The sequence below is a fragment of the Callospermophilus lateralis genome, unplaced genomic scaffold, assembly GCF_048772815.1.
Source record: "Callospermophilus lateralis isolate mCalLat2 unplaced genomic scaffold, mCalLat2.hap1 Scaffold_109, whole genome shotgun sequence".
NCBI classification, from domain to species: Eukaryota; Metazoa; Chordata; class Mammalia; order Rodentia; family Sciuridae; genus Callospermophilus; species Callospermophilus lateralis.
The window spans coordinates 1,741,955-1,814,043 of NW_027511135.1; positions in this window are offsets into that span (position 1 = coordinate 1,741,955).

The window sequence follows — 72,089 nt, forward strand, 5'->3', positions numbered from 1 at the left end:
GTATAATAAAAACCGTGCAAATCTCATAGAAAGGGAGTCTTAATTAGTGTTGTAAAAATCACGTTACGTGATCCTTCATAATATTTGATATAACCCATACATAAGGTAAGAGTTAGAGGGTACCCAAAGCCCATTTCACTGTTTGTACATATACAATTACATAGGTACATGTAATATAACATATGTACATAGGTATACACATAAACACATACCACCACCAGCAACCACAAACTGCTATGCTAAAAAAATCACTAAATAAAAATGTAAATGGCATATTAAAGAGGATAGAGTCCTGAAATGGGAATGCCTGTTAGGGAAGTTTGCATTGTGCATTTGTGCATTGTGCATGTTGGTTTGACATCTAGAGGATCATGCACATCAGACATAAATGTCATTGAGTCTGATTAATGAATCTTGTGTAATGTCTGTATTTTTGTTTCAAAATGGGTTGTGAGTCATACTCAGAATTATGAAACTAGGAGAAAATTCAGGTCAGTAGTGCCACAGAATCTACTAAACTTTTCCTCACTTTGCTATGTATAATTTCATTAAGATATGATTAAAATCAATAAAAATCAAATACATTCATTCTCACTTTAAAAATATAAAGGATAGAAAAAACAGAACTGTATTTATTAAAATATAATGGTGATATCAGACCCTTTTGGATCGTCCATCCAATAGACATTCTTCTTGTTCCTTGTTAAGAGAATGCTAATTATGTTCAGAAAACCACATTTGTTTATAAATCTCGGGGTTCAAAAAGGGGAGCTCAGGTCCTTGAGCAAGGGAATGCATTTTAAATAATTTAGTTAGCCATGAAAGTTTAATTTCTCTTGCTACTTTTTTTAATAAGAGGTAAGCATGCAATCAAGTTTTATCCAGTGATACATTAGAAGTATGATTCTGGCAGGGTTTTGGAAGAAAACATGGAAAATTGGGCACTAGTTCTGGTAGATATCTGTGTGTGTAAACTGGTATGTAAACCTGCTGCTGCTTTCTTGCAAAGGAAGAGAGAAACGGGCACCATGCTGTGGGGTAGAGAGGAGACACATGGGAAGAGTCCAGGCCCCAGTGATGGTTATTGAGGTGTTGAACTAAAAGTTAAATTATATGATTTTACCTCTGGGATTCTTGATCTCAGAAACAATAATTTGGTTTTATTTAAATATATTGTACTGGGATTCATTTTATTTACAAACCAAAGTGTTCCAGCTGATGAAAGATTAGAGAATAAAAAGTATCTATTGCTTTCCCAGAGGCATACACAATTCTTTCATTTCTCCATTATTCTTTATTTTTGTATTTTCAAAAATCTAAAACAACTAAATTTGAGATTACACTGGAAATATGTTCCCCAAAGAATAGGAAGTGAGAGCAGGCTGAACAGGGAAAGGAACCTTCAGCTTACCTTTCTTTTGTGACTCTAGCTCTTGCCTTCTGTGTGTGTCAATCCATCATTAAGATACTGTTCTCTTGGGAAATTTTCCTGGACTTGTCTTCAAGGAGATGTATAAGCAAGTTTTACATGTAATATGGAACCACTTGAGCCTTCCACTTTCTTGAACAAAGAGATAAATGTTAAGTGTAATCATAAGAGACATGGAGTGTAACTAATTGTTCAAGTTTGAATGGTCTAAAGTCAGTTTTCCAAGGATTTTGTTTTGGCTCTTCAGTTTGCTACCTCTGTGGCTTTGGGCAAACCATTAAAGTTTTAATGCCCTAGGTTCTTTCTATAACATGTGAGAAAATAGTGTCTATGTATAGTATTAGTGTTTATAACATACTTGGTAGTATGTGTAATTAAATATACAACTACAAAACTATGCATAATACTGCCCTTTGCTTAGCTCATTAAAAAAGCCTAAATGTATTCCAAAAGATATATTTTTAAATCAATACATATTGCACTCATAATACTATAGGAAGTAATTTCTTTCATAATCATGGAACAGTCACTCACTGATATTACATTGAAGCAACATCTTATAATAACAATGCTTAATAGCTATATAGTACATTTACTCTAAGTGCTAAGCACTTAGTGGACATTGTCCAATTAATCATTACAGATCCCTGTGAAGTAGGTCAGAACTATTATCTCAGTGTTACTGATAACAATACTGATATAGAAAACCAGTGAACTGCTTGCGAGTTCAAAATGACTTTTTCAGCTTATAAGCAGGAATAGAAGCAAAGGCCTGACTCCTTGTCAAGGAGTGTATTAAGAGAAACATGCTAGTTTTTGAACTGCATATCCTTAAATTGTTTCCTTCCAAATAACATGTAAGTATACCTAAACTTAGCCATTAAAACAGGCAAGAATAATTGTTTATGGACTTCAGATAGCCCCTATTTTTAAGCATGTATCTACTAACCTTTTCATTTTAGACAATCATGAATTCTAACAAGTTAGAATTGCTAACAACTGCAGCTTAATTAAAATTTTAATTAACAGTAGCTACTGACAAAATGAGTAGAACAAGATAAATGTTAATTTTATAATTCAATCAATTGAAGGTTAGAAAAAAATTCTTACTATTAAGGTCATCATTATCACAAGTAATATGCCACCAGTTCTCAAATTCAATGAAGAAGGGGTTCTATTGCTAAAGGTTTGATTTTAGAATGCTAACACAGAATATTACTTTGGTATAGAAAAGTCAGTCTTCACTTGATCTGGGAAAAATGATGATTAGTAAAAAGTATTGAACTTGAAAAAAATTTAAAAATATATGTGTTGATTCACCATTTTAATTAATACCTAAGTTTGAATACTTAACCAAACTCTTCTAGCTCCACTGTATCATGTATTTATGGTTGTTGTTAGGGTGAAAAATGTTAAGGATTCAAGCTTTCCTAACAGAATTCAGCTCTTTACTAGTCAAATGTTAGTCAATAGAACATAACTAGTCAATTGAATTAGTCAAGGTATTCAGTTACCCTAAACTGATACGCCTAGACAATAAGAACAACTTAAGTGTTCTGATCATATTATTACTTTTCATTTTGGAATATTTATTTTTTCTATGACCTATGTTCAAGAGAAGCAGCTTTGTGTGTGTGTGTGTGTGTGTGTGTGTGTGTGTGTGTGTGACACTCAGGTTTCTGCCCTTATATTCCTCTTATATTCCTGTATTTCTGCCACACATTTTACACTTTCAGGAATTTCTAGATGTCAGCTTTTGGAAAAGTAACTTGAAGTTGGCAATGGAAACCAAAAGTGTAGGGGGTTATTCCAATTAAGCATGTTTCAATAAAACATCCAGCAAAGAAATAGCAATCAATTGCACATTTTAAATCCTCTGCCTCTGGGATTGAAGCCTCAACATACCACATTCTAAATTTATGACGTTAAATAAGTACATTTAGTTTCTTAGAACTTCAGTTTCCTCGTTTATATAAAAAGTAACACAGAAGGATAAATGTGTGACATAGAAGGAAATGATATAGTATGCATAAAATAATTAGCCATGTGCTTAGTCACTGATATGCATTCAACAAACAAGTCTTTCTTTCTTTTCCTTTCCCATTGCACTATATAATGTAGCCATAGATTCAGCGCTGAGAAATAATGCCTATCATGGATATAATTAGACTTTGGAGTGCTAGATGTATTTTTTTTCTTTCAAGTGTGATTCTCTCATGATGTGGTTTGACTGTGAGGCTTGTCAAGGTCACTGTGTTAAGTAATTCTATGTACTCTTGTACTCAGAAGTCTGCATAAGAGTTTGACTGAAGAGGCACTATGCAAATCAGATGCATGTTGGCATCATTATGGATAAGTCTTTTCATTTTTAGACTCTTAGGAGGTTTCTTGACCGTAAGGAAGAACTTTGGCTCAGTATGTGGGTTAGTGTGATTTATATTTTACTATTCAAGAGAGCAGAACAGGAATGAGTTAACCCTATAAAGTGTAAATTATCTCTCTCACTTTTCTCACTCTCTCTCTCTCTCTCTCTCTCTCTCTCTCTGTGTGTGTGTGTGTGTGTGTGTGTGTGTATGTGCATGTGTGTGTGTGTGAATATAAAGCAAAAAGAAGAAAAATGAAGTGTGAATGTGTGTGTATATAAATAGAGGGAGATGCACAACACAAACATACAGCCAAGCACAAACACAGAGATAGAGACAAAGAGAGAAAGTGAGATTCAAAGAAATATATAACAGAAAGACAGAGAGAAAGAGAAAGGGAGACAGACATATAGGACTGGAGAGCAAAAACCATGTCATGTCTGAAAAGTTGAATTAGACTTGAGAAATAGAAATGGGATGGACAAGGAAGCAGAAGGACAGATGAAAAAAGAGAAGATAAATGCATTAAAAATAATAGTACTTTCTTTTCATGTGCTAGAATAAAAAGAATCCTTATTCTTCCTTAGTGAAGTGTGAATATTGTCATTGGGGAGGTCACCAGGGAAGATATGTGCAGCACAACAAGGACTGCTGTCTCGTTGTGGTATTTATTTGTGCAGTGTATTCCCTGTGTGCACATTATTTACCTTGAATATTCTTTGAAGGAATGTATTAGACTCTTTATTTTTATATACAACATATTTCAAACATTGAACCACATAACTCAAAACAGTACTTGAATCATGTTCAACACAAATAATATGTGTCCATATGTGACCACTGCAAGGAGACAGAGGATTAGAAGTTGAAAAGTAAAAACCAGGCAAACAAAAACCAAATTTTGCCTATTTTAATTTAATTTTAGGGCAATGAAAAGGAAACAGGAGAAACATAAATATTAAATATTAATATTACTATAAACAGGTATCAATCTGCCTTTGTTAGACTGTAATCACTACACAGTCTGTTTTAAAATTAAATGCTTCTCTCCTTCAAGTGGCTTAACATGGCCAACTCCATCGGATTTCTGATGACAGCAGTATATATAAGCAATTACAACACAAGTAGTAGATAGCATATTAGAGTACTGAGCTGTGACTGTGGAATGGAATTCAGGAAATTGGAAAATATGAATAGGTTTGGTGCCCAGTAGTGTAATAAAGAGAGAAGAAATATGAAAAGAAGAACCACATAATTTTTGTGATTCTTTCAAAATTAATAAAAACCTGCAAATGTACCTATTTCTTCATGCATATAAGCATATAGCACATTATCCTGCAAAGTAATGTCACTCCTAACCAGATCAAAGATACTATCAGTACAGAACCCAATAATATTTTATAAAATAAGAAAAAAGACAAACTCTGATCATTCTCTGACAGTCCTCAGCATCCCCTTGGGTACTGGAAAATCTTTTCATCGTCTTTTGTGTGTGGCAATTGTATATACTGGGAGGAAAATGAAGATTTTATAGGAACAATGGAAAATGTATGCATCCTAATGTCATTGCTTTGACAAGAGGTTGAGGAAAAGGTGACTTAGGAAAGAAAGCATGATCTCACTCTTTTTAATTTAAAAAAAATTGTTAAATTTTATTTTATTATATTTTTATTTATGTTTTTAGTATCAGAGATTGAACTCTGGACCAATAAACCACTGAGCCACATCCTCAACCTATTTACTTTTTTTTTTTTTCTAAAAATATTTTTTGTTTTAGATGGACACTGCCGCAGCACAGCTGGCTGGGCAAACTAGCTGGGTGGCGGCGGGGGGTGGGGGGTGAGAGGAACTTGTGTAAATTGATAAAGCAGGAGTGGGAGCCCTTTATTGTAGCACAGGAGGTGTATATATACATTCCACACAGCTTATCTTAATTAACATAAACTAGATACAGCAGTCAACCAATAAGGAATCTCCACACTTAATGGCCCTCTGGCATTACTTCACAAACCACTCCCTCTGGCAAAATGCCAGGCACCATCCTGACTTGGTTACAGACCCTAACATTTTACAGACCCTAACATTTTACAGACCCTAACAGGACACAATAACTTTGTTTTATTTTTGAATTTTTATGTGGTGCTCAGGATCCAACTGAGTGCCTCACATGTGCTGGGCAAGCGCTCTGCCACTGAGCTACAGGCCCTGTTTATTTTTATTTTGAGGGAGAGAATCTTACCAAGTTGCTTAGGGCCTCGCTAAATTGCTTTGGCTGGCTTTAAACTTGCCATCCTCCTGCCTCAGCATCCCAAGATGCTCAGATTTTAAGCCTGTAGGATTGGCAAGGCATACTGAGGTCAGATATATTCACGTATCAGAGGAAAACTTTTTTTTAAAGCTTAACTTTAATTTCATTGGTAAAACCTCAGAGAAAACACACTAAGAATATTTGACAAAAGAAATTAGCCAAGCTTATTGCTGCAGATTGTATACTAAAAATCATCCATCAGCCCACGTGTTAGAGGGTTGTTCCCCAGCGAGATGGTGAAATGTTAAGAGGTGGAAGGTTCTTAAGTCATTGGAGGTGAACCCAGAGGTGGATTTGGGGATACTGGCCCCTTCTTAGTTATTAGGTAGCAATTTGCTCCGCCATGCACTCACCATGATTACCTTGTGGCATTCCCAACAGAGGCCCAAAGTCATGGGTCTTCTCAATCTTAGACTTCAATCTCCAGAACTGTGTGCTAACTAAATTTTTTTCTCTTACACACCAATAATCTCAAGTATATTAGTGTTGTAATGGAAAGCTATTCAATAAATTTATGTAAAATGAAAACCTGTTTTATATATCATGACATCAATATTGGATCATAACTCTCTGTTTATAGTATTTAGGAGTACCAAAATAGAAGTAAAATTGAAATAATGTTTTATAAATTAAGATTTGTTATGTTTTCTTTTCTTGTGGTTGATTCCAAGTCTTCAGAAGAGAAATGGGCCATGTCATAGGCATTGAGTTCAAAGAGCAATATATTTGAAGAACTTGTCATGATAAACAAAAAATCAAAGTTTTTAAAGTTATAACTCCCTAGAGTGGGACCAAGGCAAGGACACCAATGCCATTACCACTGTCAAAATCTGTCCGTGGCATTAAACTTTTCAATCCACTTTGGTTTGGCAGTGTAAGGTCATTCCAGTTCCCTGGAGTACCTTTCTTTCAGCAAGACTCTGGCTCTCTGTGAGTGATTTCCTTGATTGGCATTTATATATTCTGCTGCTTAAAATCACTCACGTGACTAGCAGTTCTTTGAATATAAACACTTTCTAATACATTGTCTCCAAGTCATGTATGTATACACTTCCTCCCAATGGACTAAAAGGAGCTTGATCTAAACAAACTACACCTCTATTTTCTTCTCTGTATGTATGTTTACTGCCAAATAAAGTGTGGGTGTGTGTGAGTATTTATATGTATAAAGCTAGTATATATTTTTTCATGTAACTATTATTAGCAAAGGGGAATAATTATTTTCAAATCATTTGCTCAGTTGAAAATAACTTTTTTTGCAAGCATTTTTATCTGAAACAAGCTCACCAATTAAAGATTTTACTGAAACTTAAAGAATAAAAATTTACATGACATTAGTTAAAAGACTTACTAGATTTGACTCAAAATGACTTTCACAGTAATCATTATCTTCTTTAAAATCTATTCTTTCTATCCATGGAATAATCATTACTAAATAAAATTTTCAAATGTAAACACTGAATTAAAAATATACCTGAAATATATTAATTAGAGCATCAATAGTTCTATGAAATGAAGTTCCTTATAATTATTTTACAGTAGTGTTTTACTCTGTACTTTTCTTTTCTTAAAAAAATTTCAGAATGTTTATTTTAAAATATAAAATCCATAAGGTAAAAAGCATTAACCACATATATATTTTGTGATTTTTTTTAAAATATGATAGCAGAATGCATTACAATTCTTAGTATACATATAGAGCACAATATTTCATATCTCTGGTATATTCACACCAATTTTTGTCTCCATATCTGTACTTTGGATAATAGTGATCATCAAATTACACCATCATTAATTACCCCATGTCCCCTCCCTCCCCCTCCAACCCCTCTGCCCTATCTAGAGTTTGTGTATTCCTCTCATGTTCCCTCTCCCTATCCCATGATAAATCGGCCTCCTTATATAAGAGAAAACATTTGGCATTTGTTTTTTGGGGATTGGCTAAATTCACTTAGCATTATCTTCTCTAAATCCATCCATTTACCTGAAAATGCCATGTTTTTATTCTGTTTTATTGCTGAATAATATTCCATTGTGTTTATATGCCACATTGTTTAACCATTCATCTACTGAAGGGCATCTAGGTTGGTTCCACAGTTTAGCTACTGTGCTGCTATATAGATCTATATAATGAAAATTACAGAACCCTGAAGAAAGAAGTCAAAGAAGACCTTAGAGGTTCGAAAGATCTACCTTGCTCTTGGATAGACAGAATTAATATTATCAAAATGACCTTACTTCCAAAAGCACTATACAGATTTAATGCAATTCTAATCAAAATCCCAATGACATTCCTCATAGAAATAGAAAAATCAATCGTGCAATTTATCTGGAAAAATAAAGAGACCCAGAATAGCTAAAGCAGTCCTTAGCAGGAAGAGTGAATCAGGTGACATCACTATACCAGACCTTAAACTATACTACAGAGCAATAGTAACAAAAACAGCATGGTATTGGCACCAAACAGTCTGGTAGTCAATGGTACAGAATAAAGGACACAGAGACTAACTCACAAAATTACAATTATCTTATATTAGACAAAGGTTCCAAAAACATGCATTGGAGAAAAGACAGCCTCTTCAACAAATGGTGGTGGGAAAACTAGAAATCTGTATGCAACAAAATAAAATTACTCTGTGCTTTTCTACCTGTCAAAATATCTTTAAAGTATATATGCATATTTTGTTTTGCAAAACAAGGACTTGGCAATATACTATTATAAAAAATAGTTATCCTTCAGATTTATTCTGATTGATCCACTTTTAAAATATTTTTAACAAAATAACTGAAACATTTTATTAGCAGCAAATTTGAAGAAAAATATTGTTTTAGTGAAAGATATTCTTGGAAAAGTTTTTCTCATAATTTACAATCAGGCAGTATGATGTGGACCTGAGAAAAATAATTAGTCCTATTAGAGGATAACCAGATAACCAAGACAAATGCACAATTGCATATACACTCTTTATAATATATTTGCAGCTTACTGTACATAGCTGCTCCTCTAGGTATTTGGGGTACCTCAGTGAACAAAAGAGATAAATATTATTGCTTTTCTGAACCTCATATTCTAACAGTATATTTCACTAGTATATGAAATATACTGGTAACTGATAAGACAGAACAGTTAAAACACCATAGAGCTTCAGGCCATGAGTGTTTGGAGTCTGTCTGAGTATGTTGGAAAAGAGTCAGTTCAGTGAAGGTGTTAAGGAAATGGGAGAATTATTCCTGTGTGTCTATGAGAAGAGCAGCAGAAATGTGCCTAATGAGTGGGACATCCGAAAGGCTGGTGTGGCTGCCATGAGGAAAGTGAAAGACATGGTAGAAGGCCAAGTCAGGGACTGCTCATGTGAATCTTTTTCAGCTTGGCCAAAACTTTGGCTCTCCTCATGAATAAAATGTGGAGTCCTTGCAAATGGTGAGCAAAGGAATGACATGGTCAGACCATCTTCTAACTGCTGCCTTGAGAACAGAGTGGAATCAGGGGAAGAGTAAAAGAAAGAGACATGGTTAAGAGATGAGATGAAAGTGTCTGCATGGTGGGTCTTCATGAACTGGTGAATGAACTCCTTCCATAGAAGGAAAGATCCTGGGCAAGGAGCATTCAAAGATAAGTCTGATCTCCCATTGAAAGTGAAAATGACACAGACCTCTTGCAAGTAAACTCTGTGTTTGTGCTGGGAGGAAAGTCCTTATTATGGAAAAATTTGAACAGTATATACTGTTTCTATAACTGGTTTTGGTAAGCAAGCCTGAAAGCTATAGATTGGTGGGACTTAGATCCATGGATAATATAATGCAATTATGTACCGATATAAGTACCAAATGGTGACGTTCTGTTATCAATATCTTTTAAAATATGGGGGCCTTACACTTCATTAGAAATCTTATCTGTTATTGGAACACATACAATTAGAAGATATAAAAAATGTCATAGGACATCATCCTGGGCATCTTGGAATTCCCCATGCTTCATCTACTTTGCAAAATTGAGAATATTAATAAGGTCATTTGAGGATCAAGTATCTGATTCTGGGGAATCTCATTTGACAGCCCAATCCTAGGGACTGCTACCGATAACAATAACCCAGGCAAGAGACAATGGTGGCTCCTGTCAGGCAAATAGCAACCATGATGATGAAAACTTTCAAATTATGAATAGTGTGTGTAGTATTAGTTTTAAAGTGTAAAAATAAAATGTGTGTATTCAAGAAAAACTTCAAAATGTTTAGTCTGAATGGAGTGGCTGTCTTCTGAAATGGGTGAATCTGAAAATAGATTGTGTGCGTGGGACTGGAGGCAGAGCTTAGTTTTGTAAGTGCCAAATTTGACACATATATTAGACATCAGAGTGGTGTATATTGAGTGGGAAGAAATACAATTCTTGATATCATGCACATGAAATACACAAAGCTGGAGGGAAGTCTTGAATGGAGGTAACTGGGAGTTGTGATCATTTTGAGGACCCTAGGTGAGAAATATAACCAAAGGTGTATAAACAGAATAAATAAGTGGGCCAAGAACTGAGCCCTGAGGCATGACATTAAAAGGAGAGCATAAAGAAAAGGAACTGACAAAAGGAACAGTACACATGGTAGGAGAAGGAGAACAGGCTGTATTGAAAGCCGGATGCAGGAGATGGGAGTATTTCAGAAGGGATGGCAGATGGGAGTCTGACTTGAGTGATGTGGTAATTTTGACAAGTGCATTTTAGTGGAAGGTGAATCCTTCATTCTACAATAAACAATAAACATATATGCTTCTCTAGTAATTCAGCTTAAAGTAAATTTAAATATAAGCATCCAACTTCATCTAATCAACACAGTCAAAGTCCTTGGATTTCTTTTTTCTAGCAGTTTTTGATCATTCATTAAACATTCCTGCTTTCTTTTAAGTGTTTTAGTATTTTTAATTTCCTAAATTGTCTTATTGTTATTTCATAAGGGTTCATATATATTTTAAAATCTTTCTCCTTAATTTTTACAACAGATCATAACAGGGTGACAAAAAGATAGTGAAGTTTAAGAGAATGCTATAAAATAGATATTAAAAATGAAAGGAATGAGGGAAAATAATTAATATAGAAACTCCTGTGACAGCTCAATGCACCTTTTATGCACCTTTTCTATACATTTTCCTTCAATTATAGTGCAAAAGATTCAGAATTTGGGCAAAGTCATAGAGCATGTGTATTTCAAGGGCCTTGCATGTTAAACGAGAGCTGAGCAGGGAATCTGTGCAAAGCCACTGGCAATTTTCCCAAACACAGTTATAAAGAACATTCTAGAATTAGTGTTTTGCTGTTTATGGCATTTGATATTTGTTAAGGTCTGTAAACAAGTCAGATTGGCACCTGTTATTTTGCCAGAGAAATGTTAGAGTCTGTAAACAAGTCTGGATAGCGCCTGGCAAAATGCCAGAGGGAGTGGTTTGTAAAGTAACAAAAGCAAGCCATTAAGTGTGGAGATTCCTTATTGGTTGACTGCTGTATCTATTTTATGCTAATTAGATAAGCTGTGTAAAATGTACAAATACCGCTCTTATTCTACAATAAACGGCTTCCACTCCTGCTGTATCAACATACACAAGTTATTCGTCACCCCCCCCCCCGGTTATTTTGCTGCAGCCGGACTGCGGCAGATATTGCCATAAAATGACTATTAATTTCTCTTCAAAATTCATATGTTGAAACCAATCCTCTCCCTGAGGTGATGTAGGTTCTATTAGGAGATGATTAGGGAATTATGGTGAATACTTCATGAAAGGGATTACTACCATTATTTGAAAGCCTAAGGAAGGTCATCCTTATTTGTCCCTTTCACCATGGGGAAGCACAGCAATATTTAGGAATACAAGGAAGACAATATTTAGGAACCAGAAATTGTACCCTCAGTCGAACAAATCTTCCAGATCTCTTAGGAATAAATTTTGGTTGCTTACAAGCTACCTGGTTTGTGATGGGTTTTTATGGTAATGCAGAATAGGACAAACATTACAATCCATTTTGGTTGATTTGTGTAAGGTCATGCCTATTCCCATCCTCATTATCTGACAGACTCATTGACTTGATCTACCTCCTTCTGGTAAGCAGCATTCATATGTCTGCTCCATGTTCAAAAGACAAAGAGAACCAGTATTAGAACATAAGAATGTGTTACATTGAGACTTCTGGAAAATATCCAGAAAGAAGATACCACAGGATCCATAGGAAAAAAATATCTAACATATCGACCGTGGAGTGCTAATAATTAAATTTGATGTGCTTATGTTTTTCTTATGTAAAGAAAAAGAAAAGAAACAAAAGAACTTTCTGGTGAAAATTTTATTGCCAGATTGAACCTCTTGCCAGTTTCAAGTGTATGTGCCAAAAAATGGATAACTTACTGAAATGAAGAGTTGTTGAGTAATTGCTGAACTGTGTAGAACACATGCTTATGAAGCTGAGCTAGAAAAGAAGAACAACATATGTTAAAAAGACTTGTGAAGTTTTTCTAATTTTCATTGGCGGGTACATATTTTCTTCTTACCCTGTTACTGTTTGTTGTCTCTAACAATATCTTAAGGAATCACAACACAAATACACACACACACATACATACACACATACATACTTTTTGCTATTGTCTTTCGGAAATTTACATTTGACTAACTTTTCTTTTCAGAAATTTGTAGCAATTTGTAAAATATTAAACAATTTAAGGTATTTTAGGACAAACTTGGTTCTAGTGTTTATAGATATTTCTCATACAATTAATGTGTTTGACCCAATTAGATAAGACATTTATTTACTAGGTAAAACCCAGATGAGCTTTAGGTAGTTCTTGGCATTTACACATGTGCAATACAAACAAAAGGTAATAAAATAAAAATGATAATTAGTTACCAGCAATGATTATGTTATACAGAAAGCTTCCAGACAAGAAATTCATCCAGGCCATGTAAATCATAAAAATGGATATAAAGGAAAGTAGTATGGTTTCAGTTAATATGATTTAAGAAAAAATGTGGCAACTTAAAAAAAAAAATTTCCAAGAAAATTATACATAAGCCTGATTTTCTAATTAAAATAACCAGGTTTTTCCAGCACAAATGCATGTATTCATAGGCATGTACTCATTATCTTAGAAGATTTGATTAGAGAAATCTAGTAATTTTCAACTTGAAGATATTTGAATGATAGGTGATTGTATTTAATGAAGTTGAAAGCAGTCATTTTTTTAAAAAAAAATATTACCTTCTGTAGAACCCACTGTCAACATATCCTGTCTTGTCCTCTCCTGTGTCTTTGCTGTTGAGTGGTGTGCATTAATAAATTCTCTTTTAACTGATCTGTTACTAGGTCTTTCTTCTTCCTCCTCTTTTTCCCCTCAAATAAACCCCTGCTCTAAAATCTGCTCCAGGAAAACTATAGGCCTTTTAGGGAACCGGTGAATCAATGCAAGCAATATAACTCTACACAAACTTTTAAATAATGAAGTTTCATTTAATATTTAAAACTTTAAAATCATACCAGTAAAGCTATTATTGTCTGAAAATTTCATAACTTAGAGAAGACCATTATAAATGTTTTATTATTTTATATTACAATAGGACTTTAGATAATAAAAAGAGTGACAAGCCCTAGTTTGTCAGCATGTAGTAAATCAGGGAGTTGTGGTAAAACCTAGATGAGCTTTAGGGTTACTGAAGCTCAGAATATGTGTGACTGATTGTGCTTATGTGCAGGGTTTTTTGAACATGCATGGTGACCATACAGAAAATAAGTGCATTCTGTAATAACAATATTGAACTAAGGCAAGCAAATGATAAAGTTGTAAGGCATGCCACCAAATACAGTGAACCGGACAGTAGAATTTCACTCCAAATAAAGTTTAAAAGAATACCCATTCAGCTATTTATTTGCTCCTGTGGGTAATTAGTCTTCAGTTTGTGATAGCAAGGTCTTCATGAATGGATCCTCCAATAAAATTCAGCTATGTTACTCCAACCACAGAATGGTTTTCTGGAGAGAAACAGAAAATATTCATGTGTCACTTAATAAGACATCTGACTAATAATAAGTGCTCAATAAACATCATTGTTTTTATTATATGCAAAAGCAATGAAGTAAGTATGAACATAAAAAGTGGTAGTGTCATTTTTCCTTTCCAAATGGGGCCAATGTCTAGTCCCATTCCAGAATATTTTTGCAAGATTATATGGTCTACTTCCATCAACCATAATTTAGGCAACCTTAAACACTGAGGGTTATTTGTACATGACTTTAGTTGTTCTAATTAGACATGATTATGTAGGAGCCAAAATAATGTTTTCTAAAGGATATCCATCCTACATTTTAAAGGGGAAAACTATAAAATGAATATAGAAATACCATTTTAAACTTGAATTGTCCGCTTGTTTTATATATCAGATCTCATACATGGTGTATAAATATGAGAGTGATTTGTAATAATACATTTCATTTATATCTAAACTGTAGTTTTTATGAATACTGAAAAATTTATATATCTGAATCTAGGCAAAACCTTATCCTGAAATGAAAATACTGAAGTAAAGTGGATTTCAGACACCATCCCAGAATTTATTTTGAAAGATATCCACACTGAACTATCGGTTAAATTCAAGTAAGCATACTTAAGCCCTAACTATTTAGTCACTGCTATTGCACTTTATTTTTAATTCAAAATATTTTAGTTTTGCCTATGTGCTTCTTATTTATTATTAACTGTGCTTATTGCATTGCTATGAATTAATAGCCTATCATGATACAAATATATATTTGATGTTTAGACTTGTCAAGTTTAAAGGACAGAATAAAATCAGGAGAAAATATATATATATATAGTTTTGTTTTGTTGTTGTTGTTGTTTTATGAGAGATAAACCAAGTATCTTTCTCTTTTGTATATTTGTTGGCAAATAATTTGTGAATCCATCTTGGGATGATATTTCTCCAATGACCTTGATGGGACATTTCAATTTTATTTGGTGAACGAAACTTCAAATGTGCATCAGTATATGACACTTCCATTTTCTAGTGTATGTGGAGATCTGAGGAGCTATGAGAAAATATTATCATTTTGTGACATTCTTGCACTTTAGGAACACCTACAAAATTACTCTTCGAAAGCTGAGACTTACATAATGAGCTCCTTTTTATGACCAGGTTCAATCTTCCTTCCTCCTGGAACAGGTAAAGGAAAAAGAGAAATTGCTCAAGATGCAAATCATGTGGACTCTCATGACCCAGGTGAACTAGATCTTACAAAGTGCCTGTCAGGGAGATGTAAATTTCTCAGAAGCTGCAAGATCACTTGGACTCATAGGAAGCTATTGATTTTCCTGTAGCGTCTTCAATACAAAAACGAAAGACTTAGCAAGTTTCTTGATATAGCTGTTTTCTGATTTTTCTTTGGTAAAATCATGTCTTTTTTAACCTATTAATACTATAGTTTATGTAACAGAGACATATTGGAAAATGCATGCTTTCTTTCCTCTATTTAAAAAAGAAAGTGAGTGGAGATGATATAAAAAGCTATTCAGTAGTCACACTGGAGAAAATTCCAACATCCTAGCATCACCATCTATACTTTAATCAATACACATTAACACAGGCTGCATTCTGCATATGTAAAAACACGCTTGCCATCTCAGTGAAAAATGGCAAGCAATTAAAGTGTCAAGAAGGTTAAGGAGACAATATGAGAGTAAGTGCAGATAAAATTTGATTTTAAAACTTCTCTGTTCTCTCACACTCATTGCAGTATTCTATTTTAATGATTGAAAATTTTATAACTTTAACAACCCCAGAAAGCTACTTGGTATCTTATATAAAAGCTATGTGCTTTACAATCACCTTCATTCATTAAATAAATTAAATGTTGCATGTGGTTTTTAAAAACTGTTTTTTTTCAGTGATTGATAAATTTTATTAATTTTTCATCCTTAAGCATATGTTGATGGAATTCCATAATGTAAAGTATTAATGTGAGGGCTCTCTAAAATTTACCTTAGCATTTTTTCATTAAGTTAAGCCTCATAGGAAATTATAGTTTGTTAATAAAAATGATGCCTTCAAAATTGTATTTGAAAAGGTTTTTTGATTCTCTGTCATTTTTTTTCACTTATGTGAAAATTAAGTGCACATTTTTGTCATGAGTTGGGCTTAGAAGCTAACTTGTATGACTGCATTCTCTGAGGAAGCTCAAGTTGTATTGTAACAAAGAGGTAGCACATTTGTCTACTGAACATGACTAGAAACTGACTTCTCATGAGACATGGAGGACAAAGAACGTGCTCATGCACAATTCTCAAACAATTCCACATAGTCTATGCTTTCATCATTCTTAGTGAATGCACAAATATAAACTGGGATAGAATATGTAATGTTACTGCTCGCACTCTCTCTCTCTCTCTCTCTCTCTCTCTCTCTCTCTCTCTCTCTCTCTTTTTATTGTCAGTAAGTAAACATGCAAACCTGCATGGCTCTACCTCAGGAAGCCCCAAAGGGTACATTGTGCAGGGACTTAGAAATGCACATCAAGTGCTACGGAAGCAGAGTAATAAGACCCTGACATGCTACTGGCTAACACATAGGTTTTATTAGATTAAAAGCTCTGAATGCCCATGAGGCAGAATAAGACATTGCATATTCTCTGCTTCTAAAAGGTATGGAATTATTCGAGCACATAAAACACATGCACACATTTCATGTCTGTAAATCTTTTTAAAATGATCACTGCTTTGCTTCCTCCTATTGTTTAGGAGCATATTTCCTTAAGCATAATAATAATGTGATACAATATTTCCCACTAAATACTTTTGTCCTTGCTTCTATAAAATAATTCACTTTATTTTAAAGAGATTTTAAGTACTTGAAACCATATTATGCTCAATGAACTGTTCCAAAACCCAGAGCCTGTACAGAATAAACCATTAAAATAAAGTTATAATTCGCTTTGCTGAAATATAAAATATTCTTAATTATTATTCTTTTATCCAATGTTACAGTTAAATGACACCATGATTAGAAGATTCTTATATCAGCTAAAAACACTGAATTTCTAACTATATGCTTTCTTCAATCAAATGAAAATTCCACTTTTTGCTTATGCTATTGAGTGTCTCCAGTTATATACAGGCTCTACTTAAGTGTTCATATACATTAGCCCTCAAGCTTTCCCTCAGCTCTTGTAAATACTCTGCATAATTCTGCCATTGTGCCCCTGTCATAGCTTTCATACCATGATTTGGTCATGTGACATGGTTCAGTTGATCTTAGAAAAGGTCATCATTTGATCATACGAGTCTTTATAAAAGTAAAGTTTTCTCTCATTGGAAGCAGAAGGGCAGCCAGAGAGATTCGAGTTGTGATAGGAATTCAATCAAGGAAGGTATCTTATTGCATGAGGAAGCCTTCTGCATCTCTGATGAATCACAAATGACTATGGAAAGAAAAGAGGGACTTCAGTCCAGCAACCAGTAATGAAATGTGCACTGGCCATCTGAGAAGAGTCAAAAGTAGACCTTTTCTAATTCAGGACTCAATAGGAGAATACAATTGGATATTATTTTGATCCGAGTCACATGAGGTCTTAGTTAAAATTTCAGACTCCTTCCTGACCAAGAGAAATGGTGTAATAAAAAGTTTGCTTTAAGTACCTACATTCTTGAGAATGCTTTATAAAAAGAAACAGACAAAAAATGCAATGCCTTGAGAACTAAGGAAGTTCAGAAGGAGATCCTGCTGCTTTAGTTTTGTACACCATTTTAAATTTATTTTTGTTTATTTATTTTCTAAATGTTGGCTCAGGCTGAATTTCTCCAGCTTAATTCAGGCATAATTCACAAAAAATAGAGTACATTTATGATGTAAAATGCAATCTTTTGATGTACGTATACATTGTGAAATGATTATCATACTCAAGCATTTCCATTGCCTCAAATCTATTTACTTATTTTGCTTATTAGAACATTTCAAATTTACTCTCTAAGAAAATTTGTAGTATAAAATACAGTATATTTACTAGAATCGCCATGTTGTACATTAATTCTCCAGAAATGTTCATCCTGTGTATTTGAAACTTTACACCCTTTGTCTATCATCTCCCTATTTTCCTTGGAAATGACTACCCTACTCTCTGTTTCTATGAAATTTATTGCTTTTAGTTTCCTTATTTAAGAAAATAAATAATTTGTCTTCTATTCTTGAATTATTTCACTTTGCATATTGTTCTGAAGAGTTTCAAAAATGAAGTTAATTTTCTTCCTTTTCCAAGGTTCTCTCTCTCTATTTCTCTCCCTTTCTCTCTTTCTGTGTGTATCACATTATATATATATATATTTGATGGACACAAATAGATTCTATATCTTCATTAATGAATAATATTGCAATACATTTTCCAATTAAAAATATTCATTAGCATAGGTTAAGTACTTATCATGTTTATTAAAGTAAGTTCTTATTTACATACATTTTCTCATTTGTTCTTTATACATATATTGTAATATATTACTCTTACTCCTACTGAACTTGGAGAAACTGAGGGCTAAAGACTTTTGAATAATCTCCTTTAGGTGAAAATGGTAACTAAATGTCAAATTCAAAATATAAAACCAAAAAGTCTCCCCTCAGGGTTTTATACAACCTCAGAGCTCAGGGAATCTGATTACATGTTCTAATAGGAAAACAAGTAATGTGGTGAAGACCCTAGCTTCTCCAAGAGAAATTTTTGAGAAATTCAACATTGCAAGTGCAACACCAGACCCAAATGAGCTGCTGCATTTTATCAATAACTTGAGGGGATTTGTCTGCATATTAGTTTTTAAATTTGTGAAGGTATTTGGTACAGTAGGAGTAGCAAACACTGTAGAAAGAACTACTATATCCAAGTGAATTAAATTACCACTTTTAAAGAAAAATCTACATTCATATGTTGATAGCAGTATTACCCTCAACAGCTAAGATGTAGAAACAACTAATGTGTTTGTCAATGGATGAATGGATGGATAGATGGATAAGAAATTATGGTATAGATGTGCAAAGGAATATCATTCAGCCTTAGAAAAGGAGATCCTGCCATTTGTAATAACATGGATGAATTTAGATGACATTATGCTAAATTAAATAAGTCAGAAACAAAAGAAAAAATACTGCATGGTATCATTTATATACAGAATCTAGCAAAGTTTGAGCCAGGTGCAAGTGGCACATGTCTGTTATCCCAGTGACTTGGAAGAATTGCAAGTTTGAGACAAACCTCAGCAATTTATCCAGGCTGTAAGCAACTTAGTGAGATCCTGTCTTTAAAAAAAAAATTACAAATGGGTCTGGATGTAGTCAGTGGTAAACACTCTTGGGTTCAATTCCAAATACCAAATAAATGACAAAAAGTTTTAATACATAGTCATTGTCCTAAGAATTTTTTTTTAAGTTGAATAAAAATCAGTAATTTCTCAGTAGCCAAATAAGTGTACACCAGCATTTTGATGATTTCACAGAGACATGATACTAATTTAAAACCTAATTATGCTATAATGTCTAGCACATAATCTGCCATGTAATAATTCATAAATTATAGCTATCTTTATTTTTTTAATGATGAAAGTAAACAAAATTAGGTGATACTAAGAACTTCTTAGGAATTTCACCTCTTTGAAGTTTGCCTGGCTTTGTAGATTACATTTCTACCTTGGTGATCCGGCATCATAATAGTGTGGTGAGGCCAGATGAGACTTCTAGAATGGGATACAATAGGCTTGCCAGCTCCACAGCCCCATTAGCTAACCTCCAACTATTGAAAATACCAAGTTGTATTTAGCTCTGTGATTTCCTTTCTTCCAAGGATAGCAAAACACTGATAAGATGGAATCATTTTTCAAGATATGTGGGAGCAGTCTTTGCCACTCCCAAAACCTTCCTTGTGCCATAACTATCTGTTCACAAAGTTGAGATTATCAGGTCTGATAGTATGTGAACAGGATATATGTCATATTTCAAATCTTTTTTGTGAGTAAAATAAAAAATAAAATCCTAGTAATTAAATATACTGACTGCAATTGTTTTCATTTACATTTCTTTAAAAAATCATTTTCTGTTTCTTTAAAAAAACTGAGTTATACCTTCTATGCATATTTAATTTTCACTCTTAGAATTGCTTCTGAGGGGAAAATTACTTTTAAAATAATTTTCTCTGGAATTAGGTAAATGAGGACCCTATAGGCCTAAAATGCTCTTAAATTGGGAATTACTTATTTTGCTACTTAGAGACCAAGATAATTGGCAGTGGAAAAATTTCTGGCAAAACAAAAGGATGACCTTTTTCTGATTTAATCTCTGAAGAAAGGATTTTAGTCTGGTACAAACACTGATAAGATCTTTATCTACAACTCACAAGATGTTTTCTGAACTATGTATGGTGCTTTCCTTTATAAAAATAAATCCTATCATAAGTCTGTGATGTGATAAGCTGCTATTTCTCAAAGTGAATTTATTGACTTATTAAGGCCTCTTACTTAATTCTTATTAAGCTTTTTTTTGTAATTCCAGGATTCAACATTTATTTATTCTAATTTCTTCATCAGTTCAGAGGCAGTAACAATGAAATGCAAATAAACATAGTTTGAGAATCAGGTTATACATATTTGATTACTGAATCTACAACTTAAGAGTTTTGTGTGCTTAAGTATATTTGACTTCTCTGTGCCTTGTTTTCCACATGAGTAAATAGGTGTGTATGCACTTATATGTAGGTGTAAATATTTATATAAGACATTGACACCAGTAAGGGCATAATACATATTAAGATTTTATGTAAGGGCCTAAAATCTTATTTCCTTACTTTAAAACTATTTTATCCTCTAAATAAAAACAGGGACCACCTTGTATAGTTGTGCTGTGTGTAGACTGCACAATGCTACCTTGTAGAATTTTTCTTAGAGGCTAAAACTCTATCTTCACTTCCATTGATCTGCTAAAGCTCACAGGTTTGAGAATTCTCAGAGCCAGTTAGCCCTTCTGATGTGTCCAACTAAAGAATTACATTTTTTTTTGCTAGTCAAGGTACTAGTAAAGTCTACCAATTAAAAGACCAATAAAGTTCTGCTTTGTGTGTCCCAATGCTTATAATTAAATTTTGCTCTATATAATGAATAGGGAATACTTATATAATTTATCTTGGACATTCCAAATGTAGTATAGACTTCATTTTTTTAACTTCCAATAAAGCATAATTTTTTCTTAGGACTAAATGCTGAATATAGGTATCACAGTCATGCTTCTCTCTCTTCTCTGTCTCTGTCTCTCTCTCTCCGTGTGTGTGTGTGTGTGTGTGTGTGTGTGTGTGTGTGTGTAAACATTATTATTGGTATACATACTATAGTTACTTACAGTTATTGAGTATTGAATGCATACAAGAGTAGGATGGAAATTCATAAAGTTATTGCATTATGTACTTGTCTTTAAAGGGCTTCTGTTTTATTTAGAAGGCAAGAAAACTAAATAGAAACTAGTAGGACAAAGGAATATTAAATATGTGTAAATATTAACTAACTTTGTAGATAATTTGTTAATTATCAGATTAAAAATGATAACAGATAAGGAGGCTATGCATATCACAAAAGAGTGGGAGAGCAGAAACAAAAATTACTCAAATAGAATATTCATACTTGAGTAGACACAGACAGAGTTAGAGGTATTTCCAAGATTTAAAGACAAGTATCAGTGGTACCATGTGGTAATGTGGGCAAATTTGTGATTGAGTGAATCTAAATGTAATGTTTTTTGAGCAAATTACTTCATAAATTAAATATTCTAGGGCTGGGGATGTGGCTCAAGCGGTGGCGTGCTCGCCTGGCATGCGTGTGGCCCAGGTTCCATCCTCTGCACCACATACAAACAAAGATGTTGTGTCCACCAATAACTAAAAATACATATTAAAATTCTCTCTCTCTCTCTCTCCCCTCTCTCTTAAAAAATTAAATATTCTAAATACAAATCAAAGACTTTCTATTTATTACCAGTCTGAAGTCTATTGAGATTATGGATTATCAAATCATACATGTAATAGTTACAAAGGCTCTAATAGGGCTCAGGAGGAGTAGCTTTCTTGTGGTTCCAGAGGCAGGAGGAACACAGTAGGACTAAGCAGGGAAGGCATTATTTAGTTTGGATTGTCGGAGTCATTATGTAGTATTAAAGATTTTCTCCTTCAAATTCTTGCCAAGAATGGCTTAAAATTGGGTCTAAAAAACATACAGAACAATGCAATTGGAATGGATGTGGAGAAGGAGGGTGGTGGAATCCACATCATGCAGACCTGTAGCAGGGAGGTAGCAGTAAGAAGGGCCATATGCTATGGACCTCAAGCTCTGCAGCTGAGCCCATGTTTTGGAGTTAGATGTTTCAGTAGGTCAAGTTCAAAAGAAGTGTTCACCTTCCAATCCCTATAACACTCAGAAAGTGGATTTATCTAGAAATAGGGTCTTTGCTGGAGTCATCTTGATGAATTCCCACTGGATGAGATGGTTTCTAAAGTCAATGGTTCATGCTTTTATGAAAGAAAGGAAAGGGAGGATAGATTATAGAGTCCCAGAGGACACACAGGAGTAAGAAAGCCACACTACTGACAATTAATAAAGGGTGTGGCTAATCAAGGCACACCCATAGCTGGCGGTCACCCACAGCTAAGTTCAGGCTATTACCCACAGCCAAGAAACATGCATGACTCAGACCTTCCCTATCTATGAGCCTCCAGAAAGACACTCCACTGACTCCTCGATCCTGGGCTTCTGGCCTCTGTACATGGAAAGTGAATTTATGTTCAAATGCCAGTTTGGGGTCTTTTTCCATGACAAACCTCAGAAACTGATAGAGGCACATTTAAAGGCATTCCAGTCTCTACTGCATGGTATTGGCCAATTTACTTCTCACTTCTCCAAATCTTCATTGGCCATGTAATAAACTAAAAAAATAAACTTAAATCCATGATAATTTCAGGGGGAAATATGGACAAGGACCACATTCAATCCACAACTGAAAAGACAATGAAGATGGAGTGAGACAACAGAAGTAAGGTACTTGGAGCAATTTCTGAAATGCAGCAAATGCTTAATAGATGGTAACTTCCAGCTATAGAGGTGGCAGCAGGAACAAGTATACGAGGCTCATACATAGACATTTGGCATAAGGAAGTATAAGCAAACATAAGAATTCTGGTGACAAGAATGAGTTTTTAAGTACTTAATAGCATGTAAGTGGCAATGAGGAAAGGAACATGGTATAGAGAGATATTACTGAAGTGACTTGTCACAACATCAGGTAGGAGTACACACACACACATACAAAAAAAAAAAAAAAGCAAAATAGCATGGTTTATGCACTTAAGTTCAGAAATGAAGGATGTGTGTGAGTAAGCATGGAAGTCCAGAACCAGCTGCCTCTGATGTTGTACCTAGCTAACCTGCCATTGCCAGATGGGTCTGATGGATGGTATTTTCCAAAAACATCACTTGTGGTCTGAGGATGTAGCTTAGTGGTAGAGCCTTTGCCTTGTATGCACAAAGCCCTGGGTTCAATCTGCAGCACTTAAAAACAAAAATGGCCTGCTATTAATAAACTATGTCAGTTACTGATAATTAATATTTTATTTTTTTTAATTTCAATTCTCTTGTGTTCCTGAGAAGACAGTTGTGACTTAAAAGTTTAAGTTTTAATAGTTTAATTTTAATGTTGGGGCAAAGTCAAGAAAAGAACGAACAGTACAACTAAAAGAGAATCTGAAAGTATTTATTACAAATTAAGTGAAAACTTAGAGACAAATGCCTCACTGTCCCTTGTAATAAAACATCAAATAGTAATCATTCCTTAAGTGGCATTAGTTCCTTAAGAAAATGGCACTGTATAGGCTGAAAGGACTTTTAAGTAAGTAAAATAAGTGACAGACTAGGAATAAAAAGCAAAAAAAAAGAGTATGGTGCTAAGATTTCACTTAATGGTAACAATAAATAAATTTCAGAAAAGCTAAGAACAGATGTACAATTTAAGTTTCCATAAGAACACATTTAATTAATATCACAAAGATGTAACTTTACATACATTTATGATAAATATCTATTTGCAATTAACATCTTTTCTGGAACTTTCTGAAGGTTATAGCTAAGCTGTCCTCTATTTCTTACAGTCTTGGCTAGTTTTTGTGGATGTGGAAATAGATAATTCACAGCTTCCCGGGAGACTATTTCTTTAATATGATACAAAGTAAAGTTGAGATAACCTTTCAAGGAGAAACTATCACAGCACTCTGATAAAAAAAACACCTGTTGTATCAAGATTGATATGTAACTATTTTTCTCCATATATCTTAAGAAATATAGAAGTAATGATTTTTTTTGCCTTTTCAATATATCAAATTTTAAATTAATGAAAACATATTTCATTACAAAGTCAAAATCTACAGAGTCCTACAGATGATTAGTTCCTAGTTACAAGTATCTGGTACACTTAATATATTTGGTAGCCAAAGATCTATAATTATAGGGAAATAAATAACATAATGGAACGGGGCCATGGAACACAGACATAAGCACATTTAGATTACCAAATTATTGTTTGTATCTCTTCTGTCTTTAAATTATAGAAAATATTTCCTAATTTCTATTAAAAATCTTTTAAGCCTTTCATTGTACCTGTTGTAAAAGTATATGAAAAATTGAAAATATAATACTGATTGACATAAAGAATATCATAGTAATAACTACAGGAAAAAAATGCTTTTATGGTTCTCTCAGTAGATCAACATTTTAAGGACATGTTAGAGCAGCTTCTCTTTGACTTTTTCATGTAATGTTCTTCAGATGTATTTTATCTAACTTAATGCAGTGTTTAAAATTTAGATTTGGGCTGGGGATGTGGCTCAAGTGGTAGCGCGCTCGCCTGGCATTCGTACGGCCCGGGTTCGATTCTCAGCACCACGTACAAACAAAGATGTTGTGTCCGCCGATAACTAAAAAATAAATATTAAAAAATTCTCTCTCTCTCTCTCTCTCTCTCTCTCTCTCTCTCTCTCTCTCTCTTAAAAAAATTTAGATTTAACACAAGTGGGAGAATTTTTATCATTGTGGCCACAAAAAGTATTTAAAAGTTGTTATGAACTGTCACATATCTCATTAAGTACTGTTGATCAGAATTCTTGAGTTACAAATACAGCTTGTTTTGCAGGTTATTGCAATCAAGAGCTTATAACCACTATATTCATAGTTAGGTAATGTGTTTACTGCATAACATAGGTACATTGCCATGCTTGAAAGTGTATAAATTCTATGAATTAGTTTTGTATGAGAGAAAGAATCAGCAATCACTGTGCATCTTTTGCAAGGCACTGAACTTGAATATATTCAGAATGAATTTTTGAGCTGTTATGGTTAACAAATATCCATATTCTCAAATCTTAGATCTCTTTTTTCAGGACAATCATTCATTCCTTTATTAATGCATTGTCTCACTATGTTAGTATGTTAGTATATATATATGATATATTCATATATATCATATATATATGATATATATATATATGTACACACAGATATATGTGCATATATGTATATGTATATGTATATTTTATTTTAATGAAAATCTTATTTAATTTGTCCCTAAGTGTGAATGCCTTCAAACTACATTGATTCAACAAGTGCTTTCTGCTAGTCTATACCATTTTCAAAGAAAATACTTTGTAGTCCCATGTACGTTTTGCCATTTCCCACAATTGGACTTCTTCCCTTCTCTTTATTTCAATTTTTGTTTAAATGAAATAAGAGATGAATATGCAGGTATGCTCGTTCTTTGGAACATATATAGATGGAACAGTAACCCATAGCAAAATATCATGGACAAGAACATCACACTGGCAAAAACTGATTTGAAGTTTAAGTTGTTAGGAGTCAATGTGAATTTGTCTAATACCAGAGAGGATCCAGGTGGCAACTTCTCTTGCCATCACTTTCACAGTACTTCAGTAAATAGTTAATAACCTCTTACTTCAAGAACAAGCTGACAAATGCAATGGAAAAAACAGAGATCTCATAAGAAGGGGGTGTGGTCCCATATCCCTACACAACTAGTTGTATAGCCATAAAAACCTTAATAATTTAAGATCATATAGTATATGTAAAAATACAAATATACACAATTAATTTTACATAATTGTTTATGATTTTATTAATTAAAAACGGCAGTGGACATTTTCTCACAAAATATAATTGTCTTGATATGGGTTTACAAAATCCCTGATTGATGTCACCATGTTTCCAGAATCCTCTATCTTTTATGACAGGTAATTTAAATGCTGAGAGTTTTAGCATCTTACTTTGTAAAATAACAGAGGAAGCTGCTACATCAACTCTAGGGTACTTTCCCTCTTTTGATAATATAAACATAGTCTCTCCAGCTGGAAATACAGCTAAACTCTATAAAATTATAATAATCTGGTTTAATTTGAAAACTATATAATATATAATACATACAGTTCAATAAAATAATAATGAAAAATTACCAAAAAAAATATATTCATGGAACACAAAAATATTTTCTATTAACTATTGATCATGCCTGTATAAAACAAGATTTAAAATTGTTTCCATTTGAATTAGAATAAGAAATAATTGTCTGTTTTAAATTTTATGTTCCAGATAGAAAAATAAAAAAGTTCCAAAATTTCAGCTTCAAATGTGGTAAGATTGCCTTTCCTTGAATTGAAAGATAGAAGGATCATAATCACAAAACAGGACAATCAAGAGGAAAGGGTGAAAGAAAGACAGAGAGGCATAAAAGAAAAAGAGAAGAGAGGGCTGGGGATGTGGCTCAAGCAGTAGTGCGCTTGCCTGGCATTCGCGCGGTGCTGAGTTAGATCCTCAGCACCACATACAAATAAAGATGTTATGTCCACGGAAAACTAAAAAAAAAAAAAAAAAAAGTATTAAAAAAATTCTCTCTCTCTCTCTCTGTCTCTCTCTCTTTAAAAAAAAGAAAGAGAGAAGAGAAAGTGTGATAGTAAATATTGAAGAAAAGCTATGTAAAACTGGGTCTGTAGCTCAGTGGCAGAGAGCTTGCCTAGTATGTGTGAAGCACTTGTTTGGTTGCTTAGTACCACATAAAAATAAACAAATAAAATAAAGGTATGCAATACATCTACAACTACAATTTAAAAAATAAAAATAAAAAGCTATGTAGAAAGAAAAAGCAAGAGAAATAAGTGGCAGGGTTTCACTTAAGAGGCCAAACAGACAGACTAAGTAGTTGAGAAAGGATTTCCCTGGCAGAAGGAAGATATCCCAAAGTCTTGCTCTGAGAAGGGATGAGTTTGAACTGTTAAAGCAAAAGGGAGAGGGTCAGCAACTGGGGAGTGCCAGCCAAAGGAGAAAGTAACTCAGTTCAGACACAAGTATGAGCTGATCACAATGAAGTCACAATAAAGAACTGTGTTTTTTTTCAATGTGTGATAGGTTGTCAATGGATAATGGTAAGCAGGAGAGGATATAACCTGATTTACCTTTTAAAATAATTACTGGGTGCACCAGGAAGAAATAATTATAAGGAGCAAAGCAGAAGATACTGTAAAAGGCCACTGTAGAAATCCAGGTGGGAGAGATGGTGGCAGCTGGCCTTAAAGGTAGAATGTCAGGTGGGCTGAGTGGTCATATATGTCTTTGAGAAAAGTCAGCAGAGTTTGCAGATGGGTGCTTTATTGGATTAGGAAAAATATTTTAATAATATTTTATTATTCCTAATAATAAAATTTTAATAAATTTTAAAGATATATAGAAAAAATCTCATAATTCTTTAAAAGCTTTTGGGAATAAGTTAGAATAAAGAGGCAAAATGATAATGAAGGAGAAAGTGGATAATTGAAGAAGAAATGAAAACCTTGTATTCCTGTATCACTTTTGAAACTTAATGGATATTATATGAGAAAATAACCTCTATAAATTATTAATATATTACTTTTTAAAACTTATTCTCCCAAGGGTCTAGATAAAATTTTAAATTCTACATTTAAAAAATATATGTTTAAGATTATCCTTCTGGAAATGATCCCCATTCTATCTTGAATGTGCATTTTTTACCAAGACATTCTTTCCCTAAGAGAGTCCACACTGCATTCCACCTTGAATGTGTATCTGCTTTCCTAAGTAAATCTACATCTCTGAAAAAAAATCTGTTTACTTAAATTAATTTCAAAAATATTTCAAAAATGAAATAATTTATATTAAAAATCAATCATTCATTGATCAATGTGTTCAAATGGTTGAAAATAGCTCAGAATCAACTCTCACTTCACAGAAGATAGAGGTACTGTTTTGGATGTCAATATGGTAAAAAGGGATATATTTTTAGAAAGGAATTTAAAATCTTGTGTGTTTGCACTGTCAAATGATTTCATATCCCTACTGTCAAGTAAATATAATTCAATTTAAATGACATTTAAGGTATTTATCTACATTTGCCATAAAAAGTACCTGATACTTATTCCTAAATTTATATATCTAACTATGAATATTTGATTTTGGTTGTGTTGCAATCAAAACTTGGCATAAGACTATGCCAAAACTTTTATCTTATCACAAGGTGAAAATTGGGAAGAAATGTTTATATAAATCTCATTAAACTAAATGTCATTACCAAGAAGATGTTTCTTTGCAAATAAAACACACTTCACTTTTCCAGCCCAATTTTCTGCTTTACCTTTAGAGAAAAATATATTTGTGTTTATGTATTTGGTGGTGCCTGGGATTGAACCCAGGACCTCACATACACCAGGCAGATGGCCTACTATTGAGTAATGCCTCCAGCCTACGTTATAAAATCTTAGTTGATTTTTTTTATCATAGTACATTTACCATGATGGAAACAATAATCAAAAGAGTTTCTTCCTGTGCGTCTTCATTGTGTCTATATGGAAAATTGAAGCTAATGCGGCTGTAACTAATAATATACTCATTCAAATTGTTATAAGCTGGCAGTGATATAAAGCAATGCCCTTTTTCAAGTAGTAATTGGATGAAATTAAAATGAACTAACATCTACTTATTTTTAGAGATATATTAAATATATTAGATTTAAACATAGATATGATTTTTCAAGATTTATTCTTTTTTTACAGAATGGAAATTAATTATATTTCTGAACTACTCATTGGAAGGTTTTTGAAAAAAGAACATTTTATATTTCTAGAGAAAATAATTTATTATTTTCTAAAATTCATACTTAATAGAGTAGTAAAAGGACTGACTTTCATAGACCACATTCTCAGATTTATATATGGGTAAAATTGTTCTGAAACACAGATAAAATATATAGATGTCAGCACACAGTCTAAGGAATAATCAGGAATTCAATACTCATTCTGAGAACCTACACTCTGCTGGTTGCATTCTCTTTGACAGAAATCTCTTGTAACAACATAATCCCACTATTTTTTCTCTGAGTACTCGGAAAACTCCTTTTTAGAGTCCTATGACAGTACCCTTTTTCTAGTCAATGTGGGCTTTCTTTTCTCCTACTGGCTATTGAAGGATTGAAGACCTCATTTATTCCTTGGTTTTAGTTTTCACATACACTTCATTAAGTCCCCAAATGATGTTTTCTGCTCACATTCAACTGTAGAATACCAGACTCACCATTTTTACTAGCATGTCTAGAGGCACTTAAATTTCTAGATGTCCAAAATTCAAGTCATACTTTAATACTGGTTTGTACCCTTTCCAGTGAACTCTGCTTCCATTTATGGCAGCACAATCTTCTTGACTTCTCATTATATAAGACTAGGAGCAACTTCAAGTGAAAGTTTCTGGAGCCAAACCACAAAAAACTGAACGACAGCTGTCCTACCTAATGTTATTCCTATCTGTGCCCTTCACTTTCCTCATCCATGATGTGTGTAATATTAGTACCTGCTTCATGTGGTTATTGCAAAGTTAAAATGTGAAACACTTAAATAATGATTGGTACTGTACATGCACTATGTGGATGCTTTTCTTCTTATCTTTTTACCTTTATCTTCCTCAATGCAGACCCTCCAGACTCAGTCAATCACTAAGTTCCTCCAGTTCTAAATCCAAAATATTTCTGAATCCTGTTCTCTTTGCTTTCCAGAAGTTGGGCAAATCTAACAAGGTAATTTGTTGCACATTTACTTATATAATTTCCTTTCTTAATACTGCTTTGTTGTTTCCCAGCTTTCTCAGGGGATGAGGAATGCAAATGACTAATATTATATGTAAGTGGCTCACCTGCCTGATCTTTGACTCCCTCTCCTTCCAGGCAGGTATGAATCCACTGAAGATCTCTAATCATTTTACTCCACATACTTCCCATTTCCCCAGGTAGCAAAGGACTCCCATTATAACTTGATGAAGCACTGTTTACTAAGCCCCTCAATACAAAGATGGCTTCTCCTGGGGCATTCCTCTAAACACACACCTCTCAAACCAGACTAACCTTCTCTGAGCACTCACTTGACTACCACACTCCCCGTCATAAACATGACCAGTACTATAGCTAAGCAACTCGGTAGGAACTTTATTGTTCACCTCTATCTCAGTGGTAAGGACAGTGAGAGAGAATGTCAGGGCATCTCAATACAGCACTCTTTCCTCAGCATCCAGCATATTAATTCACCTGTCCAGTGGAGAAATAAATATCCAGCACTGTATCCTGCTCTTATGAACATCAGAGTTTAATAAGAAAATGGGAGTCGGCAAAAGCAAGTGGGAGAAGTATCATGAGGGAAATACACAGTGTCTTTTTACTTTATGGGGACAAGCCTTAGCTTGAGTCAGGCTAAGATTGCAGGATAGCTGGAGTAGCTAGGTGAAGGATATGGACTGGCTGAGGAAGAACTTCTTTGCACACTCTCTGAGGCCAAGAAGGATACATTCTGTGGAAAGAGGAGGCAAGTGGCTTGTTCAGTGGATAGTGTGAGTTTGCACAGAGGATCCCATGAGACCCATATCTTGTAAGCCCAAGGGGCTCTCTCAAAACATTCTTCTCTAATCAAGACTTCTGGGACTTTCTGATTCCTCTGAGATGGAGAGAAATTAGTTGATATGATATCAGGTTGAGGACTCAAAATCTGTTTCAATTTTCTTAAGAACAATAACTATAATAAAAAATATGCTGACTTTTGCTATGAATTTGTAGATCAAAATTCTTAGTTTATACATACACACAAATATATTAACCCCAACACACAGAGAGAAAGTTCTGAAAAATACATACAAAATTATAGGTTGGCTGCATGTGATGGAAAATCTTTATACAGTCTGTTTATACTTTATATATTTTTTACTTTATACATATCTCTTGTTTGCTTATCAATCTCACATACCTTTTGACATTAATTGTGTAATTAAAACTTTAAAAAGATTAGTAAATATCAGGTAGAATATGTATTTCACTTAGAATATAGTTTGATGGGTATGCTTGACTTTAGTTTGACTTTAGTTTGAAAAATGTGTTGTAATCTAAGAAACCATCATACTTCTCTGTGCCTTGGAGAAGGCACATGTGGAAGGAGCACAGGATGCTAGAATGGTAATGAGCTAATATTTGTATAATCTTAATCACTAACATTTAAGACTTGATTTCTATTCTGATGCATATGTGGGATTTCTCTGCTTTAAGCCATCTCAATTAGCTATGCAAAGGGGTGAAAGTTCCAGGGATTTGTTTGGCAACACATTTCTGAAAGGCCTTTTGGTGCAGCTGCCTTATATTTGTTTCATCAAGAGACTAAGCAAAACTAAAGTAGTTCTTCATGATGAACTGGCAGGAAAGTGCCAAGATAGTTTTATTGCTTAGCAACTTGGCAGTAGAAAATGTTAAAATATTACAATCTCTCATATCAATGAATGGAGACAGGCTTTCAGCGGATGGCTGTCCAGCTCAAGCATAATTAAGATGCAGCCACATGGCACTGGCTTATATTTTGAGCCGATTGAAAAAGATAGAAAAGTTGGATACTTTTAAATGTACTAATAGTCATTTATCAGGAAAACTCTACGGATTTGAGCCAATTTCTAATGTAAGGAATTAAACTGTCTCCATTTTGATGTTGAAAAGTGCTGGAACTTGCATCGATCAGTGGAATTGCTGCTGCATTTGGGAAAGAGGACTACATCTACTGAGAAATTATGTGCCAAGAAGCATCCTGAGATAAACAACTACATTGAAAAGAAACTGACAATTTACCATACATTTCCATAATTTAAAGGGTTGTTGTGGAATGCTTTCTTTTCATGCAAATTGTGGAATGGATGAAAGTGACAGCATGGTGACACCAGCTAAATAGAAACATGCTGTAGACAGTCATTGCAGATGCTTCCTCACAGGCCTGCCAACTCACACGCCACTGTAAACCACCCTTGATTTAAACACTTGGGCTGGACCTAAAGAATGATGCTACCTTTGCCAGTGAAGCAGTGGTTTTCTGCTGTGAAACCTCACTTACAAAGTTTTATATATTAAATAAAATGTAGGGTTCTTTTTTCTTGCTTGTTTTAATATGAAGACCACTTTGATCTATATATTGAATCATTGCGATTGAAATAACAAATCACATGGTTATCAATCCTCCACAATTACTATAATTGATTTTAATTGTCAAAACATTTGATCATAACAGTTTTAGCAAATATTCAAATTATTGAAGAATGTAAAAGAATATCTTGTCTGTTGTGTCTACCAGATTTCAGTTTATGACTGATGTTAAAGGTGACTGATAATTGTAAATAGACAAGATTTTCATTTCCATATAACATATCTATATACATAAATTCATCCTACATATTTATAAATAATCAATAAGATTTGCCATGTCAAAATTTGGAGAGGAGTCAATTTGCTATGGGAGAAGAAGGGGTCTCTGCAGAAGAGTCCATGGACTAGCCAGAGAGAAGAGGGAGTTGTCATCTAGGGTTCTTGGCTTATATAATGGGAAAAAATTTTAGTACAGGCCAGTCAGAGGCATAGAGTCTGATTTAAGAAAACGTATACACGATGAAGAGAGAATGAGGGCAATCTCAAGACAGAAATGCCTTTTGGTGTAAACTACAAGAGATATACATTCAAGGGAGAATATGGGTGATCTTGAGAGTAAGATATGTAGTTTGGGGGGAGTCCCAGTTCATCTCTTAAAGAAAACATGGTGAGGGGTGTATATGGAAATGTATGCAGGGATGATATCAGTTTGGTGCTCTCAAGATGGGTTCTGGTGCTCTTGGCAAATCTCCAAATTCTTAGGCTGACATTGTCTTCATTATCTGATCAATACAGAGCATTGGAAAGTCCCCAAAATTATAATTTCCTCAAGATATTACATCTCTCTTTAATCTATTTATTGGGAGTTATTTTATAGTGCACAGGGAGATTTACAGAATAACTAGGAATTTGTATGTAATAGGCAGGAAAGAGAGACTGAATTGGGGAGTGACAGCTCTGAAAAATTTAAGAAAATCCTGAATTAAAGGCTTTCCCCTGTTTTTCCTTTATGTCTCCTTTCTACCTATTCTTTTATCAATTCTATCCGACCTCAAATGACAATGAAACAAATGTTGTAAGATCTTATATGTCTGACTCAAAATATCCTAGATTTTATTCATATTCAGACATGCACTTGAGGTGTCAAAAGTAAACGTAATTTTAAAAAGAATTCCATAAAATTCAAAGACAAATAATTTAGAGTCTTCCTTTTAACTATAAAAGGAAGACAATTATATTCATTATGAATTTATTTTCTCATAATTAATATGTTTTAAAGCATAAATATTAACACACAATTTGTAAGTAATCTTTGAGAAAGAAAAGCAACTAAAATTTTCACTAACAGAAAAAACAAATGTACCTATTTATTTTTTCAGAGTTAGTTTCTATTATTTTAATTCCATTTTATATTATAAATTTAAATATAATTAGGATTTCAGACTTCCTATTTCTAAACCTTTCACATTATAGATAAGGTAACTGGTCATTTTATAAGTTAGCAACCTTTGGACCTACATCTTTATAATTCCTCAGTCAAGCTAAAATACTAGATTATATTGTTTGAATTGTTCATGAAAACAATAAAAGACCATGAGTGCCATTTTTAATTCTCAAAGACAGGATAGATTATGTGAAGTATAAGTAGAAAATAAATGTAAATGAATTATCCAATAAATGGGCAAAGGAACTAAATAGATACTTCTCAAAGTAAGAAACACAGATGGTCAACAAGTATATAACAAAATGTCCAACAATTCCAGCAATTAGGAAAATGAAAATTAAAATTATGATGAGATTTTATCTAAATCTAGTCAGAATGGCAATTATCAAAAATACAAGTAAAAATAAATTGTGGCGATGATAACAAGAAAAGACTGCCCTCAAACATTGTAGCCGAGACTACAAATTAGTGCAAGTACTCTGGAAAACAGTATGGAGATTCCTCCAAAAACTAGGAAGAGAACTACCATTTGACCCAGTTATCCCACTCCTTGGTATATATCCAAAGAATTTTAAAAATCAACATATTACAGTGACATAGACACATCAATGTTTCTAGCAGCACAATTCATAAAAGCTTAGCTATGGAGCAAACCTAGGTGCCCTTCAACAGAAAAATGAATAAAGAAAATATGGTATAATACACAATGGAATATTAATCATCCATAAAGAAGACTGACTTTATGATATTTGTCATTGAATGGGATAGATCTGAAGATAATCATGTTAAGTGAAATAAGGCAATCCATTAAAACCAGAGATTGAATGTTTTCTTTGATGTGTGGAAGCTAAACAGAATAAGTCAGGTTGAAGGATCAGGAGTTTAGTGGAGTAAACAAAGGTAAATGAAGGGAAGAGAGGGGAGAAGTGAAAAGTAAAGACAATGGAATGAATCTGATATAGCTTTCTTACCACATATATGAATATACAACAGTGAATCTCACCATTGTGTGTATCCACAAGAAAATAATTTTAAAATAACTATTTAGCAAACTGACAAAATAACTGAATTAGAACAAGATATATTTCATGCTTGCATAATTATGTCAAAATAAATTCTATTATCATGTATAACAAAAAGAACAATTGTCAAAATGGGAAATTTGGAAGCAAGTTTTTAAAATGTGAAATATCTCTATACTGGAAACCTCATTGATTCCATATTAATACTTTCTTTTTTTTTAACACAGTCATTTATTTTCTCTTTTCAATTTAGGACAACAAATTATGCCTCTGTGACCATGTTTCACTTATGCTTTGTTTAAGCAAATTGCTGGTGTCTTTCAGAACTTGTTTTATATGATGAACACTAGTTTGTACAGAGAGATGGTAGAACTTATCCAGAGAAATTTCAGACACTTCTCAATGCTTGTATTTTTTTTTTTGAGCTATAATGTGGTACATATACACAATGGAATATTACCCAGCCCTTAAGAAGAATGAAATTATGACTTTTGCAGGTTAATGGATGAAGCTGGAGAATATCATGCTAAGTGAAATAAGCCAAAACAAACAAACAAACAAAAAACCTCAGAGGCCAAAAGTTTTCTCTGATAAGCATATGCTGGTCTATAATGTGGGGGATATGGAAAAATGAAGGCATATTGGATTGGGCAGAAGAGAGTGAGGGAAGAAGATGGAGTGTGGACATGAGAAGGATGGTAGAATGAAACAGACATGATCACCCTGTGTACATGCATGATTATATGACTGGTGTGACTCTGCACCATGTACAGCCAGAAGAATGAGAAATTGTGCTTCATTTGTATACAATGTGTCAAAATGCATTTTACTGTCATGTATGACTAATTAGAACAAATTTTTAAAAATAGATTTAAAATAAATAAATTATGCCATTTGCTTTTGGGAAATTGGTGGGATGGATTGAGAGGACTGCACATCCATGACAGCAAAGGTCGTTTTCCACAATTAAAATCAGACATGTTAAATGGGAACACAAAACAGTGTTTCGTGTTCTGTGAACACACAAAAAAGCTACTGAATGTTGTCAATAATAATCACTGAGAAACATACAGTACTGTATTTAGTAAATATTCTAAAACAACACCAAGACAGAGAATATCACTCCCAAAAGACTCAAAAACTTGTGAAGAGATTCAGTTATGTCAATATTACATATATATCATAATTACAGAACACTGGGAAAGCCTATTTCAAAATAATTTGCATGCGCAGTCACATACTTAGGAATATGGAGAATGTATTACTCAAAATTGAATGTCAATTAACATACAAAAAAGCATAAAATTCAAAAGAAGTCTTTACACTCAAGTGTGTTTCTTAGAAAAGTTACAGAGTTTTGAATTGTAACAGGATTTTACATGTGGAAACTGCCTTGCAGATCATACTGAGAAGTCAAGTTAAAAAGCTTTGCATCATGATATTCACATTTGAGACTAACAAAAGCTTAGTTTTTTAATGATTCATACATTACTCCCCTCCTTTTTTTTTTAACAGTGCTAGGGATTGAGTCCAGGTGAGCTCTACCACTGAGTTACATTCCCAGATGTTTTTATTTTTATGTTGACACATGTTCTCATAAAATTTCTAAGACTGAATTTTGACTTGTGATCCTCCTGCCTCAGCCTCCCATAGCACTGGAATTACAGACATGAGCTACTCTGGTCATAATCTGTAATTTTTTTTCTTTTGTTCTATTAGCTCATATTTGGTGATTTGCTATTGATCATTTCATGTCATCTTCGATACAATTTCAGAATTATTTCTTTTTGTGGAGGTAAGATTTTATGTACTAACCAACATATTCTATATTATAAAAGTAGATTTTCTTTTGTTTTTAATATATTTTTAATAATGCAATTATTTTTCTCTGCAAATTTGTATCTATATTATTCAGGTAGAATAGATTCCTGGGATTAATAACTCTAAAGAATTGGTTTATATGACAATACAATAGTAGAAAAACATTCCTCTGATACGATAAGTAACAATAATAAATAGTAACGATAGTACATTGGCACATTTACATTTTATTTATTGTTTCTTATTATGTATAAATAGTTGGAGGTTGACATATATATGAGTAAAAATAGATGTACACAGGTCCCCCTTGTAGACATTTGGGGGGCTAAATATATACCTTGAAAAGAGCTCAGTATATATAATCATTGTGGGGAAACAGGATTTAACTCCCTGACCCAGGCTGCAAAAATTTGTTTTATGATTTGTTTCCTCTGGAAAACAATGAGCCTGACAACACCTCTGCTCCCCGAAGGTATAAGACATTCGACTGAATACAAAGGAGAGTTTGCTTCCCCAGCTAATCTCCCTGATCTAATCTCCCCCTGGAAGCTGTTGTTCCTCCAGGCACCAACTTCAGCCCCAGTGCAGCTTGCATCCTCCACTTATTTCACCACCATATCTGCTTTTCCTGTTCTCTTCTGCCTGGTCTGCTTTTCCTATTTTTCATCATTTATCTCTTGTAACTTAACTACACATTATATACATATATATGTATATGTGTGTATGTGTGCTACGTAATATACATATGCACACATACACACACTTTTTTGTCACTATTATTGCTTCCTCTTTTAGAGAGGACTTTTTAAAATTAATTCTTCCTTGTATTCCTAAATTCTTAGAAATGTATGAAAAATGTCCAAAAATATGCATTTTGAAAACCTATAAATGTGAGAGTTAATTCTGTCATATGCTTAGATCCTTAACTTGATTTCTATTTACCCTGAAATGTGCTTTCAACATAGTTTTGTTTTAAAATGTTAGGAGAATAAACACTTTAAAAAAATGATTTAGTCATTTTCATTCACTGGGACCACATTATTTACAACCACAACAAAAAAATTCCAGGGTGCTTTTGTTGTTGTTTTCTGGGGGCGGGGGTGTATTTCTATTCTTTCTCTATATGCTCAGTCTCTTTAATGTGAATAACTGCTCTCAGTTAAACAATTCCACAGCATCCACTTATAGTCTCAAAGTTGCCCTCACATTCTTTGTAAAAATAAAAGCTCATTTAACGAGACAACTTTCTTTTATGGAGCAATTTGTTTGCTCTTACGCTTGTTCACTCTCTTTGCCAATTTGGTTTCCTCAGTTGAGCAGTTTATGACAGATTTTTAAGCTCCACTGTCCATTACAAACAGCAGGTTTTAAAAACTCCATCATCATCATAAGCTTAATGAGTGAATGTCTGAAAGCTCAGCAGTTGGTCCAGAAAGTGTATCAGTTTGACTCTCACAGCCAGCTTGCTGCTGCTGTAATTAATAATGAAATGTTACATTGCTGGCTTTTTATGTGGACACAAGGCAAGTGACAGGGATTATGAAGAGAAATAAATTTACATTGTAGGTTTGTACAGCATCCATAGCTTTAGGATCTCAGTACATACAAAACTACTGTAAAACAACAGTCTTCTCAAGAAAGACCTTACAAGAATATTTAAAGCTCCTGGCTAAAGAATGAGGAGATTGTAAGAATGAAGAGGAAGAAAAGAGACTTTCTTTTATCAGTCCCTCCTTTCCTGCTGGTTAATGTCTTTCTACTCAGCTGCATATAAAATGATCAAAAATATATCTGTTTCCCAGAGTTAATCTATTTCAGTCAATGTCACAGCCCACTTACTTTCTAACAGTGACTAAAGTGCCTATACCCTCCCCGCTTCTAATGCAAACTCCAACTACTGATCCTAGAAAATACTTTATCACAAAAAGGAAGTGTGGTGGGGTTTTCAGAATGAGCCCTGCCCAATGAATTTCATGGTGACTATTAGGCATGCTTAGAGAAAGCCTACAGTTCAAGTTGAATTCTCACTCTAGGTAGCATTGTTGTTCCAAAGCAGTGCATCTGGACACTTGCTTTCTCTACCTGTTAGAAGAATCAGGACAAATTATTTATTATTCTATTCATGGATCCTGAAGTGGGTACAAGGTAGAGATGATAAATGATAAATGATACAATATTAATATATGCTCTCACAATGAGAACAGGTTATCTGAAGTTAAGAACCTTGGATAATATCAGCTCTACGATTATTCTTGTATTTGCTCGTTGACATTTCTTGGTTTTCACTATGCAAACTGCTACACTGCTGGCATGACTTTCCAACAAGGCTTTTCAATATTTAACCACTATTCTGTGTCTAATCTATGTGAAAACCTTAGTTGTGGTTAAGTAAAAAGTGAAAAGAAAAAAAAAGAAATTTGTTCTCTAGTTACAAAATTAACAATGAGTTGAATTAAAATACCCATTTTTGATTAAGTGAAGCCCAGCATATGCTATTTTTGTCTTTTACTTAATATTAAAAAAGACATTTGGGCTTGGTTTGTAGCTTGGAGGAAGAGCACTTGCCTCAATGTGTGAGGCACTGGATTTGATTTTCAGTATCACATACAAATAAATAAAATAAAGGTCCATAAACAACTAAAATATATTTTTTCAAAAAAGACAATTTTTTAGTTACATTTATATGTATTTACTTATGTGGGAACTTGCATAATAAAAACAAATGTAGCATTTGTTTAATTCCTTTATTCATTTATCCAAGTAGACTTCACTCTTTCATATGCAAGGTGACTTATAAGTAAACTCACAACACAGAAACCATCCTCCTTCAGACAATGGCACTTCAAATTATTAGTTTATCTAGAACTTATCAGTTTATCTAGTCCATATGTAGTACTAAACTTGATTAATGTTATAACTAAAAGTCCGTAATTCAGATTGAATTATAAATAAGAAAAAGTTCTATCTTCACTGTTGCATAGACATTAGTTTCTTTTAACTAGTTTTTAAAATGTCAGAAGTGTTATAATTTTCCCACAGATTTCTGACTTGTATTTGGGGAAAAATGTGAGCTACAACTTGAAATGGATGGATGGATTTGAGAATTTTCCAGTGCCCACTCTAGACTGTTGGGCTAAACTATTGCCAGAGACACACTTGCCAAGGCATCCAGTGAAATTCTTTTGAAGATATAGATACTTTCTAGTTATAATATACTGGTTAAAGTAAAGTACTACCTCTCAAAATATTAACTAGCAGAATCAATTTAACTCATTTCTCATTCAAGGAAATTAAGAATGTCTCAATGAATCTTCAAAACAAATTTATCCACTGACAAACTGTAATACTTTACATTAAATTCCAGCTTATATGTTTGAGTCAACCATCAAAGTAGTCAAATAAATACAATCATTTCAGTTTTTTCAGTTTCTAAAATGACATAACATATTTTCTGGAAATAATATTTGGCTTTAGAATAAACTGTGCAATAATAAAGACCAAAGCATAATTGATCAGAACTTAAGGCTGTGAGGAAAGCAGAGTTCATTAATGTGAAGCAGGGACTTCTTGGAATCTAGAACAATTAGGAACTGAAAGGAATCCTGGGCCAAGTTGCTTAGCTAAGTTGGATGAAAACTTCATATCCCCTAAATGCCTGCCACTTTCCGCCTCCTTAAAGTATTTGCCTTTATATTTTATTTGCATGTGATGACAAGTAGCAATAACACCATGGGAATTTCTTTTTTTTCTGGAGGCAGGGGTGTATTTCTATACTCATACAAGGAAATTTAAGAAATAAATACCCTGAAGCTTAGCTGTTTTTTTTTTTTTTTCTAAACAACTGCTTGGTTATATCCTTTCTGTTTTCCTTAACACGTTTGTTATTTTTCCCTACCCTCATGATGTGTGACTCTTTTTGCCCATGACTGGAGAATTCTAAGGAAATATTCCAAATAAAAACCCCAAACAGCAACAAATTTAAATTATGGGTACTCAATATAACTGTTGTATATGTCCAATGGAAAAGAAAAGCAATGTAAACCCCAAGCAGAGTTCCTTCACAGCTGTGACCTGATTCCAAGGTTCTGCTCCCTTTCAGTTATTCTGTTCCTCTATTTCTCTTCGCTCTTCTCCACTTCAGAAAATGTTATCTTCTGCCCGTAGAAGACCTCTCCTCCTCCCAACCCAACCGCCACATCTCCTAAGAAGGCACTTAGCACAGTACTGAGTGAGGTTGTGGCACTTCCTCTTAAAACTTGAAGAATGTCTCCCTGTGTGTTCTGTCCATCTTGTCTATGAGAGAAAGTGAGAATGAGAGAGAGCATGCACTCTAGGGAATTGAAAGACTAGAGGAAGAAAAGGGTTTCCTGAAGGCAATACAGCCTGCAAGGGTTATGCAGATTCTTCATGGAGATACTCATTTTACACTTTTAGAAATAAGAGTTTAAGTTCTTCTTTTAATAGCTGATCATTTTCATTTCTGCTTAAGAACAAGTGCTAGAGTATAGTGCCTTTCAGAATAATCTCAACTTCCTCCAGCTAATGGAGAAATAGCAAGGGTTCTGTTACACACACACACACACACAAACACAGGAAGTGGGAACCAGCCCCTTCCTCTTCCCTCCTTTCACCCCCTGATCATCATGGGATGAGCAGATTTGTTCTGCCACACTTTCTCAGCTTTTGCAATCTGCTTTCCCCATTGGGGGCCCATAGCTAATTGGCCAATCTGTATATGTACTGGGACCTCCAAAATTGTGAGACAAATAAAACTTTTTCTCATTATGGGTTAATTATCTTAAGAATTTATTAAAGTAATAGAAAGCTGACTCACAAACACTCAACAACCTTAATTAGACTGGATGAGGAAGACATATTACAGACAGTTGTAGCTTATAATCACTGTAATCTATCCCAGGGACTGTTGGCTCAGTGTGGGTTAGGATTACTGTCAGCAACTTGCAATTGAATGTCTGCAGAGTCCAAGTATGTAACTGACTTGTGAAGAGGTATTTTGTACAGTGTAGTCCTGCTATTTAATAAACTAGAAAACTAATACCTCATCTACACAAGACACCAATGCTGAATTTTCAATGTCTGTTTTCTGAGTTTTCCAAGAATGGTTAAACATATACTCAAAGATTTGTATAGGAAAGTTCATAGCAGCTTTATTAATATTAGGCATAATATGGGAAAAATCCTTAAATGTGCTTCAAAAATTGAAAAAAAAAATGAATAAAAGGATAAACTGAGTGAATATTATTCATAAAATAAAATATGTTTAGGAACAATAATGAAATAACCACTGAGACATTCAGTGACAGTATTGATCTCAAAAACTGTATGCCCAGATAAATAAGCCAGCAATAAAATATGACATATCCATGATAACATTTAAATACAATTTTGGAAAGGTATCATTTCATAGTGATAGATCCAAAGTCAGTGCTCAAATGTGGTTAGGGTATGTGATGATGAGGTGGAAAAGAAATGCTTTATGGGTGGCAATACTATTCTACCTTGTGAATGTGGAGATGGTCCTATGGGGGTGTACGACTGTCTAAATCTATCCCACTGTCTATAATTAGGTGTAATTCCAAATACCTTAAGTTTAACTTTCCATATCTTCTTCTACAAGAAATACCTTGAATCTGAAACTTAAATCTCAGCTTCCCCTTAGATCTATCACACACCTATTTAATGAATCCTTAGGATTTTTCTTTACATATATTCTTATTTCTACCCTGTCTACATATCTCAGCAGTTGTTTTGACAAATATTTATAGTTATCATTAGGCTTAGTGTTTCTAATCACATCCTACTCTTCTCCAATTCACCCTACACACTGCTGTTATGTGAGAATACCACTAATTCACAGGTCATGTTAAATCTTATATCTCCTTGCCTGTTCTAAGTGCTTATCAGAAAACTTTGTTTAAATCAAAAAAAAGTAATAAAATATTTTTTGAGAAATGAAAAGGTCAGGTATGTGCTAATATGTAGATAGAAAAAAATAGGCATGCTCAGTATTCTATTGATAACACTCAAAGATCTAATTTTCAATTTAACCTCTAACTTTTCTTTTTTTTTTAACTGATCACTTTCAATTACACTTTGAAATCACACGACAGAGACAGTTTTGCCTAGATCTTGCCTACAATGATTACTTTTACTGAGATTTTCTCATTTCCTGGAAGGATGAAAATACTAATCATAAGAATAAAAATTGTAGGTATTGCTTGTAGAGAACTCAATGCAGCACATACACTCTGCCTAGCAATCTGTGCACATAGAATTGTCATGAAAATAATACATTTTATTTTCATGACAATTGTATGAAGTTGGATTTGTGAAGCCCATTTACAGATCAGGAGGAAAAGAGACCAGAGGACACATACACACAAGTGCTCCCAGCCTCTTGCCATGTGATACTGTTATCAACCTGGGATTCTGCCAGTTAAAAGGCCATCACAAGATGTGAGCCCTTGGCCTTGGACTCTAACACTATGAACCAAAATAAACTTCTTTAATGATAAAGTCACCCAGACTTAAGTATTTTGTTATAGTAAGAGAAATTGGACATGTGCAAATTAAGTACTTTTACCTTTTAGAATATTAATTGAGGAAAAAAAAGTTCTTAAAAATGGCATCAGACTACTTTTTTTCAAAATATTTCTCATTGGTAACTACAAAGGTCTCTACTACATTTGAAGAATGAATCACAGTGAAAAAAAAAAAAAGAAAAAGTGGGAAGAATTCTTTAATGTGACAATATTTTAGAAGGGCAGATATAACTTTAAAAACTACTTTGTCCTGTTTCTGTTTTTCACTTTCATCATAATATTAAATTATATTTTTACTAGATGTAATTATAGGAGGTCATATACTCTGAGAGTTTGTGTTAAAATAAATGATTTTTTTGTTTTTTCATGTATGAAAAATAGAAAGTTTTAAATGTATTAAATAATACATACTTCTAACAGATTATTTTAAATTCTTGTCCCTTGCACAGGTTAAAAGAAGGAGAGAGTACAAAAGTAGCCGCGGCATTTTTCATAGGATCATATTTGTTTGGCTGACATTGATAAAAAGTCCCTTCACTATGTAAATTTGTCAGTCAGTGTAAGATTAAAGTGCAGTACTGTCAGTCAGTCTAAGATTAAAGTGCAGTATCTCATTGAGTTTCATCATGCACCCTCAGCATTATTCTTATTCCTATTAACTCCAAGTTCAACCTCCACCTTGCCCTTTTTCTTTTCTAATTGGCAGTGGGCAAATCATTTCTGGTCAAGATCAGGGACTCATCTGCCCATCTAACCTTAAACATCAATCCAACAAAAGAGTGAATCCCATTAGCATCAGTCTCGTGACTCATAAATGCAAAGGTCCAGTGAATAACAATAATGCTCTTTGGCTTCCACATCAGTCTCTGCACCTTAGAAACTAAGTGTAATGAACAGTAGGTCGTAACCTGTAGCTTTCATAAAAAGCCCCAGTTGGATAGCATATTCCACATCAAATATGCCAATGCCAGGTCATTATATCAGTGATTTTCTGAGTAAGAAAGTGAACTATGTATATCTTTCTCTATTAATAAATTAATATTCAGATCCATAATAAGTTCTTATATTTTATATTTCCTTGTTAATAACTTGTTTAAATCAATTTCTAGAACTGAATACAATACTGTGGAAATCATGCTGCCAAAAAATGATGGTATATCCTACAGAACATATAAAAACACCTTAGATAATCTAAATTTTATCAGTTCTGAGGGTTTGTTTTTTTTGCATGATATTATATTCTGAAAACGAATAAAATACATTGAAGTTTTAGAGTGTTGTGAAAACGGCATGGATATTGTTCAACATGAAGAGCCTGAAGGGAAGAATAATAAGATTCTGGTTAATATTCTTTGACTCAAAATACATTAAAGTCATTCTTTGAATTTTTGTATTTCAGACAATTTTTCCTGACATACTTTTTCCCATTTAATTATTTCTTTTCACCTACCTTTCTCTTTCTTTTATTTCTAACATCTGTCTTTGTTCTTGCTTCTTCTTTATGTGTGTCTATTGGGAAAAAATGCCTTTTTAAGGGGGGGTAGTTTTAAAATATTTTCAATGGCAGACTATGAGTATTCAATGCTCCAATACATACACGAATTTTGAGACTCTCCAACTCCGTAAAATTGTCCGGAAGTCCTCTGTTAACACATGCTCTCTTGTTGATTCTGTGGTAAATTTTGTTTTCCCCACAGCACAGTTTTTTAAGACTAGGATGATTCAATGTGTATGAAACTTTAAACACCTACTTTTGCAGCATTTTTACATGGCACTGGAGGTAATAAAAGGAAATGGTCATTTTCTTAAAATCGAAACAGTTTGGTTCAAAGATTGCAAATCTTTTAACCAATTTTTCTGGTGCATCTGCCAGTTATGCAAGTTTCTGAGAGCCAGGTGCAGGTGAGACTGCAACACAGGCTCTGCAACAACTCCAGGGACAGAGTTGTTGCCTGCTTTGTGAAGAAGATATATCTTGTAAGTGAATCAAGTATATATGACAAATACTCAATATCCATGGACATGCAATTGGTTTTCCAAAACCAACTTTCTTGATATTTGCTATTTTTATTATTACTCAAAACATTTGCAAGCTGTTTTAGATGCAAGATAAACTGATAATCTCAAGAGTCAGTTTGCTTACTTTGCAAAATGTATTCTAATGCCTCTCACCAAAATGTGTAGAATTTCTGCCATTCTTTTCATCTAAAACCAAAGAACAAGGTGCTGCTGCCAGTAACTTTTCCTTAGTACTTTATAATAAGTATTAGTAGAAAGTTTAGTGTAGAGGGGAACAGTGGTTGATACAAAACAAAAGGCCAATTAGAGAGCTGAGAATTCCAGGTTGTCTTTATTATAGTCTAATAATGTTCTTATGTATGACTTGAATTATTTGATGCATTTCCATAAATGCTTCATGCAACACCAAGGAGCAACCTGGAGTCTTTGGAGAATGTAGCACATTATTTTTATTGTAGATAAATAAATACAGACTTTTATACATACTTTACTTCTAAAGGTTTTATTAAGATTATTGTGTGTTTTTATAACAAGTAATGATGTGACTATTAGTAGAAACTTGATAATAGTAAAAGCAGCTTCCAAAGTAATAGAATAAACAAGATATTCTTTTAAATGTTATGAAAGCAGAAAATAGGGAAGGATCCAATTTCTACCCCAACTTTTAAGAGATATCATTCTGACCAAGAATAATTTTGAGATAAATCAAATGAAGAGTCACAATATCAGTGAAGGTTTCCCCCTTCTTCAGTTTTACTTTGCAACAAGAAGGAAAATGTATAAAAAGGCTCAATGGTGTTTTTAAAATGAGGATGGAGACAGGGTATGCAGGTGACTTGGGGAAAGAAATTAAAAAAAATTTCTTAGGAAAAGAAGATGCTAATTATACTGATCATTACATATTTTATGTATGTATAAATTGTCTTACAGTACCACATAAATAAGAACAAATATTCTGTGTCAATTAAAAATAAAAGTAAATGCTAAAAAATACCAGTAAAGTAAAAAGATGAGTCACTAACTCAGCTGGGAATATGTAAAACCAACAAAGAATTGGCTGAGTCATTAAAAAAATGAACTAAATAAATACAACTAAGTTATATTTAGTTATGTCAAACCACACATTTTCAAAATATTAAAGCTTCCAAAGATACAGTCTACTCACCTTGAAGCAAGGACAAATATAAACTTATATTGGAATAGAGATTCTAAACAGGATACATATAATATAACCTAAAATATATCATTTAAGGGTCACTCTGGCTGCCATGGGAAATCAGATACTTGGATGGATAAAAAAGCATGGTGGCTATGAACATTGAAGTTGATAACTTACTTTCAATATAATGTTGATTAATTGGAGTTGAAGTGTGAAGAAAAATGTGGGGGGTGTGATGATTAATTTTACATGACAACTTGCCTGAATTATGGAGTGTCCAGATGATTGTTAAAACATCATTCCATGTGCATGTGTTAGGGTGTTCCTGGATAAGATTAATATTTGAATCAGTGTATTTTATAATTATGCCCCTTCTCCTCAATGTAGATGTCCACCATTCAATTCATTTAAGACCTCAGGTAACGCAGAAGCTGGCCCTTTCAGGTGTAAGGTGGTAAATTGCTGTCTGACTGCCTGAGCTAAACATCAACTTGTTTTCCTGCTTTTGAGCTCTAACTGAAAATATGCTTTTAGTTTTTATGTTTGATAGATTTCAGACCATATTTAAACCATCAACTCTCCTGAGTCTCCTGCATCTCCAGCTTCGCAGCATGTTCTGGAGATCTGAAGACTGCTTAGCCTCATAATCTTGTGAACCAAGTCCTTTAATAAAGCTTTTTCTAATCTCTAACATATAATACAATCTCTGAAAAACTTGACTAGCACCACCTCTTTACCCTAAATCCTAGAATAGTACCAGGGTAGGGGGAAGGTTTTCATTGTCTTTCTATTAAATAGAAGAATTGATGATAATTCTTTTTTAAACTGAAGAGTGAATCCAGGGGTATTCAAACACTGAGCCACATGCTCAGCCAGTTTTTGTACTTTATTTAGAGACAGAATCTCACTGAGTTACTTAGGGCTTCACTAAGTTGCTGAGGCTGGTTTTGAACTTGTGATCCTCCTGCCTCAGTTTCCTGAGCTGCTGGGATTACAGGCATGTGCCACCGTGCCCAGCATATGATTGTGGGCATTTCATAGTTTGGGAATATTGGAGGACTTTTTTTTTCAGTTGTAGCAATTTTTGTATGGATTCTATATCTATCTATAAATATATTTTAATTGATCATCATCTTGCTTAATTTTCTTAATCTTCAAGAATTACTAATTAAAGTCAGAATGAGATGCATTTGCTCATCTAATAATATGGTTAACAGAAGAATGATAGAAAGTAATAAGGGGACAATGATAGGAACCACTATAATTTTTAATATTTCTTTACTTTAACTGTGTAAATTAGTACAATGATTTTGCTAATGTCTATCAGAGCTGATTTTCTCTGGCTCAGAAAATCCAGTCATAGAAAAAGTTCAAACAGAAATATTCATATCTGTTCATTAAAGAACATACCAGAGTATTCATAGTGGGATTTGTAGTGACTTTAAACAGGAGAGTGTGTAAAGGCTGATCAAGAATATAAAATATATCTAAATAATTACTAACACATCCTTATGACAAAATATTGAACAGTAATAAACATAGACAATTTATAACTATGCAAAAATATTAGTCTCAAAAAATAATAAGATTGAGTGAGACAGATACAAAATAATCCTTGTTAATTAAATATATCTGTAATAAATGTAGGAGAAAGGAACAATTAATTTATGTTTTTATAATTTCAGATAGTACTTGATCTTCTTCAAGTTGAGTATTGTGCATGGTGAGAGGTGTTTAATTTCATTTTGCTGTATATGAATTTCCAGTTTTCCCAGCACCATTTGTTGAAGAGAATATTGTCTCTCCAATGTATGTTTTTGGTGCTTTTGTCTAGCATGAGATAACTTAATTTCTGAGGGTTTGTCTCCATATCTTTTATTCTGTACCATTGGTCTATGTGTCTATTTTGTTGCCAATACCATGGCATTTTTGTTACTATGGCTCTGTATAATAATTTTAAGTTCTGGTATTTTGATGCCTCCTGTTTTAATTTTCTCCCTAAGGATTGCTTTGGCTATTCTGTATATCTTATTTTTCCAAATGAATTTCATGATTGCTATTTCTATTAATGTGAAGAATGTTGTGGAATTTTAATTGGAACTGTATTAAATCTGTATAAGGTTTTTGGTAATATGGCCATTTTGACAATACCATTTCTTCTTATATAAAATATGACAGATCTTTCCATATTCTAAGGTCTTCTTCAATTTCTTTATTTAGTGTTCTGTAATTTCTACTGTAGAAGTCTTTCACCTATTTTGTTAGATTGATTCCCAAGTTTTTTTTGTTTGTTTGTTTGTTTTTTTTTGTTTTTTTTTTTTTTGTTTTTTTTAGGCCTTTGTGAATGGGGTAGTTTTCCTAATTTCTCTTTCAGAGGATTCATCACTTAGGTATAGAAATGCATTTAATTTATGGGTATCTATTTTATATCCTGCTGCCTTGCTGAATTCATGTATTAATTCTAGAAGTTTTCTGGTGGAATTTTTGGATCCTTTAAATATTGAGTCATATAGTCAGCAAATAATAATAGTATGAGTTCTTTTCCTATACGTATCCCTTTAATTTCTTTCATCTTATTGCTCTGGCTAGAGTTTCAAGGACTATGTTAAATAAAAGTGGTAAAAGACAGCACCCCTGTCTTGTTACAATTTTTAGAGTGAATTCTCTCAATTTTTCTCCATTTTGAATGATGTTGGCCTGGGGCTTAACATAGATAACTCTTACAATATTGAGGTATTCTAAGTACATGTATGATAGCATGAATGGTATAACTCTACAATGTACAACTAGAGAAATGAAAATTTGTGCTCCATTGTGTACAATTAATCAAAATGCATTCTGTTGTTATGCATAACTAATTAGAAAAAAATAAAATTAAAATTTCAGATAGTCATTATCTCTGATGGAGAATATATGACTAATACTGAGTAGGAGCATTTTCAGATGGCTGGTGATATTCTGCTTCTAGATTTCAGGCCTAGGTGTCTTCATACCTAGATCTACATACCTGTTCATTTTATAAAAATGCATCTAGCAGTATCCCAATGGTATGACAAGCTATAAATATAAAAGAGCAATAGTCTTTTATATGAAACAGTACATAAAATTGTATTCATAAAAGCTTATGTAACTTCCTATACAATTTATGTTTTGTTTATAGCAATCAAAAGTATTATAAACAGAAGCTTAATGTTTAGTGTTATTGTTTGGGTTTTTAACCTTTTAACCTCCTTGCAAGTTACCAAGTGAGCTTTTCACAGTTTCATGGATACAAGTGGAAAATCTGAGACTCCTGAATCAGAAGTTTTATCACCCATGAATAGCAGATAGCATAAACTTTATGCACATACTAGTCCCTATTTCTCCCTCAAAGCCAAACAGGTGATGTGAAGCAACCTACATGGATGCTGCACATATAGTGGTTTTGTATCATTGCAGAGGATTGTTGAGTTTAAGACACCAGAAATCTTATAAGAGGGAGGCTTGTAAAATATCTGTCAAGGTGGTACAGACATTTTCTCTATCTTCTAAGGGCTGTTGTTAATACACACATCCTAGAAATGACATTCTACAACAAAAGCCATCAATGTCTCTTCCCTAGATTGCAGAAATGCAAGAGACCTAGGAGAATTTTCCGTCAACATTCAAAGTGCAAAGGTATTTTTTAAATCAAAATATAGATATAACTATAAATTTTGAATTCTAAATTGACAATTAAGTGAAATACAAATGGAGCCATTTGCTGTGGTTATCTCAAAAGTATAATTGCTTATAATAAAATTGATGAATATTCATTCAAATAACAAACTATATTAGAAAAAGTGTCCCTCAAAAAATACTTTGTCCTGTTTCTTCTATTGAAATTGTCCAGAAAAATCACCATGTAACAATAAATTGAATTATTGAATTCAGTTGAAAATAAATATTTAAAGTATGGAAATGGCATGATCATTTAAAAAAAATAAAATAAAATTTACAGAGTAAAAAAATCCATATTACCTTCCACCCTTGAATTCTTATAGAATAAATCCCATTTCATTAGGAAATTAGGACAATCAAAGAAAAGAAAGTAAAGTAAAAATATATAATGTCAGGTTGCCTTCATAAATTACTTCTAATAAGTTTGTATTATGACTTTCATAAGAATTGTTTTACTATGTACTATTTTATTCATATTTATGTATTTTAAAATCAAGTAAAATATATTATTCATGATGTCAAAATATCATATGAAAATTCATGTAAATATCTTCTTCTGTTTTCTATAAATATGCCAACATATCATTTCATTATACTGGTTTGTTTCTTGCTTTCTTCTGCCTCTGAACTTAAATATCTATTGTTTTTATAACCTTCATAACTTCAAATATAATTTTATTCATATGGAAAATATTTCACCCTATAATATGTAATATTGGTCCTCTCTACTGGTGTTTTGTGGGGGACGCTGTATTGAAGGCTCATTTAAATTCAACTGGATATGTATATTTATTTTCCCTGTCATGGTATGCCTTTTAGCTCTCAATTCTGCTGTCAAAGCAAAATTAACTTTGTGTTTACCTGGTCCAATGCAGTTATGATGATACTCAATGAAAAGACATTTAACCTCTAAGAATTTTGATCCATAAGAAAATATTAGCACTGGGAGTTTCAGCTACCAGAAAAGAAAGTGATGATTCAGTCTGTTGAAAGATGATGGAAATAAAGTATCTGAGAATTTTTCCCCTTGATTTCCTAGGGGTGCAAAAATAATCAATAAATGGCAGCAAGGCAAGTTTGTCACATTTGCTTAGTTCTCAAAAATCCAAACATTATCCTTGTGGAATGGAGTTTTCTTGTTCAAATGCAAATTGTCTCCTCTCTAATGGAATTTTTATTAGCATTCTATTATTCTGAGAATAATACCAATGTTTAAACAATGCAAATCTGTAATCTCCAAGCAACCTAGGGACACTTGTATGTATTTGGAGTTATAGCCATTTTAAAATTAGATATATATCACATTTCCATTTTTTCTTGTACATAAAGGCTTTACTTTGTGTGAGTGAATAAAAAAGACAATCAAGGCATAGATAGCTCACAGAGATTGCTAGTGCTTTTGGCTGTGAAGACACAAAGTGCTTTGACAAGAACTACTAATTTATATATTGAAATGTCAAGTCTTCTTTCAATGCTTCTTAAGAAACAGAAGACAGCAGTGTCCAATTTTATACTTTTCTTTAGCTACATTGTGTACGCTGACATAAAAAAGAATGTTAGTGCTAACAACTTTATAGTGAGGATACAGGGCATTTAAGTTGATCAGGGCAGAGTATTGTCCTCCTCTTACAACCGAATCCACATCAAGTGCATATGATCTTTATTTTCTCAGTGCTTAAGGACTTGACTGGAAATGAAGCCTTCCATGCACATAGGAAGATTTAAAAAGGTGATCTTATTACTGTCTTCTCATTCTTAAATTGTTCTTTTCATCATATTTGCTGTCAAATTTTTACTTTATAACTCCAGTTAAAAGTCCCTAGAATAGAACATTTCGATGTGGCCTGCTTAATTGGTTTACTACCAATATTCTCCTACAGAATTTCTCCCTATATTGTTTTTATTCTAGTGAGAAAAACAATTAGGGTTGACTACAGATTATATTTTTTATGTCTTCCAAATGCTCAAGTTTTAAATACAGTATTGGCAAGTGGTGGAATCCTTAAGATGTCGGATATTATATGGGGTCCTCATGTCTTGGTGCATGGCCTTTAAGAAGATAATGGGTGTCCAGCCCTCTCCTCTTCTTTTTTACTCCCTGACCATGAGGTGAGTGGTTTTGCCCTGGCACACACTTGTGTCATGATGTGTATGTAGCCTCACCACAGGCCAAAAGGCAATGGAGTTCAGTAGTCATGGACTTGAACCTCTGAAAGTATAAGCCAAAGCAAAACTTTTATCATCCTCTTTCCCTCCATCTGCCCCCCACCTCTCTTTTGTACTGGAAACTGAAGCCAGGGGTGCTTAACAACTGATCCACATACCCACCACTTTTTATGTTTTATTTAGAGACAGGGTCTCACTAAGTTGATGAGGCTAACTTTGAACTCATATTCCTCCTGCCTCAGCCTCCCCAGCTACTGGAATTACAGGCATATACCACTATGCCCAGCTAACTTTTCTAAGTTGATCATGTCAGGTATTTGTTATAGCTATGGAGATATAGCCATTTTAAAATTAGATATAGATCACATATATGGAAGGCTGACTAACTTGGTACAATAAGAATATCATATTCCTTAAAGAAACTCACATAGGACATTTTCAGAGTATGATAGAGAAGAGGGTGGCAAAGAGAAAAGGAAGAGTTGTAAACAAAATAGATGGAAGACTGTGAATAATAAGTACAAAGGTAGAGAATATTGTTCTGAAGTATAATATTAATGGTTCTTTGACATTTGGGGATCCTAAAGAATAAGGAAAAGCAGAAATTTTTATTTTAAAAAATGGTGTACTCTTTTGTTTTTGAAATGTATGTGAATAAAAAGGGTATATTTGTCTGTATTGTGTTGTTATACCAAACTACCTGCCACTGGAAACTTTACTCATAAAAGAGATTTACTTAACTCATAGTTCTAGAGATGAAAGAGCACATAATCTGAGGCTTTGAGCTAATGTTAAGAATTCCGGTTTTCAATGTACTTGGACCAGATTTGAATTCGGATTGCAGCACTCCCATCATGACATGGGCTCTAAAATCTAGATCACAATCTCAGGATGGCTGTGGCAGTGAGTCCATGGTTGCAGATACCAAGATAGTGAATAAATCTGAGAAGCAGGAAAGGCTGAAGCAACACACTTGATGATGGGTTGGAACTGAACTGGAAAGAAAGGTTGTTTGTCATAACGTTTTATCTCTATTAGATACAGTAATTGGAAAAGTGGACATACTTATGTTCTAAGGAAATAATAGAGATAGCTACAGGACACTGGCTTGATTCCTCATTGGTTCTGGAGTAGGGAACTGTAGGTATAAGTCATGTTTTAATTGTTTTCTACATATGTGATTTTAAACTAATTATTTATATTACCAGTTTCATTGTTTGGCTTACTGTAAAAAAAAGGGAGAAATGGTGATACTTAAACATTTGAAAAATTATATGGATTAAAGTGTTGTGATCAATATTAAGTTTGGTAAACCAAAGGAGAAAGCACTTGATAAAGGAAAGCTATTGTTATTATTGACACTATATTATCATTTCTGTTGCACTCAGTGTGCACATAAGTCTACTTCTAGAACTGTAATCCCATCAAGACCAGGGGAGGTTTCTTATCTTCCTTGTTCTTATTTTGCCTGGTACTTAAACACTCATTAAATTGTCAATTTAAAATGAATAACATTTTTCTTCATCATTTCATAACTGAGTTATATCCAGTTTTCTAAATCAAGGACCCACAGCTCTTAATAATAATATATACTATTTTAATTGGCATACTATAATTATATATAATGGGTGAATTCACTGTTACATATTTGTAAATGCACGCAGCATAGTAATACAATTTAGTCAATTTTAGTCTCCTGACATTTCCTCTACCGCCCAAGTGTTATACTTTCTTAAGTAACAGAATAGTTCTTGGCTTCTGGAGTAGATAGCTCATAAGTTTTTTTTTATATTTTCATATCATTCATTAAGACTTTTTATGTACCTATCCAAGTTACCCTCATATAATCTACCTAGCGGCTGACACTCTGTTTTAAACTTTTTTCATATTGTCTAAAGTGACAGAATTAATTCAGTATACGTAAGAAATTCAATAAATATGTCATGTAATCATAGCACCTTAACACTTTTGTGGAAATTAGAGTGAACTTTCATTGTGTTCATCAGATGAAGGGGTGACCCAGAAAGGCTCCCTGACCTGAATGAGTTTGCAATGTGAAGTAAGGCAAAGTTGGACCTAGACTCATACCTTATGACCCCTATTTCTTATTTCATCATTATAACATATTGCTTCTTTGTTCATTTCACAAATAGATGTGAAATCAGAGTTCAGAGGGCAATCAAGTTGCTTAGAGAAAAGTAATGATTGGAAAAAAAAAAAAACACTGCCACAAAATCCATGAGTATTGGAGGTGCTTTAGAACAGTTGAGTGAAGTTGACATTGGTCAACATATTTGTTACCTACTGCTGCTGAAAACAATTACCACAAATGGAATAGCCAAAAAACACCTACTTCTTGTCTCATGGCTCTAAAGTACAGAAGCCTAGCCTAGCTGAAATGGCTCTCTGCATAAGGCAACACTGGGCCAAAATGTCTGTATTGGCCAGGGTTGCACTGTCATCTTGTGCTTGGATTCCATTCTAAGATCACTGGTATTGGCAGAATTCACTTGGGTGTTGAAAGAAAAGTGAGGAATGAGAGATAAGTAAGCCAGAAATAAAAGATGGAGATCAGTCAGAGATACACACAAGAGTTTATTTGTCAGAGCTGTCAAATAAAGTCCATCTCTTTAAAGCAGAGAGAGGCAAAACAGGCTTGGGTTCTGGGACTTTAATGGGTTTGGCTCAGGAATCAGAGCCAGGTGGGTCCTAATGTGGGCGGCTAGGCCTTCAGTTTGTATGAGGGAGTGGTGAGCCTTTCTTAGAAACAACCTTGGGTGGGAAAGTAAAATTTTTTTCTTAAAATGATCGCTGGCTGTCCAGATGCTATGGAAGGATCTTATATTTCCACCATTTTTGTTTTTTATTTGCCTCCTTAGGTAACAGGGATGTAGGTCAATCTTCTGTAACTCCTTCCTGCTGGAAGGAGCAGTGTTTGAGTCCCTCATTATGGGCCTGGGATTTCATTTGAATGATGATGGAGATTGAATGATGGTAGAATGCTGTCTCCAGCAGCTCAAATTTGGTGAGGGATTGGTATTCCTGTAACAAAAGCTGGTTTATAGTTTGGTTAGAGATTTTTTGGATGTGGTCTTGAACAAATCTAATGACTTGGGGCAAGCATTCAAGGGGACTTCCTGTATGTGAGAGGAATGTGGAAGAAGCTCCTCCAGAGTTTGCATTAATGGGTAAGAGGAAAAAAGGATGGAGAGTCCTGAGGAGTGGGGAGGAGAGTAGCCTGGTTTAAAGATGAGCACATGTGGAAAGTAAGACTGGGATCTTCCACCAGGGAAACCTATAGAGATAAAATTGGACAGGGAGGTAAGAAATGTAAGCCATTGTAGGTGAGAAGTTTCTTTAGGTAATGGGGAGCCAGGATGGTGAGTTGGGCCCCAAAGGTGTGTTTCTTGGATTTATTAATGACTAGAAAGGCTGTGACCAAAGTTCGTAGGCAAGGGCCCCACCCTCAAACAGTAGGGTCAAGACCCTTCAATAAATAAGCCATGGGGAAAAGGTTGGCTCCAGCATGTGTCCAAGGACCCCTAGAGCAAATCCCTGCTTCTCAGCTATATAAAGGTAAAATGGGCACATGGGATCAGGGAGATGGAGAGCAGGGGCCTGCTGGAGCCTGGTGAACAGCTTTGTAACAGAGTTCAATAGAGGTTCAGAGAGTGGACCCTGGGCAGCATCATACAGAGACTTAGCCAATACAGAATAGTTAGGAATCCAAGCTCTCAGGAATCCTGCCGTACCTAGAAATGAGAGAATTTCTTCCTTACTAGAGGGTGTATTAGTGATAAGGCCCTTCCTATCAACCATAATGGCTTTGTGTATAGGGGTCAGGAGGAGGCCTAGGTATGTTTTCATTGCCAAGGAAAGCTGTACCTTGGGTGGAGAAACCCTATAGCCATGAGCAGAAAGGAAGTTGAGAAGTTTACAGGTGTCCTGAGGGATGGCAAAGAAGGAGGTCATCAATATACTGTAGCACCATAGACTGAGTGAAATATACGGATAGTAGGAACTTAGCCAAGGCCTGTCTGAAGATATGAGGGCTGTCTTGGAACCCTTGGGGGAGAAGTGTCTACATCAGCTGAGTGGAGTTATATGACTCAGGCTCTGTCCATGTAAAGGCGAAAGTGTCTTGAAAGTCAGAATGAAGGGAAATCTAGAAGAAGGCATTTTTCAGGTCCAGCACTGAGAAATAGAGGGTCCCAGAAGGAATGTTGGAATAGAAGGGTATAAGGATTGTTTACCATGGGATGGACTGGGATGACCAAAGAGTTGATGGAACAAAGATCTTGACCAAGCAGAAGGAACCACAGGGCTTTTTTTGTTGCCAACATGGGGGTGTTATAAGGGGAATAAGTAGGTGTAAGGAATTCCTTTTGCAAGAGGAGTTTTTATTGGACCAGAAAATGAAGGGGTTTTTGAGACAAATGTGAATGGGTTTGTGGTGTGAGTTGATAGAACTTGAAATATCCCAGACAATAGGGCCTACCTTGTAAGGGAGTAATGGGAAGGCACTAGCAGATAGAATAGGGGATGGTCCTAAGGTAAGGGTAAGGACCAGGGAAGCCGCAGGTGAGTCGGTATGGAAGCATATATGAAAGGAGTAGGAAAGTGAAACCTCCATCTTTGTGAGGAAGTCCCTTCCCATAAGGGGAACAGGATACTGTGGAATGACCAAAAAAGAATGGGTAAAAATCAGAGAGCCAAAAGTGCAAAAAAGGCTAGGTGTCTAAAAGGGTTGGTAAGTTTTACACTCTACCCCAACAACAGAGGCCATAGAAAAAGTGGTAGGCCCCCAGAAATCCTTGAGGACTGAATATATAGCCTTTGTGTCTAGGAGGAAGGATACAGGCCTACCTGAAATATGCAAAGTTAACCTGGGTTCCCACAGAGTGATGGTAGTTGTTTGGTGATGAGTACCTTAGCCTCATAAGTCCTCTGCAGCAATACCTAAGAGTTGAAAAAGGGAAATAGACGAGCTGGATGGCCAGGGGCCTCTATGGGATCAAGGACAGTCAATGGCTCATTATGCCTCCTGATGGCATATAGGACAAGGGCCCAGAGGCTTGCAAGGCTTGGTACATGTATGAGCCCAGTGACCCATCTGACAACATTTAAAACAGCGTCTGGGCAGTCCCAAGGGACCCTTCCATGGGCCTGTGGAACCAGGGACAGATGATGAGGCTGGATGTATGGCTTGAGCAAGCATCCAATATTTCTGTTTCCAGGCCTTCTCATCTCTCCCATTATATACCTTAAAGGCAACTACCAGAACCTCAGCTTGGGAAGTTAGGGATCCCCCTCTCAAAGCACCTTAGTTTGGCCTTAATATCAGGAAAACTCTGTGACAAAAAGTAGGTCATTAATAGTTGTCTTCCATCTAGACTCTCAGGATTCAGATTAGTATATTGAAATAAAGCCTTGGTTAGCCTATCTAAAAATGCTGAGGGGTTTTGATTCTTATCTTGAATGATTTCCTGGAGCTTTTAATAATTGATAGCCTCATGGGCTGCCTTTCTAAGTCCTGCAATGAGGCAAGTAATGAATTGGATTCTACTAGTTATTCCTCCAGGCAAATTATAATCCCAATTGGGCTCCCGATCGATCAGGGACTGCTTCAGTGCAAATGGGATGGGCAGGGCAGGTCTGATGTACCTCATCAGCATAATTTCTAGCTTTCTTCCAAACTTGCCTGCACTCCTTGGGAAGGAGGGTGTTAGACAAGATCCTCTGGACATCATAGAAGTCAAATCATATGATTGAGATATTGAAATTCTTTGATATATATGGTGGGACTTGAAGTATAGGAGCTAAGCGGCTTTTCTATCTGTGAAAGATCTGACAAAGAGAAAGGCACATGAACCTGGATTACACCATATACCCCAGCCACCTCTCATAGAGGACACAGAGATGCTGGTTGGGCTGCAGCAGCCAGTGAGCATGTGCCAGGAGGCGAGAAGGGCGGAGGGCCTGAGGGGACAGTTGCTGTGGTCGCTCCATCAGAAAGAGAATTGTGTTATTGTGGCGGTGGAAGGAGGAGGAATCCTGGGTAGGATCTTCTGTCCCTTTGGAAGCAGTCATAGGGGAGGTGAGAGCTAAGATTTGTGCAGGAGAGCAAGAGTTGTAGAGAGAGGGCTTAGAGAGAGGAGAAGGCCTGAATGTATGCTATCTCTTTTCAGTTTCCTGAACGCTCACAATAGTAGAAAAAATTCCTGATATTATTGAAATCTAGAGTGCCATTAAGCAGCCATTTAGAGTACTTATCCAAAGGATATTGAAGCCAGATCTGTTTGCACAAACTGATAAGTTTTGGGGGTTTTAGGTCTTGAGTAAGAAAGAGAGATAGACCCTAGGTTAGCCAGGAGGTAGCCTAGGAAACTATGGGAGGGAATACTCAAGAGCTGTCCATGGTAAGACTTAGAAGATAAGTTTAGAGGTGGGGCGTCGCCCAGTCTCTAATATCACTTAGTCAAGAGGACAGTTACACTTAGGGGGTGGTCACCACCACTGGGTAAGCATCAGGAAAGGAGCCCGAAGAGGCACTTGGGCACCCGGCCGGGACTATTTATTAGGAGCAGAAGCCAGTAAAAGGGACAGAACTCATAAAAGGGGCAGAAGCCCATAGAAATTAACTCAAGCCCAAGAGGTAGTCCCATCAGGAATAACGCCCAATCACCCTCAGTAGTTTTATTCTCAAAGTGTCTCAACCATATCTTTATCTTTTGAAATCTATGCTTACACATTGTTAGCAAAGTTTTTTTTGCTCAACAAAAGTACTTACTCCTAAGAAATGGCATCCAAGTAAAACAAGGCCAAAATACATAGAAAACTACATTTAAGAAAGTGATAACATCAAAAATCCAGAAATATAGCATAAAATGTTAGCAGTAATTTACTCTGGATGGTAGGGTCATAAAAATTATTTATATATTTTACTTTTTGCTATGTTTCTAACTAAAGTTTGTAAAATGATCATTCCCCACTTGATATAAAAAAGAAAAATAATACTTTTATCAGAAATTGATATCCATATATTTGTACACATGTCTTTTCTTTGATTGAAGTACTCTTAAAAGGCATCTGTAGCACTACACATAATAAATATTAAATAATAAAAAAGCTAGTGCTGAAAATATAACAGCAATGCAGTTAAGTTTGCTAATATTTGTTTGTTCAGACTGAGAACTTCTCCTCCCCTCAGGAAAAAAAGCCACTTGGAAGGCAGAAAGTAGTGGAAAATTATTAAAATAAGCACCTGTACACAGTCTTTGGGAATACTATAATAAAGTAAGTGGAAAAAGCAGAGAGAATGAGAGAGTATATCTGTTTTACTCAGAGTTCGCAGTGCTGTGAGTAAAAGACCTGACAAGAATAACTTTAGAGGAGAAAAAGTTTATTTGAGGGTTCATGATTGCAGAGGTCTCAGACCACAGACAGCCAGTTTCATTTCTCAGGGCCCAAGGGAAGGCAGAACATCATGGCAGAAAAGTGTGGTGGAAGAAAGTGGCTCACATGGTGCTTAGGCAACAGAGAGAGTTTCCACTCTCCATATATATTAAATAAAATATATACCCCAAAGGCACACCCCCAATGACCCACCTCCTCCAGCTGTACCTTACTTGCTTTCAGTTACCACTCAGTTAATCTCACCATGGGATTAATTCACTGATTGGGTTAGGCACTCATAACACCATCATTTCTTCTTTAAAGCTTCTTCCATTCTCTCACACATGAACTTTTAGGGGACATCTCACACCCAAACCATAACAGTTCTATTCTGATATCTTCTTTGGTTATAGTTTAAACTGATATTAAAATGATAATGACTATGCTCTATTGACAGACTATCCTGTGCCATGGGCTGTGCTAATGACTTTGCATATATATTTTCACACAGTGTGAATTGAAAAGTTTAAATTAAATCACTCCTTTAACAGAAATAAATGCCCAGACAGACTTAGCTGTAAAATAATACAGGACTTACATAAAGTCCTACAGCCAGGAAGGTCCTCAGTGGTCAATCAAATTCAGGTTTTTACTAAAACTTTCCTTTGACTTAAAAACTGCCATGATTCTTTAGTATTATTAGTAGAAAATTTGATTATTTTGATAAATATTTTATTATGCTCTACTGAGCTTGGAGATCTACATAATATCACTTTAAGAAAGGATTTTCAACCTTATTTATTTATTTATTTATTTGCTTGTTTATACTAGGGATTAAGCGCAGGAATTCTTTATATATCCCCAGATGTTAATATTTTTATTTTGAGAGAGGGCCCCATACTGCCCTGCAACTTGGGATTGCCCTTACTACACTCCAACTTGGGATCCTCCTGCTTCAGTTTCCCACATAGCTAGAATTACAAGTGTATGCTGCCATGCCCATCACAAATCACTTTTCTTTGTAATTAAGTATTCACCAAAAGGACCATGCTAAACCATAAAATCAACCAATTTTACAAAATGCTAATTTGAAGAATAAGAAAAAGTTGTAAAAATCTCTTGATGTTTCAAATTTGATATATTACATTTAGTTTGGTGACTCTCATAAAAATTTAACCATAAAACAACTGACCATGTAGCTTGTAATGTGTTATAAGAATAGGCAAAACTGTTGATTTTCATTGAATGTGTGTGTATATACAAATATGAATGTACTAAACTAGTTTGACCTGAGGGAAAGCCTCCCAGACATATCAAAATTTCTGATATCTGTGTATTGGAAGAAAACTCAAGCAAAGTATTTGGTCTAGTCAAAGCCTTTAAAATTTTTTTTTATTTACCATACACATTTAATTGTACTTTTCACATTGCCAGAAGGTAAAAAAAAAAAAGGAGTGAGGTTTAATCTGCCTGATAATCTAAAATAGTTTCAAAATAAATACATATTTTATATTTTAATCTCATAAGGGATTGCCTAGAAAATTTTTTACAAATTATGAGTGGTATTAAATTACCTATACATCTCATTATAATTTTAAGATAAATTCTGTAATTGAAATATATGAAATCAAGACAGAAACTACTGTAGTTTATGTTTGCACATGCAAGGTCATTTATTTCAGCAGTTCCTTCATATCAATTATAGCACGTATGTGTGTAGACGTGTGTTTTAAGTTTCAAATTATAATTGATGACTGTGTAGGAAAGTTATCTTTTGTGGCTGCAGAACTTCCAAAGAAAGGCCATCTTTCAGCCAGTAAAAGCCTAAAGTGTCTTATTGACAATACACAAGCAAGATGTGTATTAACAAAAATGACTTTTGGGGTGGTATAATTGCTATGCAAAGTGTTAGAAAATATGAACGTCTCACTATTTTACCTAGGCTGGCTTGAAATACCTAAGTTCAAGGGATACTCCCTCATCAGCCTCTGAATTAGGTGGAACTACTGGTAGGAGCCACCATGTCTGGCTATTTCATCTTCAGTGTTTTGTTTTATTTTGATTTTTGTCTCATTTTGTTCTGACTTTTTTCCCCTGGACAAACACATTATGCTTTTATTTTTTTTAATTTATTTTTTACATACATGACAAGAGTGGAATGCATTACACTCATTATTACCCATTTACAGCACAATTTTTAGTAACTCTGTGTATAAAGTCTGTTCACGCCAAATTTGACTTTAAAAAAAAGTGGGTTTATGTTAATTATAAGGAATGGTGGGTTTTATTGTGGTGTGTTTGTATATACATAAAAACATAGGGTGAATCCCCAATACTTCTTCAAGCATCCCTCTCCTTTCCACATCCTCTTTCTCTACCTAATGGTCTTCTATCTACTTTCATGACATTAGTTTTCCCCCCTTTTTCTCCGTGACACTTTCACATATGAGAGAAAACATAATACTGCTCTTATCTTTATTATTTATTTTCTATGAATTTTGTGTTTAATTTGTTCTTGCTTTTCTAAGTCATTGAGGTACATTATTAGGTTGTTTATTTGAAGCCTTTTTCTTTTTTTATGTTTTCATTTATAATTTTTCATTTTTGTACTCTTTCTGCTATCACACAGATTTTAAAATATTGTTTTCATTTTCATTTGTTTTAAGAAACATTTTAATTTACCTTTTAATTTCCTTAATGACCTATTTGCTGTTTAGAAGCATGTTGCAAAACTTTCACTTATTTTTATGTTTTCCATTGTTCCTCTTGTCAATTTCTAATTTTTAGTATTATAATTAGAGAAGAAATAGGATATGATTTCAAGTTTTAAAAATATATTAATGCTCTCTTATGGCCTAACATATGGTCTATCTTGGAGACTGTTTCATGGGCTTAAGGAGAATAATGTGTATTCATCAATTTTTGAATGAAATATTTTGTATATGAATTAACTCCATTTGATATGCTATATATGATATATATATATATATATATTATATATATCAACTCTGATATGTTATAAATAGTATGTGTGTGTGTGTGTGTATATATATATATATATATAATATATATCAACTCTGATATGTTATAAATAGTATGTGTGTGTGTGTGTGTGTGTGTGTGTGTATATATATATATATATATATATATATATATATATAAACTCTGATTTGACTTTGTCAGTATTCTGTCCAGATGATGATCTGTCCATCAATGAAAGTATTATGCTGAAATCCCAAAATGTTATGATACTGGATTATATAACTTGTGATATAATAACATTTTTATAATGTATTCAATTCATGAAGAGTTGGGTATGCATATATTTACAATTGTTAAATTGTCTTGCCAAATTGATGCTTCCTTTAAAATATAATGACATTCTTTTTCTTTTTCTACAATTTCTTTTAAATTGAAAGTTCAATTTATCTAATAGGAGTTTGATGGTATTGCTCACTTGAAAGCGCTTTTCTTTAATATCTCATCAAAGATATTTTTTTACCTATCATTTCTTTAAATAGTTTTAATATCCTTTACCTTCTTTTCTCCTCTTAAAACTTTCATAAAGCAAAAATATTTTGTTCCATAAGTCTCATAATTTTTCCTCATTATTTTTAGTTTAGGTCTTTTGTTTTTTGTTTTGTTTGTTTGCTTTTTGTCTAACTGAGTTGTGTCAAAAGATCTATCCTCAAGTTTAGAAATTATTTCTTCTGCTTGGTGTAGGCTGTAGGTATACTTCTTGAATTGAAAATTTCAGTTCCAAGATTACTAGTTGATTCTTTATCATGATTTATAGGTGTTGTAAATTTTTCATTCATACCATGGATTATTTTCTTCTTTTAATCGAATTTTCTATGTGAATCTTCTTATATTTTGTTTCATTTTCTTATGATCATATTGGGGGAAAACATTGTTACTTTAAAGATACTATGCTTTCTTGCCTTTTCTTTTTCTTGTGATCCTACGTTGATTCCTGCATACCTGGTATAGCAGTCACCTTTTTCAATACTGTGGATTAAAATTTTCTCAGGAAGAATTTTTTGTTTAGATGGGATATCAGGTGTCAGTTGCATGAGTTCTTTGGTATATAACTACAATTGCTGTAGTTATAATCTATAGAGGCAGTTTTTATGAAAACCTCAATAATCTAGACTGCAGATGCTTGTGAAGGTAGTGATGTAACTTTTCAGTGAATGCAGCATTCCAAAGGTGCATGGTCTCAGGCCCCACTCTGTGCTTGACTGATGTTGTTTGTAGCTGCAATCCTTAAATAGCTATTTGCTTAAGGGCCTATCCTCTCACTCTGTTGGGTAAGGGCCAGATCTGGGACTTTGAGGAGCAGGAGTGCTAGAGCTGTCTCATTACTCCTAGAGCAGAATGTATCTAGCAATAGCTCTGTTTTGAAACTGGTGACATACAATAGCAACTTTGGTTCTGAGGACTTGGTACTCAATGTAACTTTTTTTTTCTTCTGGAGAAAAGTAGTTACAGGGACTTTAGGAATTTCCCCATCTGAACTTAAAGTCTATGAGGGCTATGGAATTCTTGCATAGTTAGAACTGCCAATCTGTAGTGATAAAGGAGATCAGTGTTGCTTTCCCAGTTAACTTCTCCTGGCAGAGGAGAAGGATCAAGGCCATAGTACACTTTGTTCTTCACTTTGTACTGGCACAGGAAGTCTCTGTGCTTTTCTTTTCAGTTCTCATTACTCCCCACTGAGTTACCGAATTCTGCTTCAGTTGCTTATTTGTTGTTCTGGTTCTTTCCTGTGGTGGATGTAAATACAATTCTTCACTATTCAGTCATCTTAGATTTGGCCAACATTCTGAATTACTTAATTCACATAATATAGTTTAGTAACTGTTTCAAATACTTGTGCAGAATTCATGGTGACACACTAAAAGTGGACTTTTTCCCCTTTTAACAACTTTGATAACCTAAGGAATCTCTTTGTTGATAAATAAAATGTACTCTTTTTGATGCAGTTGCAGATGATGAAAAAAATTATAGAGTACCAATGTTTTAACTCTTGAATATTTCCAAGACCAGTGATCTGTTCAAGATTTTAGCCTTCCTGCAATTTGAAAGTAAGACTGCCAGTTTCATGGATGATGGTAAAAGTCATGAGATTCACAGGTCAGAGACAATATACTTCATTACTCACATTGACAGCAGTAGCCAATGTATCAGCATTTTCTTGTGTCAGTTCTCTGAGCTTCTAATCCCACAGGTGATATAAAAAGGACCAAATAACACCTGCACACATAATGAGTTGCATTACTGGAAAAGACCCCTGAGCTTAGAAAGTCTGAATCATTTATAATGGGCAGTAAACCTGCTTGACTTTTGTTCTAGAGGGAGATTTTATCTCTACCACCTGAGACTCTAAGTAGACCTGCCCTTTGCACCAGTGAAAGATGCCATCTCTATCTTTCATCCTTGAAAAGACAGTCCAGATTCAAAAATGTAGTCAGTACCTCATTTGTGTGAAAATGTGAAGAAACATAAGAGATACATGGAGAGTGGTCTCCAAATTTCAAAAAGAAGGAGCATAATATCACAGTCAATAGTTTTGTACACATACTAATGATGATATTTTGTCAAGTATTTGATTCAAAACATTCTATTAACTGAATGGTAAATATTAAGATGCTTATTTAAATTATACATACCAATATTGAATAATAATTATCTCAAATCAGTAATGTGTTTGTACTTTTAAAATTAATATAGTACTCATGTATAACATTTTCATTTTATCATCAGAGTTGCTGGAAAAAACATTGATTAATTCTTTAAGTCCTTTCCAATTTTATTATGAGCCTAATATGATATAAGACACATTATTATGTTGAAGGTTTTTGCAGTCTGTCATCATTTGTCATCTGTGTTATGACACAGGATGGCATTTCTGTAGCAATAGAACCACTCCATGTCTAAGTGTTGGACTCTGGGCTTGCCTTGCCCACATTATATACTCCCAGCTGCTTTCCACTTTCTGTCAGAACACATATTACCAAACCTGAATTGATTGTATACTTCACATCATAGTTTACTGTCATCATTGCACAATGTAATACTTATCAAATCTGTATAATGTATAGGATTTTTCCATCACCCTTCTTCTCTATGCCTCCATACATGTAGAAATAGGCATTCAAGGGTATTTGTGTCTTCTCATGCCATTCCTTAGATGAATGTGATAAAATATAATTATGATTATGCATGATTCTTAAATTTCAGACATTGTCACTGTTAAAAATATTCTTGTGTACCATGCTTTTTCATTCAAAACTATATTGTGGCTACATGTAACTCCATTATTTTGATTGCTTTATAGTATCTTATCTTATGGCTATAACTTCTTTATATGCCTGCTGCTATAATGACACATAATTATGTGTTTACATCCATTGTCTATCCTAAAGTCATACTGATAGACGAGTCATAGTAATACACATAGCAAGATTCATATCCTCACCTGATTTTTGTATCAGCTCTTTCTTGGAGTTATTATAAAAACAATTTACAATTGTTTTTAATACATCAAGCTTTAAAATATAATTTTACTGAAGTGATTAATATCCTAGTTTGGTGTCATACATGATTTAAGCCCTTTACATTGAAGATAGCCCAAACATACTATTTGGCTCAAAATCTTAAGATACTTAAGTAGATATATAGCATGAAATACAGAAATTTCATTCTCTGACAGTTCTTAGGGGCTGGTTTTGACATCCTTTATGTATTTGGTGGAGAAGAGAGGAGGAAAGAGGCAAACAGTAGTACAAAAATATTATTATCTGGTGGACAAACAGTATTTGTATAAATTGTTGGAGGAATGTTCTTTTCCAGAGCATGAAGATGTATTAAATATTTTCTTAACCAGGGAGATTGGAGGCATGGAACCTTTGCATGTTTGCAACATGCAGGACAAGTCCAGCTCTCTGTTTTCTGGTATATAAAATGCAGATAAACAACAATATAGTCTGTCGGGGTGGTGGACAAGTGGTAGAGAACTTGCCTAGCATGTGTGAGGCATTAGGTTCAATTCTCAGCACCATATATAAAAAAATGAATAAATAAAGGCCTATCAACAACCTTATATATATTGAGCTGGGTTTGAGCTTCAGTGGTAGAGTACTTTCCTAGCATGTGTGAGGCACTGGGTTTGATCCTCAGAACTGCATATAAAAAATAAAAAAAAGGTCCATCAGGGCTAGGGTTATGGCTCAGTAGTATTGCACATCCCTGGCATGTGTGAGGTACTGGGTTTGAGTTTTAGCATCACATATAAATAAATAAAATAAACAACTATCAACAACTAATATATATATATATATATATATATATATATATATATATATATATATATATATATATAAAACACTTTAGTTGTTTTTAAAAAGGTGAAAGAATAATAATATAAAGATTTTAGAAGACTGCCTATTTTTATAAAAGAAACATTCGATAAATATTAACTTGCACATTTGATAAATATTCACTTATATTTTATTATACAACTATCTTAAATGTGTTATTTATTAAAAGATATTAGGGCAGTTGGCATGTTTGTTTGATAAAGTATAGATGAATACCTACATCATTCTGTAACTTTAAATACATTCCAAGGAGTGAAGATTTACATAAAAATAAAATAATAGTACTAGATAAAAACATCAGAGAATAAATATAATACCCATAAATATAAAAAAGTAAGACATTTATATCATCTACACATATATGATATTGTAAAGGTACAAAGAGAGTGCTTTATAAATGTCATGGAATAGCAAAAGCTACTAGAAGCTAAAAAAAAGGCCAGGTGGGGGGCATGAACCAGAGTCTTCTCATTACCAAGGAAAGGAACCAACCTTGCAAAATCTTTGTTTCAGACTTCTAGTTACCTGAAATGTAAGAAAAAAAATTTAGCCACAAAAGTTTTGGAATATTTGCTTATAGAAACTCGTGTATATTTGTATATTTTCCAGTAAAAAAATATACAAAAAGTAATAAATAAGTACATATAAATGTTGAATGCCTGGTATTCATTAGAAAGATAGATAGATGATTGATGAGAAACCACTGTGATAATGTATAAAGTGAAATTAAAACTAATTTATAAATCTCAACTGTCATTAGCTTATAAAGATCAGAAAGCCTAGAAGTAGAAAGAATTCTAGAGGATAAAAACTGTAGGTTTTCTTATTATTTTAGTGAAATGGTACCAATGTTTACCTTCATTGAAAGACAATCTGGGAATATCACCCAATGTTTAAAATATACGTATTCTTGAGATTATCAGGACACATGTCCTTTTGTTAATTTGTTAGGGAATCCCTTCCTTCCAGGGCACAATTGCTAAAAATAGAACAATTGTGTTCATCAGATGTTCATTACAGTGACCAAACTACCTGATAATGATAACATAGAGAACTATAAGTTTATTTTTGACTTATAGTTTTAGAGTTCTTAATTCGTGGTCAGCTGCTGCAAGGGAGAAATATAATGACCAAATGGAATGGTGGAGAAAAGCTTCTTACCTCATGGTAACCTGGAAGCAGAGAGAAAGATAGGAGTGCCAAGGATAGATATAAGCTAATATCACATTCCCAGTAATGTGTTTCCTTCAGCCATGTCTCACCTGTTTAACATCACCACCCATATATCCATTAAAATTATTTATTGATGAAGTGAATTAATTCATTGATGAGATTAAAACTTTCAAAATCTGATATTTTCCCCAATCAACATTGCTATATTTTCTAATATATGAACATTTGGGAGATATTTCTAGACTCACACCATAACATTCTACCCATTCCCCAGAAAGTTCATGTTCATCTCACAGTGCAAAATATATTTGGTCTGTCTCCAAGAATCTCATAGTCTTGACAGTTCTGGCATTTCTCAAATGTCCATTTCCAAGTCTGTCCTGAGACTCAAGGAAAATTCTCAGTTAAGAGTTCTTGCAAAGATCAAAAGCTAGTTACATGCATCCAATATACAATATTTTCACATTCCAAAAGAGAGAAATAGGAGTGTTGCAAAAAAGGATTAGGACCAAAATAAGAGTGAAACCTAGAAATGCAAACATTAAATCCTTATAGTTCCACGTCCATCATCTGGGACACATGGGATCAAGATAGGATCTCCAAAGGACTTGCATACCTCTATCCCTATGGCCTTATTGTTGTAACTCATATGACTTCTCTTTTTGCTGGAATTTGTTTAAGTACAGCTATCCTTGAAAGAGATTCCATGTTACTGACATCTGTTAAAACCAGTGGTCTCCATTGGGACTTTTACTTTACACACACCTTCACACGTGGCCCTCTTAGTAATTTCCTGCAGAAATTCCAATCCTGCTACCCTATGCCTAACCTTCCAGGCCTTCATTTGGTATCTCCTTTAAAGCCTCTGTGACCCCGTAACTCCAGTATCCTGTATTTCTACAGAACAAGCACCATGTGGATGATACCAAGGTTTGCCATCAGCTAAAGCAGTAGCCAGACACACTTGGACCTTGTGTGCAACAGCTTCTGAATTCTTGGGTTGCTGAAATGAGTCCTGGAATAGACCTTCATAGGGACCCCTGTGCAATTAGGACACTCCCATGGTCTTGAAGTTTTTTAACTTTATACCCTTGAGTTTTCCCAGTATGTGTGTGCTATGGCTCATTCCTGAGATGCCCTCAAAGCATTCTTCCTATTATTGTCTCTGTGAAAGTACTTAGAATCTCTTTAATGACTATAATCTTTTCACCTTCCTTGGTCCCAATTTTGCTTGTGATTTCTTGTCAAACAGCAAGTTTTCTGAATATTCTCTCTCTGCTTTCTACTCTCTTTTCTCACAGTAAAGCTGCATAAAAGCTGCCATCAAAACCTATATTACTGCCTGAATACTGAGATGTCTTAAGATTTTTCTCCACCAGATTAATTAGTCCATTGCCTTTAAATTCAGCCTCTTAGAAAGTTTCAGGACATGAATGATATAAAGACAAGTTCTTTGCAGAATGTCATATGTGTAGCCTGTAGTCCAGTTCCTAACTGAGTCCTCCCTCCATTCTGAACTTTACGAGTTCTGTCATTACCATGCACATTCCTTTTGGTATTCTGGTCTTCTGATCTCCCACCAGAATTATTCATTAATTATGATTGCAGTAATGCTGTAGCTTCTCCATCCTGAATCTCCAAATAATTCCACACACACCCCCACACACACACAAGCCAGTTTAAAATGCTTCTGAACCATGTAGTCCGGAGTTGTCACATCCGTAACCACAACTCTTAGTACCAATTTCCATGTTATGGCCAAAATAACTGACAAAAATAGAGGAAAAGGGTTTTGTGGGGTTCATGGGTACAGAGGTCTCAATTCATGGTCAGCTAGCTCCAAGGGAGAAACTTCCTGGCTGAAGGGCATGATGGAGGAAAGCTGCTCACATCTTGGTAGCCTTTAAGTAGAGAGAAAGAAAGGAAGGTGCCAAGGACAGATGTCATCCAAGTGACTCTCAGTACTTACTTCCTCTAGTCATGGCCCACCTGCCTCAAGTTACCATCAAGTAATCCATTCATATCCACTGATGAGGTTATAGGACCCATAATCTAATTTGCCTCTGCTACATGTTGCTGTAGTGTCTAGAATATAAACTCTTTAGGAAACATTTTTAGATTTAAACTAAAAAAAAAAAAACCTTCAAATTTATTTTCTTCTTTCTTCCTTTTGCATTTTTTTATTTATACCTTCCTCCATTAAACTGGCTCAAAATGAAGTAATACCCTTTCCAAATAAATCTTTTCTTATGTGTAGGTACATCAAAATATAGACATTGCTAAATACTAGATTTAAAAACTTTTAAGATGATACTAATTTTTACATTACTTAATTAATATAGCTATGAAGAAACTGAAAGTGCTTATTTGATAGTCAATTATTTTTAGTAGTTTCTAATTTTGCATGACATACACAGTATAGTATAGATGCTACATATATTTCCTTGCAAGGTTTCTATAACTGATGATTAGTTTCTCAAATTTAAGGCTGTGGATTTGCCATTAATTTTTTTATAACATTCCACTGTAAATTCATCTAAAGTGTGGCCTTATCAAAGACTGTGTCTGGGATTAGATTCAGTGAACACTACCTTTAAAAATACATTATTGATATTTCTTCCTAATCATAATGATTCAAACTGCAATATCTAAACAAATTGATGTTTATTATGAAATTCTAACTTGAAAAAAAGACATGACTTCCCTTAAGTACACAGTGTCACCATTAAACATACCTCTATATCCCTGTTATTGCATATGCAAAAAATAAATTCACTACAAAAGAATTTAAACTTGAATAAATACAAAATGTTACTTTCTGAAAACAAATTAGATATGGAAGATCTATTTCTGTCTGTCATATAAAAAACCTTGAGTTCAAAGTGAGTGAGTATGAAACCATAGCATGACATAGATTTCTTGAAGAGATGTATTAATCTGTTAAAAAATCTAGTTTGGGAAATTTGGCTTTGACTGTCTAAAAATCAATAAATGGTTAGCTGCATGAAAAGTAATAAGGACTCTCATGGCAATAAAGAGGGAACACAAAGAAATTTATGAAATTAAAGAAAAGCCCAGCACATCTGTCCAAATCAATATTTGTCTATGTGTTCACAACAGCAGATAGAGGGCAGTTTACTCATCATTTGCGGATATCTGTGAGTAAGAACAGCTGCAAAGATGTTAAGATCCTTTTTCCCCTCTGTCATTCCTTTAACTGCAAGAATGAAAGGTATCTATCTGCATCATTCTTTAGAGTTCAGTATGAACATATTTTTTACTTATTTGAAAACCACTCCTGAGAGGGAGAAGGTAAAAGAAGAAAAATAATAGTAATAGTGCATAAATAAATAAGAGAGAAAGGGTTTTAGATCTAATTTCATGAGACAGGATACATCAAGATCCAAGATTAGAAGCTGTCACGGAAGTACGGTTTTGTTTTTCTTGTTCTGTCACCCATCTGCTGTCTCTGAGAATTGGAAGTCAGAGCAGGCATCTGCTGAAATGCTGTATTCATTACTCATGAGAGTGAGGAGTGTGAACAAGTCACCATGGGAACACTTCTTCAGAGCCTCATGACAGGCAGTGCAGTTCAGGGTCTGTTCTTTGTTTGG